Source organism: Sebastes fasciatus, chromosome 19 (genome assembly GCF_043250625.1).
Source record: "Sebastes fasciatus isolate fSebFas1 chromosome 19, fSebFas1.pri, whole genome shotgun sequence".
Lineage (NCBI taxonomy): Eukaryota > Metazoa > Chordata > Actinopteri > Perciformes > Sebastidae > Sebastes > Sebastes fasciatus.
The window spans coordinates 20,526,364-20,598,452 of record NC_133813.1 but is presented as its reverse complement, the minus strand read 5'-3'; the positions used below and the strand labels follow the sequence as shown (position 1 = coordinate 20,598,452).

The 72,089-nt window shown below is 38.7% G+C and overlaps 3 protein-coding genes and 1 long non-coding RNA gene across 7 annotated transcripts in view; 2 read left to right on the top strand and 2 right to left on the bottom strand.

The window, feature by feature from the left end:
- The window catches only part of slc2a11l (solute carrier family 2 member 11, like), a 7,240-nt gene extending 1,805 nt beyond the window's left edge, over positions 1 to 5,435 (top strand). For all 3 annotated transcript variants that reach the window (XM_074617890.1, XM_074617889.1, XM_074617891.1), the window contains 7 exons: positions 2,627 to 2,775; positions 2,857 to 3,044; positions 3,945 to 4,055; positions 4,310 to 4,411; positions 4,553 to 4,628; positions 4,732 to 4,859; positions 5,002 to 5,435. In XM_074617890.1, coding sequence (XP_074473991.1) covers positions 2,627 to 2,775; positions 2,857 to 3,044; positions 3,945 to 4,055; positions 4,310 to 4,411; positions 4,553 to 4,628; positions 4,732 to 4,859; positions 5,002 to 5,217 — 970 coding nt within the window. In that variant the 3' untranslated portion in view covers positions 5,218 to 5,435. The remainder of the gene's footprint in view (positions 1 to 2,626; positions 2,776 to 2,856; positions 3,045 to 3,944; positions 4,056 to 4,309; positions 4,412 to 4,552; positions 4,629 to 4,731; positions 4,860 to 5,001) is intronic.
- Positions 5,436 to 6,808: 1,373 nt separating this feature from the next.
- nt5c2l1 (5'-nucleotidase, cytosolic II, like 1) lies at positions 6,809 to 17,842 on the top strand. The gene is made up of 18 exons (XM_074617138.1): positions 6,809 to 7,191; positions 8,207 to 8,280; positions 8,395 to 8,512; positions 10,318 to 10,413; positions 11,539 to 11,630; positions 12,858 to 12,915; positions 13,030 to 13,123; positions 13,213 to 13,266; positions 13,340 to 13,423; positions 13,515 to 13,550; positions 13,631 to 13,729; positions 13,802 to 13,868; positions 14,319 to 14,489; positions 14,562 to 14,613; positions 15,109 to 15,169; positions 17,085 to 17,261; positions 17,375 to 17,465; positions 17,547 to 17,842. Exons 1-17 carry the CDS (start codon positions 7,118 to 7,120, stop codon positions 17,462 to 17,464), a joined length of 1,497 nt encoding a protein of 498 aa, XP_074473239.1. The 5' UTR covers positions 6,809 to 7,117; the 3' UTR covers position 17,465; positions 17,547 to 17,842.
- Positions 14,345 to 17,632, bottom strand: LOC141757003 (uncharacterized). The gene is made up of 3 exons (XR_012591571.1): positions 17,505 to 17,632; positions 15,048 to 15,176; positions 14,345 to 14,464 (listed from the first exon to the last, which is right to left on the bottom strand). It is a non-coding gene; the product is annotated as an uncharacterized LOC141757003 (long non-coding RNA).
- A 20,244-nt stretch (positions 17,843 to 38,086) lies between the features above and the next one.
- On the bottom strand, positions 38,087 to 69,898 carry sppl3 (signal peptide peptidase 3). 2 transcript variants are annotated; one of them, XM_074617049.1, is made up of 11 exons: positions 69,382 to 69,898; positions 53,254 to 53,331; positions 49,020 to 49,129; positions 48,794 to 48,913; positions 48,491 to 48,569; positions 47,176 to 47,288; positions 45,682 to 45,788; positions 43,531 to 43,694; positions 42,367 to 42,545; positions 42,032 to 42,141; positions 38,087 to 39,729 (listed from the first exon to the last, which is right to left on the bottom strand). In XM_074617049.1, the coding sequence occupies exons 1-11, from the start codon at positions 69,405 to 69,407 to the stop codon at positions 39,658 to 39,660; spliced, it is 1,158 nt and encodes a 385-aa protein (XP_074473150.1). In that variant the 5' UTR covers positions 69,408 to 69,898; the 3' UTR covers positions 38,087 to 39,657. The 2 variants fall into 2 exon arrangements, with proteins under 2 accessions (XP_074473150.1, XP_074473151.1); XM_074617050.1 differs by having other exon boundaries at positions 49,038 to 49,129.
- Positions 69,899 to 72,089: the final 2,191 nt, after the last annotated feature.

Genomic DNA, 72,089 nt, shown 5'->3' with positions numbered 1-72,089 from the left:
TATAGGGGCGTCAGGCGGTAGGTTCAAATGACAGCTCACATGTCTCCTAAAGACCCATGGTGTCCTCTCTGTAGGGTGGCGACATGGATAAAGTCTTAAATCAGAGGTATATGGAATTTTACGACTGTCTATATTGATGTATATTGTGAGACATAACATTTTCTTAAGAAACCTTTTATAGAGAATGTCTTGTTTTTGGCAAATCCAGTGAATTTAAAGCCTGTAAAAATCAAAGCATTTCACATTGATGCAAAAATAAGTTATCGTGATATTGTAAAGGCAGATGCTATTAGCACCCAGGTGTCAGTAGCCAACAATGCTGTATGCACCCAACCCGGGCACACATTAGATACAGTATGTGTATATGTACTGTATGTATTATTTCACCTAAAACTAACCATGTAGTTTTGTTGCCTAAACCTTTAACCAAACTGTGACTGAAAACTTAAAATAATTAAGGGGGGGAAAAAAAGAAAATAAGTCATCTAAGTGTAAAAATGGGCATCCCATGGGATTCAGAGTTTGACCTGAACATCCACCACAACATTGTGCCTACACATACTCGCTCTTTTACTACCAGTATTACTACTAATAAATCTGCTAGAAAGGTCTTTTTGGTAGATAACCCCTCAGCTAGCAAACTATTGTTAATTTAAGTAGCATATTCAACTACTGTATGTACCGTAAAATGTATATAGCCATAAAGCTTGCCTGCTGACAGATTTGCAATATTACTTGGGAAGGCCTGTTGAAGTCACCTCGGTATATAAACAGTGTGACAAAACGTCTGATGGTTGACGAGTTTTGATTGTCAAATCATATTACCCAAACCTTCAACATATATAAAACACCTGAATACTGTATAAAAAAGCAAAGTTGATATGATCATCACTGCAAAATGTCAACAGTTACTCCTGAAGATTGATTTTGGAGATTCTTTTGGAGTCCTGATTGAAAGATAAGTTAAAGAACGGTCTGTCCACCACTTTGATACAGACTGAATTAATTGTACTAATAACTTTGGTGATCATTTGACTTCTCACCACAGTCATCAGATCTAAATTTTTCTCTGTTCAAGAAAATCCCATCAGCCTCAACTTTACTCTGAATTTAGTGCAAATTTGCAAAACTAAGTGTCACAGTTTAGAGAGCAGGACGGGCAGGAAGGACCCAAATGAAGGTTCAATGACGATACTTTAATAACACAAAAAGTCTTACAGGTTCAGAGTCCAAAAGGCAGGCAGGTAGAACTGGCAAAAAACAGGTAAATGAAACTCTATACAGCAACGAAAGGCGAACCGACAAAGAACAAAGGAGCTGGGCTGGTATAAATAGTGAGTGATTAATGGGGAGGTGGGAACAGGTGAGCAGGAGGTCTGGTGACTGCAGCGCTAACGACGGACAGGTGAAACTAATCAGGGCGGGGCAGACAATCAAAAGTGGCGGGAAAACACACAAAGACAAGAAGTGAAGTGATCTGAAACAAGAGGAGAGTAACAAAATAAAACAGGAAATACTAAACACGGACACAGAGGCAAAGTCCTTCCCCCTCTGTGGGACCACCATGGGACCTTATTTCATAAAAAAAAGAACAGAAGTCAACGTGAGAGATAAATATTTTTTTGATCCCGTTTGAATTCCGCCATAAATCACACATATGACGTTTGTCAATTTAAAACATAATTTTTCAAGTCAAGAAAGTTGCAGTTCGTCCCAAAACTGTTGAAGTATAAGATGGTGAAAATACATAATTAGAAAGACTACACACCCAAAAGTCAGGTGTTTTACACAAAACTAAATGATACTACGACAAACCCATGACGAACTGTGACTTTGTTGACTTGCAAAATTGTTTTAAATAGTCAAAAATCATATGTGGGATTCATGGCATAATTCAAGTGGGATCAAAAACATATTTGTATACATAAAAGCATACATAAAAGTACATTTGGCTAAGTACTATAAGTTCACTTAAAGAAAACTTACAAGTATGCTTGCAGTAAAAACTATTAAACTAGTAGTTTACTGAGAGTAGTGTACTTTTATAAACTAAAAAGTGGGCTACAAGTATATAATTGGTAAACTACTGTAACAGTATACCTGTAAGTTTACTTGTAGTATAGTTCATATTATAGTTGTAGTACAAAATACAGCTTGGATATAAACTAGTTGTGTACTCAACATTTACTACTCTTACATTTAAAGTATATTTAAAGTGTACTTTTATTAATTAAAAAGTGGGCCAATTTAGTCCCAGAAGTATTAAAGTAGAACACTTACAAGCATTCTACTAGTACACTGATATTAGTATACTTATTACATAAAGTATACTTGGGAATATACTTGAACTATGCTTAAATTTACTTCGTAAAATAAACTTGAAGTATACTTTTTTCTGTAAGGGTAACATTGTAATCATCACTTATTTTCAGTCATGTTACTGTGTTCCCAGATCCCAGCAGTTATAAGAAAATAAAGGCCTAAAATTAGGCCCAAGTTGTACCCTAATAACCCTTTACAACATGGGTCCATTTAAACAAGACAAAACACTTTACCAGTCAGTGTTCATATCATTATATTGCACTGTGATAGCTCAGCTGTTGCTTGATGATGTTGCACCTTGCAGTGAGTTGCTTGGTACGCGGGAGAGGTGGCCCTGGCTGCTTGGTTTCAATGGTTTTACAGCGTTACTCCAGCTCTCCACCCTGACCTTCCTGCCAGAGTCTCCCATCTATCTGCTGCTGTACAGAGAAGACCGTCAGGCCTGCGAGAAAGGTGTGAGAAAGCACTTTTGGCTTCAGGGGTTCCTTACAGTATTACCACTTTAATCTGTTGCTTTGTGACCCTCCCCTATAGCTCTAAAGAGGCTATGGGGCAACAAGGACCACAGCAGGGTGGTGGAGGAGATTCTGGAGGAGAAAGCTGCCTTGCAGTACACTCGCAGCCACTCGCTGATGGAGCTGATTCAGACCAAAGAGCTCCGTTGGCAGCTCCTCACCCTATTCATTATCACTGCCACATTACAGTTCAGTGGCATCAGCAGCGTGAGTGACATGTAATACTACGCTGAACACTCTTTTGCACAAGAGTAGTAAAATGTATTAATTGCTCTTGCTCTTGCTCATTTTGGATGTTTATTTAATGAGTTTTGATCAGGGACATTTGATAACAGTTAAAACAAAAAAAAATTGTGAACTACGCTCAAGTTGGCATTAATACTTAAAGGAACAGTGTGTAACATTTAGTTTAGTTAGATCTAATAGCAGAAATGGAATATAATATTCATAACAATGTTTTAGTGTAGAATTACCTGAAACTAAGAATCGTTGTGTTTCCGTTAGCTTCGAATAAACCCTTCATCTACATAGGGAGCGGGTCCTCTTCACGGAGTCCACCATGAGGCTCCGCCGACCAAACTAGAGAGAGCCTTTCACGTTTTTACGTTACCTGAAGGCCACCGTAATTCTCTGACACGCTTGTGAAACTGCAGTAACGTGAGCCGCTGAGTGCAAAACCGTGGTACCGCCAGCCGCTGTCTGACTTCCGTTGCTCCTAAAGTAGTGTTATTATGGTAAGGATGGCCTCTGAGGGAGGCGAACGGTGTTACCGCGGTTTTGCGGCTCATCTAACCGCAGTCTTGGAAAGGGAGGAGTGAGCGGAGGGGTACTCAGCTGGTTGCAATCTGCAACCACATCACTAGATGCTGCCAAATCCTACACACTGCATCTTTAATTTTCACCAAAAGCCTCCCTTTTTTCCAATCAAAGCACACTAGACATTTAAAGTAAGTATATTTGCTGAAGTAACAACATCCCATTACCCACTCCTCACTGCACTCAAGCCTGCTGTGCATGTTAAACTCAAAACTAGGAACATGTATACATCTTAAAATTAATTTCCATATAGACATGTAATTTGGCTCTAATTCAAATACTTCTTTCTAGGTGTTCTTTTATGCTTTTGAGGTGTTTCGTGCGGCAGGGATCCAAGAACACCTGTTACCTTACGCCAACATGGGACTAGGGCTGTGTGAGATGATCACCTCTGTAGCCTGTGTAAGTCTCCTTTCACTGATATCCCATCATTGTTTATACATTTGTTATATCAGTAAATTTTGAGTGTAATATCCCTTAGACATCCTGACATAAGATGTTTGTTTTTTCTAGTATTTCTTTTGTCATTCAGGAAAACAATTCTGGAAAAAAAAAGCCTTTCCTCTGCTGTTTTCTCCGTCAATGACACCTGTCCTACTGTATAGTTAGAGCTCCCCTCTGTGGTTCACTGCTGTAAATGTGCTCTGATGTTGCAGTTCATGATTATTGAGAATACCGGCAGAAAAGTCCTGCTGATCGGAGGATACATGGGAGTAGCTGCAACGCTGGGCCTCCTCACCATCACTCTGTACCTGCAAGTGAGTCACCACAAAACCAGACACTGTTTACTGCATATTTCTGCATATTTTGATGCTTAAAAGATGACAAATGATGACTGAAAACAACAGAGATTAACCCATAAACTTAAGCAATCCACCAGATCTTTTCATTCTCCTCAGAGTCAGGTCTCCTGGATGCCGTACTGCAGCATGGCCCTCATTTTCATCTTTATTTTCTTTTTTACCGGTGGACCATGTATGTACTGTATAGCTATTTATCAAGGATTTCTATGTCAGTATTCAACAGTGATTACATCTTAATGCAATGTATACATCCCTCCTGTGTTCTTGACCCTCAGGTGGAGCAACAGGTTCTCTTGGAGTGGAAATATTAACTGTGGCGTACGTAGCAGCTGGAACCGCCCTCTCCTGTGTTACCAACTGGACAGTCATGTTTTTAATGGGGATGCTCTTCCCTGTCTTAGCAGTAAGCACATTATTATCTTGGTCACATTTGGCATATTTATAACAACAGGCCAGTAGATTCCGTATGATTATCCAGGTGAAATCAGATTGAATGCATCACTCACACTGATTCATAAATGTCCTCAAAAATGCTTCCTTTCCAGGAGAAACTGCAACACTTTTGTTTTCTCATATTCCTGTTTTTCTGCGTCGCCTGCGGGCTGTACGTGAAGTTCAACGTCCCCGAGACCAAGAATCGGACAGCGCTGGAGATTACTGCAGAGTTTGAGAGGATGCACTCCAAATCTGGAGGGGAGAGGAAAAACTCCACCGAACACGGAATTGAAGCAAACCGAACAGACGATTTGTCCGAATTGTGATCACATTCACAAAGGTCATAAAGGGTCAAACAGCAAACATTTAGCTTGAAGAAGTCATGTTATATCACACGGAGATGACTTGAATAGTTTAAATGTAGCAGAAACACAAGATAAAACTCATAGAGTCATACAGTTTAGAGAAATCTGTCTGTTTTTACTAAGTCAGCCATGTGAACCATGCAGCACGACTTTAATAAAAGTGGCTTTACTGTCTTTTATGACTTTTTTCTCTTTGTTTTCATTGTGACATAATTTTTTGGTGTGTTGCTGTTTTGCGTTTGTGTGTTCTTTAGTGGTAAACTTCTTTTTTTTTTAACTCAGACACGCAAGGCTGTGGTCATCTTTGTGCTTGGTTATCAGTGGTGTGCATGTTTAACCTCCCGGCTGAACAGATAGAGATCAAAACATCCAGTGTCCAGTTGCACTAACTTCAGCACAAATTGGATTGTGTTTGTGTACAAGACATGTGTTCATCTGCTGCATTATTTGACAGCTGTCAGTACTACTCTAAAGATTAATTTTTCACTATTTGTCATCTTTTTGTTTTTTGTGGAAATATACTTGAATTTTACACAAGTATACCATCATAAAATAATCTTGAAGTATACTGCTTTTTAGTTCTCAATTTCCCCTAAATCACATAAAGTCTTTTCTCTTCAGGGAGATCATGAAAGCTGCATGTTTCCATACCTGTGCACACAGATCTTTGACTTTTGGTTTAGTCCTGCTCCACATGTCTACACTGTAGATGTTTTTAATTAGACAATAGGTCTATGTTTGTATTTTAGGTTATTTTAGGTGCTGACAACCCTTACAAAAAACAAGTTTATTCAAGTATGCTATTACTATACTTCTTTTAAACTTAAAATAAGAGAGTATGCTTCCAGTTTACTTTTTATGTACTCATCAATGATACACTTAACAAAATTATACTTAAGTATCCTTAGCTTATACCGACAAGTATACAGAAAAGTCTAAATGTACTTGGAAATGTATACTGAAAAACCCAAGTATACTTGGCTTATACTGAAAAGTACAAGTACATTTGGCTAAGTAGTTCACTTAAAGAAAACTTACAAGTATACTTGCAATAAAAACTATTAAACAAGTAGTTTACTGAGAGTATACTTTAAAGTGTACCTTCATAAACTAAAAAGTGGGCTACAAGTATATAACTAGTAAATTAAGAGTTCAATTGTATTATAGTTCATATTATAGTTGCAGTAGAAAATACTACTTGGATGTAAACTAGTTGTGTACTCAAAAGTTTACTACTCTTACATTCAAAGTATACTTTTATTAATAAAACAATAATAAAGTATACTTGGGAATATACTGGAAGTATACTTAAGTTTACTTCTAAAAATAAACTTGAAGTATACTTCTTGTGAGGGTTCTGTTCAGTGCAGCTTTTTGGTGAAACTATAAAGGCAAATGAATGATTCAAATATCTGAAATGTTTTGCTTTGGGTGAACACAGACAGGGACTGACGTTGATGGGGAAACTCCTTGCTATTACGCAGGCGTGCAGCCCCACCACACATGTGCGCCTCTGATAACACAATCTACACCTTGAAAACCTCTTGCTGTACTAAATGTTCCTGCATGGACGTGCAGGAGTGCGTGACTAATGCAAACAGGGAGCAGTCGTTTACATCACCGACGGGCAAAAAAAGTCTCGGAGGAGTTCAGTTCCAGCCTGCGTGCGTGCGAAATAGAGAAAAACACCTTGACGCTGTAGTCTATGTGCACGCCTACAACATTTGGGTGAACTTGATTGACTGGCTGCTGCAACAACAACAAAAAAGTGCTGAGTAGCAGATCAGCAGTTGCATGTGAATAAAACTGACAGCAGGAGATTGGAGATCAGCAGGCTTCGTTTACACTGTGAAGGACGAGGATGGACAGTTTGGAGGAGACAGATCCCAGCAGCTCCTCTGATGGGCCCAGGGCGAAGAGAGGCTTTGACCAGATGTGAGTGCATTTGATTTAGGGTCATAGCAATGGCAACAGCAGCACTAATGCTTTTTTATATCCTTTCAACATAGTCAACACTAACAATTTTTTGAAGTTTTGTAATTTTTTTCTCAGAAAAAATACTTTTTATAGTCCTTCTTTTTGTAATTTATGTCTCATTGGTCACAGGTCAAGAGAAGCTCCTGTATTTATTTCTACATTATTAACAAGTCATTATAATCAGGTTATTTCAACTTCCCCTCAAATCACAAAATGCTTTCTGACCCTCCTCACATGCGTTTGCAAACCCCATCACTAAATATTTTAACCAGCTGATCCTGAAACCTGTACAGCCGCCCCCACTTCGTTCACCCTGACAGCTTTTATGTGCTGGATTGATCTCAGGAAGAAAGATCCCCAATAGCTCAGCAGCAGCAACACACTTCCAAAACAAGATCTTGCAGGTGTAAATTATTTACAGCAACCTTATATGTATGAACTGTCAGGGCGGGTTGAGACTGCAGCCGTCCACACTGGAGGTGCTGCAGATAGGCCTCTCTATCTCTGTCAGGGTGTCACTGATAAAGAGCGACACAGGAAACCATGTACAGTTACACCGGTCCACACAACAGCCTGTGCTATAAATACATCATGGAGCCTTTTATTTGTAAATTGCAGTCATTTGAAACCACACACAGGAAATACATCCAAGGAGCTAAAACTGCAACAACCAAGGTCGAAATGTAGATGAAGTTAGTGAATTTCAAACAAGATAAAGCATTAAACCAACCTAATACTGGCACAGAAACAACAATAACAAAACTGACATCTTGCCCTCAGACCCAAATGAACCCAACCTCTCAGTGACTGATGCAAACAAGTACTGCAACATACTTTACTCTGAGAAATCTCCTTAGTCTATTCCAAACATGGGTTGTGCAATAAACATAAGTAACACTTCGTAGGTCTTGTGCTCAAACATGTTTCATCGTGCGTCTGCAGACTTCAGCTGTGTTTTTGCGTTTGATCACAGGGTGTTCGTCAACAGAAATCTGACGCTGGAGAACATCCAGTGCTATGGGTTTGACATGGACTACACGTTGGCAAGTATGTGGAAGAAAGACCCTCTGAGTGTAAAAATGTTGTGTCACCATGAGGAGGTTGTAGATCTGAACTATTTGATTCTTTTGTGTGTGTGTGTGTGGGTGTGTTTGTTTACAGTGTATAAGTCTCCTGACTACGAGAGCCTGGGCTTTGAGCTGATAAGAGACAGAATGGTATCTGTCGGATACCCTCATGAACTCCTCCGCTACACATACGACCCCAGCTTCCCCACACGGTTAGTTTGAAATCCTCTGTAACTGAGAAGTCATGCATGCAATAAAGTGATTCATTTATCTGACATACTATAGAAAAACAGGCGCTGAAATTCAAGCAATTTTTCTTTTCTTTGTCTCTCTCCCAGGGAACACAATTTGAAGTTATAATATTGCACTTGTGACGCACTCAACGACCAACAGATTTGCCCCAAAGATGGCTATTTGTTTCATTAGAAAGTTTAAGGTCGAAATGGAATCAACCATCTTGTTTTCAATGAGGGTCCACAGACAAATGAATTAACAAACAATTAAAGGCAGGGTTGGTGATTTCGAGAAACTAGCAAGAGTACACTAGATTTTAAAAGATTTGAGTTGCCAACTCTTTTCCAATGAAAGTAGCTAGCTGCACCAGCTCCAATAGTCGCTAAATCTAGCAAGAAAGTTGCTAAGTCTGCAACACTGACAGCCCATCACTTCAGGCCTCCTTCCAAAGCCACTCCCTCAAAATTATCATTATGAATGTAAACAACAAACATGGCTATTGTTAGTACAGGCAGATATGTTGGTAGATATACAGACAGACAGGTAGGCAGGCCGTCCAATCATTTCATTTGGGTCGAACGAAATGATTGGACGGCCAATGCTGAACAGAAAAAAAAGACATGAGAAAATACAAGTGGAAAAGGTAATAATAAATGTAGTATAATTCTATATAAAATAAAACATTTGCAGCAGCACATCTCTTTTGATTTTGAGTTTCTCCTGAACTGCTCACTAACTAGCACACTATCCAAAACACAACTGAAGGATATGTCTGCTCAAGGCCAACAAGAGGTACTTGTAGCTAGGATTAGAGGAGGGGACACTGCTAGAAAGTAAAAAAAAAAAAAAATGTTAACCAAACTAATTGTTCATTGCATGACTGAAGTGGTGAAATTAATGAATAATCTTTGAACAAAGTGTCCCCTCTTTCCTCTTATCCTCCAAGACTTACCATTTAATGCCTCACCAACTACATTCTGTCAAAAAAAACACTTACAGTTTCATACTTAATTGGTCTGGAAATGAAAAGCATATCACTGGATTAAAAATTAAGTACATAATGATTCACCGGCCTGCCACAAAGACCAGATTTAAAAAAAAAAATTGTCAGAGCATTTGATTCATTGATGCTGTAAGGATGAGAATTTCAACTAATATAACAAAAATATTTCTAAAATCTTTACCAACCCTACATTTAAATTAAAAGAAAAACTAGGGAAAAATGTAATTTCAAATGTTTCAGAATTTTCAATAATTAGATTATAAAGGCAGAAGTCTGTATAAAATAAGGTGTAAATAAACTAGAGCTGAAAGGATTAGTCAGTTAATCTTTCAACGGAAATAATAGGCCAAACTTGACATCACCTTGGGCTTTAGGATATTGTGATTGCAGTGTGCAATTTTCACTATTTCTGACATTTCATAGATAAAAAGGCCATTGCATTGCAGTCTGAATAGAACAGGACTGCACCCTACTGCCCTCTGGGCGCAGGCACTGAGCACATTGAGGTACATTGTGTACTGTTGTCTGTCATGTTGTAACTGTATCATTGTCTGCCGTGTACAGTGCTGCGGAGAGGAAGTTCCCCTTGGTGACAATAAAGTCTAAAAGTCTAAATCTAAAACGATCAATTGACTAATTGAAGAAATAATTGTTTGGTTAATCAATATTCTGCTAGCTGCAGTCCTGAAATAAACATAGTTGCCTCCTTTATACCTGCTCCAACTATCAATTCATGTCATGTCTCGCCTCCTTCTCTGTTTTTTTTTTCCCCACCCTCAGCGGTTTAGTGATCGACATCACATGTGGGAACCTCCTGAAGGTGGATTCAAATGGGAATATTTTAGTCTGCAGTCACGGCTTCCGCTTCCTCAAAGGGTAAAGTCTGAATCTTTACAGGATACAGGACAGAAATGTTGTTGAATTGTGGTTTCATTATGGACAATGAACTCAGGTGAAGGTCAGACAGACACATATGCATATACAAAGATAACAATATGTTTAATGGATAAACCCATCTTTAAAAGTTATAAGAAATATTAGAGGTGAGTTGAGATAATTAGTCCTAAAACATGCAGATTGGGTGAATTAGAAACTCTAAATGCTTCGTATAGGATGTGACTATCAGGGTGTCTTTCCTTTATGGATGAATAGAAAAGCAATAATACAATATTGATAAAAACAAAATGGCTTATGATGTTGATGCAAACAGCACACAGATATTTAAAGATTACACTTTACTTTATATAATATATAATAATGTGACACTTTCAGAGTCCACTTTGCCTGCATATAGTAAGTACATTTTGTTCCTAATACTTGTATACCATATATAATATGTAGTATAGTATATTATATACTTAAGTCAACATTTTTAATTCAGGACTTTTGCTTGTAATGGAGTATTTTTCTAGCATTGCTACTTGAATGATCTAAATACTTCGTCCACCACTGGTTATAAATTTTAACAAAAAAATACAGAAGTATACTATTTGAATTTTATTTTCTAAAGAGTGGAAAACATGCAAACTAAAAAAAAAAAAAAAGTTTAGATTTTGACCATGAGTTGTATCATTTAGATTAAACTGAAATCCATTGAAGTAGTTTGGATCCAACAGTAAAATGGGACAATTTTTTGTATTTTTACAGCATTTTTGCTGTGACTGGGGAAAAATTGTCAACTACAGTGTAATTAAAAACCTGCCTGTTGCAGTTGTTTGTGTTCAGATGCTACTCAGAGTTATTTATTGACGAAGGAAACACAAACTAACAATGACTGCAGCAGGACGGTCGCCTGAGACGAGCTGACTCAGTGTTCTGGTTACAAACCACAGCAGCAGATAACCAGATAATTAATAGACTATCACAAGCTTCCACACAGACTTTTGTAACCCTGAAACGTAAAATCATGCACATTTGTTTACAGCTTTGTGTTGCTTCCACTCAGTTAGCTTGTATTTATGTGTTTGTAATATTAACTTGTGTTATGTTTGTGTTCCACAGACCAGACATTCACAACGACTACCCCAACAAGTTCATTCAAAGAGACGACACCGACCGTTTCTACGTTCTCAACACTCTCTTCAATCTTTCAGGTAGAAAATGCACCTGTAGACATGTTGAATTTGACAGTTATACATTATTAATATTTTTTTGTAGGGCTGGGCGATAATTCAATATAGTAATTTATCGGAATCATATCGTGATGAAATCATAAATCAAGATATCGTGATACACAATTATGTCGTCTAAATTGATGAAAAGCACATACTGACTCAAATTCTCAGAAAATCTGATTTGATAAGAATTCTACTCATGGGAATACCCCAGTGTAGTTAAATCAAACTATTATCTTCATCTGATTACTCTATATTTGTGTGCCTGCATGTAAACGTAGTCAGTGTATAGCTTTTTCTCTATAATTTCAGTTGAAACTTATGTTAATTTTGCACTAAAGTTCTTAATTAAACTTAAGCCCAACAGGCAACAACAGCTGTCAGTGTGTCAGTGTGCTGACTTGACTATGAATTGCCCCAAACTGCATGTGATTATCATAAAGTGGGCATGTCTGTAAAGGGGAGACTCCTGGGTACCCATAGAACCCATTTTCATTCACATATCTTGAGGTCAGAGGTCAAGGGACCCCTTTGAAAATCAGTTTTTCCTCGCCAAAATTTCGCGCAAGTTTGGAGCGTTATTCTAGTGACAAGTTAGTATGACCTGGTTGGTACCAATAGATTCTTTAGGTTTTCTAGTTTCATATGATACCAGTATCTTCACTAGCTTTAAAACTGAGCCCGCTACAACCTAAAAATTGCAGTTGCATTAATGCGTAAAAGAAATTAGTGGTGTTAAAATGAATGAATTATCACGTTAACTTTGACAGCCGTAAATTCTTAGCTAGATTTGGCGACTAAGTCGAAAAAAATATATCTTTTAAGTTGTTTTATATACAGACTTTTGTATAAATTATAAGGGTGTTTATTTGATTTTAGTTATACATGAGCAAATCTAATTTTGACAGCCTCAGAGCAGACAAATCCTGGTGCACCCCCGGTGATGTTTGACTGCTATATTGTGATATATATCGTTATCAAGATCTCAAATGACCTACAGAAGATTTCCATATCGCCCAGCCCTAATTTTGTCTCTAATTCTGTACTTTTTGCCACCCCAAACTCTTGAGAATTACAAATAAATTAAATAATTGTTTGTATTTAAAAAGTATTTTAAAAAAAGGAAAGTATATCCATTTATATTTACATGATATCAGCAACTTAAAAGTGTTCGCTAACTGACCCGTGTGTCCATGCACCCTGCAGAGACTTACTTCTACACCTGCCTTGTGGACTTCTTCACCAGATGCACCAGATACACAAAGTGAGTGGACTTCGCGTCTTTCTTTCTTTTACCTTTCAGCTCTGAACTATTATAAATGAACCCGTGAATTATTTTGTCAAACTTCACCACTCTAAAAACTTAAATTCCTTCCAGGGACCTGAAAGGTTTCCAGCACGGCGATTTGTTTATGTCCTACAGAAGCATGTTCCAGGATGTTCGAGACGCCATGGACTTCATTCACGACACGGTGAATTAAATGAGCAATTAAAAGATGTAGAATTGTGTCCCACTGTTGGCATCAACTTTGTCTTTAACTCTTGTGCTGTATCTATATAGGGAACCCTGAAGGGACAAACTATCAAGAATTTGGAGAAATACGTTATCAAAGATGTGAGTAAACTGACAAGATTATGCACCAAGAAAAAAGGTTGGAATATTCAACAAATGAATGTATTCTTTACAGCCAAACCTCCCTGTACTCTTGACCCGGATTAAAGGGGTGGCCAAGGTCTTCCTCGCCACCAACAGTGACTACAGCTACACTAAGGTGAGCCACATACATATATACATGTACTGTACCACGACTAAACAAAACAAAGTGGAGACATTCAAAATGTGTTTTCTCCTTCCTCGTCAAGGTCATTATGAAATACCTGCTTGAAAATAATACTAAGGTAAGACAATTTTATCTTTGCTTTCAATATTCAGAAAATATCCATTTAATTGAATCGTGCGAATTTATCATCATCTCTAGTCTGGAAGTTCCTGGCGCTCCTTCTTCGACCTCATCGTGGTGGACACCAAAAAGCCTCTGTTCTTTGCAGAGGGAACGGTGCTGAGACAAGTGGACACGGTAGGAAAAAGTCTCTCATACTGAAGGTTTACGTGTTAATGTGTCAATAATATGTTGTATTTTGGGACGCAGGACACGGGAAAGCTTCGGATCGGGACGTACACAGGCGACCTCCAACATGGAACTGTTTACTCCGGAGGTGAGATTCATTTATGTGTTTTTATTTATTCATTGTTTTGGTTTTTAAGTTTGTATTGAGTTTTAAAGGTTCTCTATATGATATCCAGAGCATTAATATAGCAGCAAACAGCTATTTGCTATGTAAAGATATAGAGGAGTAATGTCTGCCTGAGCAGAGAATGAAGCCACTCTTCCTCTGTGTGTATTGGACAAGTAAGTAGCCGTGTAATAAGCGGGATAATGTACAGCTAGCGGGTCATTGTTGTGAAATAAACCCCAACAGGGCGATGCGGTCGACCCTGACGCAAAGCGAAGGGGTCTTGCATCGCCCTGAACGGCTCGTTGTACATTATCCCTTACTTAACAAGTACAAAAGGCCAAAAAAACAGACGCATAAACAAACACCAAACACTAAAACAGCACAGACTAACCTTTTTTTTTTTTTTTTAAAACAAATGTCTGTTTGCAGGATCTTCAGACGTCATCTGTGATCTGCTGGAGGTCAGAGGGAAAAACATCCTCTACATTGGCGACCACATCTTCGGCGACATCCTCAAATCTAAGAAGCGTCAGGGCTGGAAGACGTTTCTGGTCGTACCGGAGCTCACCAAGGAGCTGCAAGTGTGGGACCAGAAGAAAAGTAAGAACTAGCAGACTTAACTTTGTTATTTTGATCATTTCAGAGTCTTGATGACTTTCTTGGTTTTCGCAGATCTGTTTGAGGAGCTGAAACGTCTCGACATCTTCTTAGCTGAACTTTACAAGTGAGTTCTTCTTTACTTGTTGCCTAATTAACACTTAATGAATGTTCATGAAGTCATAAACAGCTAATAGATGATGAATTAATCAGAGAGTTCATATGGAATTGATGAATACATTATGACATATGATTTATCATTCATACCCTAAGCATTTACTCTCTAATAACATTATTAAAAGGCACATACTTTTAGTAAGTCATAATTTGTAAATCATCATCAGCTGTAGTGCATGTAAAACTGTTAAGGGAAAACAAACAAATCATCATGTGTATCATGTATTAATAATTAAGTTGAACTTATTTACTCTAGAATATTTGTTGTGTGTTGAGGTTTTGCAGACCCTGTTTTCAGCTGCAACACGTGACATTTATCAAACATTTAGTAACCTTGTTGCCATGACATCAGCATTTTATTGTTCACTTTCTACAAGAACTTACGACAGTCACACGAAGCGATGACCAAGCTGTTTTTTTGTTTTTTTGCGTTGGTCGTCTGAAGGCACCTGGACAGCGACAGTCAGGAGAGTCCTGACATCAGCGCCGTTCAGACGAGAATGAAGGTGAGCTCTATGTAGCCAAACACAACTTCATATTAAAAGTTTTTTCAGCATTTAGAGTCCCCAGGGGTTTAACACACAGCTTCACTCATAATTAGAAATATTCAAGCTTGTCCATTCAAATTCTACCTCCTCCCTTTATATTGACAGCCCAAAGCACTGCAGTGAGAACTAGATAGTTAGATCATTAATGATACATGAAATAAGGGGCATTTGTTTCCTACTACGAGGACTAGGTATAAACTAGGCATGATGCCAAATGTGGACACTGCTCCAGAAAAAGTTCTTAGTTTTAGTGACAGGTATGTAAAACCAAAGAATCGTTCACGCAGTCCATCGTTGGAACGCTTTTCAAGACCAGAACAATCATTTAAAAAGAGATTGTTCTGGATGCATTATTGCAACAGAAACAAACTAAAACAGGAGGTCTCCTGTTATAAACAGTTGTGTTTCAGATGTTTTACAGTTTTCTGCAACTTTTAAAACACAATTTCTGAAAGTAGGGCCCTCTTTGTTGAAACTCTACCCACCAAAACCAAAATCATATAAATAAACTATATATTTAATCTCTTGCAAAGCAAACACTTCATTCAAAACTATATAAACTATTCAAAAAAATGATATTTTTTGCATCACAACTGTACACACAAACATCAAATAAATAGCTCTGTCCACATGCCAACTGCACACTGATGTGCCAAGTATAAGACATGATCTTTTAAACTCGTTGGCATTTTCTATTGTAGCAGGCTATAAATATGGACTATGAACACAAATGCAATGGAGAAATAAACAAATGTGTTTATTCTCAATACTCATACTCATACTATCAGTATCAGACACAATTACTTTAACTGAATATGACATGAACATAGTTACTGTATTGTTCTGTAAACAAAATACAGTATATTGCAATTACAGTCCCCTAACTCACTAGTTCTCAATCTGGGGTTCCCAACCCCACTAGGTGTAAGACAACTTTTTTTTATTGGCCTATGTCTCTGTATTTCATCTATTTCTGTGAACAAAACCAAATGAAATTGTTGTTTTTAAAGTTTGGATTATTATTTAAGCTATAAACAGGACGATGGCATGGTGAAGACCTGAACACAAGTTATATTCACAGAGCTAAACAGCCTCGTCCTGCATTAGGAAAGTACACAGTTAAAATTAACCAAAAGGCTGATAGAATAATGGCCAAGCGGCAGGAAGAAGAAAAACACTGAATCTGTCTTAAAAGAAGCCTATTAAGTATGAATGATCGTTACTCAAAAATAAAAATAAATACACAACGCAGAGAATTGTATTAAAAATCCCTGCTCAAAATAAATCTAAATCGCTCGTTTTACACAAACTTCCTGCAGTTATTGCGTTCAAATGTTGGGATAATTCTACAGTTTATCAGTTGTTCCGTACTGTTACTGTTAAGCATTGAATATAATATGAAATATACATAAAATATGCCACTTAGTCATGGGTCATGAGTTTACTCAATGATAGAAACAGATCACCTAAGGAAGAAGGTTGGGAGCCGCTCTTTCATAAATTGGCCTTTGTTGTGAAACACCTGAATCCTATTTATAGTGTTCAAGCTCTGATTTCTAAGTGATCCAATTGCCTACAGGTGTTTTCACAGGTGCATTCTGGGTGCAGGTGATTGATAATTGAGTGTAGGTGTTTAGCAAACAACACACAGACTTTTAGTTTTAAATGATGTGTCTAATGTGTGTAGTTATTTGCAAAAAGTGTGTTTTAGAATTTCAAACTTAGTGTAAAGCAGACAGAGTGCTTAATGGCATACAATACATTATATCATTAATCAATAAATAATTGAGCCACAAGTACCAGTTTTTTGTGTCTGAAAACTGTATTCTGTGCAGGTTTTTCTGCTGATGTGGTTTGTTGTTTGTGTTTGCAGGTGCTGACCTACAGGATGGACATGTCTTACGGCCAGATGGGCAGCCTCCTGCGCAGCGGCCCCAGACAGACGCTGTTTGCCAGCCAGCTGATGCGTTACGCTGATCTATACTCCTCCACCTGCCTCAACCTGCTGCACTACCCCTATAATTACCTCTTCATGGCTCCCCCGCTCCTGGTCAGCCCTCGTCCACACACACATACATACATACACCTGCACAGAAAATAAATCTTTCATAGTTCATCATGACAATCATTCTTCATCTCACTCTCACTCCTGAACTCTTTCAGATGCCCCATGAATCACTGTCCCAAAACTCTGAATTTGCTTCATCAGAGGTCACCGTCACCAACAATATTGTCACGATGAACAGAAACTAAGGTTATTATCATTATGATGTAGTATTAAAATTCGACTTACTGATTTCTGTTAATAGTTAATGAACTTTTCTTTCTCTTGCAGCGCTCCAGAGGAATCTTCTAATGTTCTCCTACCTGTCACTGATGAAGGTGATCATTTGCACCTGTGCTTGTATTAAGGGTTTGTTGCAGCCATGACGCGCCTCCTTTACAAAAACTAACTTATTGCTCCACTTAGTGGACATGAAATGCTATTCCACGCAACAAGAGTTCAGGATTCAACGCTAAAGCAGACTCAGGGTTACTGTATATATGAGTGTTAATATGTGTGTGCATGTGCACTTTTGATCTGAGGTTTGTGTAATGATTTTTAAGAAATAAATGTATTTGTTGTTTGTGTGACCTCTGCTGAGTCAATTCAATGAACATTCATATTATTTGTTTTCATTAAAGTAACAACTTAATTTTTTTCATACTCTTTATTTATTGAATTGTGATCCCTTACATAGTTCTCAAACAAATGTATAATATACATATCCCTCCCATCCCATCCTACCCCACCCCATGATCCCAACATAATAAAAATAAAAATAAAAATGAAAAATAAAAATTAAAAATAATTAAATAATAATAAAAAAACACAACTTGAACTAAACATGCAGGTGTACATGGCATTAGAGGCTAATATTAAAGGACGTGCTCACATAATATTATTACATTGTGTTCACATGGTACGTGTCCACAACCTCAGTCCTTTCCACGCTTCCCATTCATGGTCTATGTGAGCAGCTGTGCATGCATTCTGGTAGCGTCGCTACCTTATGCAAATCAGGGGCGTCCGCTACAACTCGCCGCTTCTGGAAATTCCCTAGAAACTTTCAAACTAATTGTTGTCGATCTAAAATTAAGAAAGATTCCGCAACTGCGTGGCTTATCTCTTTGTTTCTTATTTCAGAAACACATTTCAGTGAATTATTTTCATAATATAAGAGAAGAAAGCTTCTAAAGGAGCCGCCATGTTGGTTCCGGTTTGAAAGCCGGGAGCAGCAGCCCACTGGGGAGAGCGTTCGTCCGATCAGAGGCCTAGTGGCAGCCCATCAAGCGTTCAATGCTGGGAAGCGACGCGATCCCTCACGATAAAAAACTCCCTTATGGATAGGTAGGCTACCAACACAGACACTTTTCAAGGGGACTATTTATTTATTTACTATTTACTGGCTCTAGAGAGGACCATTCACGTTTTCGCTCTCCAACACGCTTGGCACACGGGAGAGGTTTCAGTTGGTTGCAATCTGCAACCTCAACGCTAGATACCGCCAGATCCTACACACTGCTCCTTTAACGCCCTGTGGGAATGAAGACAAGCTGGGGTGCACTGAGCTTTTTAAGATTTTCCTTTTGTACTACATCTGTAGTCCACTGGATGGCAGTGAATCACCTCGGCAACAGACTCGGGGCAGATCAATCTGTGTGTGGGTGGGTGTGTGTGTCCACTGACTGAAACCCGCAAACAAGTTAAAACTGCTTTATCTTACAGACCAATGATCCATCTCTCTTTTCCTGATAACATAAATCACTGTGTTTACAATAAAATGCATGCTTTAAAACCTCAACAGTAAATACTCATCTACTGGCAGGTTGAACTGCTGCATGTTTCCGTATATCCCCTAATAAAATGCTCTTGTCACAGTGGAAACAGACACACCTGTGTAGCTCTAATAGTACACACACTGTTTCTACCTATTTGGCTCTGACAGTCCCGCTCCCACGAGAGTTGAACCTTTATCAAGAGAGAGCTGAGAGGAATTTGTTGCTTCTCTCTCACACTCACACACTTTGTCTCTTCCTTTCTGTATATCAGTGCTCACATGTGATCATGTATATAGAGGAGGCGATGGTGTTCTTGCAGGGTGGAAGTGTGCACAGTATCACTGTTTCCCTGCTGTGCTCCTGCACAGAGAAACATCTGCCCCACATTTCACTCTGCAGATAATACGAAGTATCAGTGTCATACTTGATATTGATGTTGGCATTGAAGACATCATGATGGAGCCTCCACCGACGTCAGGAAACCGCTTAAAGTTTGGCTTCAATTCATGGGAGGGAAAGCAGAAAAAAACATAAGATCCAGTGCTGAATTTGACTTATTGTGTTTATTAAAAATGAGAAAAATTAAGAAATAATTTTCAAGTGTGGACTGTTTGAGCATCTATAAGGACATCATTCTGTAACTATTATTCTTTCAAATTAAACATTACAGGCAAATCCAATTTAGGAGCCACCCACTGCATTTATTAGCACCTCCCCCTCTCTCACACACACACACACACACACACACACACACACACACACACACACGTTTCCTCGATGATTTCATTTCCTGTATCAGGGCTATTTTCAGTCTATAAGTATTTCCCTCGTCCTTGTCTGCGTGTCACCTGGATTTATTGTTATTGTTTGTTTCCTTATTTTTTTTTCTTCTTCTTCATTTTATTCAATTTGTCATGTTTTATTTATTTCCACCTGCTGTTAATCCTCAGCTTTCATCTCTCCCAGCTACTATTTCATCTGTTATTTTAATCGCTTTTTCATTACATTTTGTCACATTGTGTACATAAACTAACCTAATCCTTCATTTGCTACAGTGTTTTTTATTTAAACTTTAATTTGTAATCATGTATTAGTGATTTTATCAGTGAATAATGAACAATTGTATCACTAGTCATCAAAATGTAGTCAGATCTTGTCCTTTGGGTGGGATTAGGATTCCACTCTGTAGCTGAATGATCAGCCCTATACACCAGACTAACTTCTATCTATCTGTGAGCAGATAGTCAGGAAATTTACACTGAATTGAATCTCTGAATTAACTCAATTCTTGCGAGGAACTGTAGGAAATGACCTGAAGACACATCCTGCTGGTAATATTTAGTCTGCAAACAAGTCTTGCTTTTTAGAGTTGTAAAATTGCTCCTGACAAACACACACAAACACACCTTTTCCCCCCTCTACTACGACCCCTCCTCCCTCTCCTGGAGACAATACACTGCTCTGTGATATAAGAGCTGTCCTCTCACACACACAGACAGCGTACCTGTATACCGCAGAGGTGTGAAAGGTATCAGTTTCTCTGTGCTGCTGTTTAGAGTTTCACCCACATGTCACTCTGCAGAAATATCTGCTTACTTTAAAATGATACTCATCACACCTTTGATAATGATATTAACATGGAGGAGGAGGAGGAGGAGGATGTTTGCACGGTGTTGAGGATGTCCCTATAAACACGACTTTAAATGCATTATATCACAGACAAATGAGGAAAGATTTTTGCAAAGGACATCATTGTGTTATTCAGTGTAAATATTAACGTTCCAGAGGGAGAAACTGGTATAAATCAGTTATGGGAGGCAATAAGTCTGTACAGCTTCATATTCTTTTTCAACTTGTGATTTTCTCCTTATATTTCACTTTAACTTTAACACCTTTAGAAGGGAGAACCAGATAAGTGACCAACTTCACAGGAGAACCAACAGAAAAACAGAATGTAGTTTGTCCTGAATTTGCTTATTAGATTCAATCTTTAATAATAAAACTTCATAAACATGCAAATGTGGTTTTGATATGGTTATTGTTATTGTTATTATATGTATCTTATTCTGATTGTTTGTCATTATATGTTAGGTGGAGGCTTCAAATAAGACCAGTGGGGTTTTTTGTCTCTTCCTGCAATGTATTTTATTTATTTTTTGTTGTGTTTGTGTAGTCTTAATTTGTGCAAAAATAAATAATTAGACAAATAAATAAATAAACAGATGACAATATATTTAATGGATAATATTTTGACAAAAATATATATATTTTCCTTTTATCTTATGTGCACTTACACCCTTTTGGCCCCAAATAGTTCTGTGTGGTAGGTCTTTTGGTTTTTGATTAATAACTCTGGATTGGTTTAGACTTCACATGTGCTATTTTAGCAGCAGAAAGAGCTCATAAAGAGCTTTCATTTGATATATTTTTTACAAATTTTCACCTAAAATGTCACTTATGCCCCTCTGGTTCTCTGTATCTGCTCTTTCCATCAACTTGTCCACACTGAGTGGAATATTCAAACTTCATGTTTCTTTTAGCTGTGCCGTTACATCAAACATCATCAGACATATTCTAGACATATATAACATCATTTTTTCCCCTAAACTTTCCCAAAATTTAATCTGAACATTTGGTGTCTTTGGAAACTTTATAATTTCCTCTAGAAGTCAAAATAAAGTTGTGTGTGTTTGAATAAAGTTTGGCTGCACAGATTGAGTTTACAGGAGTTAATAAATGTATTGAGGTTTAAAAAGAAAAAGGCTTTTATTGAGTGACATTAGTTTGTTGAATCTAAAATGATCTAAGAACAGTAAAGATGCATTCATTCACACTGTGATGATATATTCGTGCTATTTTCTGAAGTGAGCAGGCCGTCATCGGGCCTGTGATCTCAATGTTTCCATGTAATAAGACATATTAACATTTTTATTCTTGTTTTTTCAGTTTTTCTAATTCTTTAATACAATACATTAGTAGTAAATAAATAGTCAGTGTATATCTTATTCTTACATCTGATAGCCAATCAATTGATTTCTTTTAAACATTAAATTCAGATTTTTTAAGTTAGTTTTTCCAAGAAAATAACGATGAGCAATGGAAAACTTAAATTTATTGATCTTTATTCAGAGAGAAGTGTGTCAGAGAAAAACAACAGCAGTTTCTTTCATGAGTTTCATAAACCACAAAAACATAATTAAAAACATATATACATTTAATTGTTTATTCCATATTAATATCACATGTTTGTAAAACGGTTCCAACAAATTCTGTAGCAGTGATTTAATTTATGTTTCTTTAAAAAGCTCCATATAGTGCAATGAAAACACATCCACTCATGAACAGCAGGCCCAGAGACACGTTACAAAAAGGAAAGAAACAAAAACATTTGCTTCATGCGTCGCTGTTTGAGTATGTTTTATGTATTTAATGAAATGCAGATGTCATAATCTCATTATTCTCTGTATCTGCACATGAAAAGGCTGCTGAAAAGCACCGCTGACATGTTGGGTTTCAGTGCAGGATACTTGCTGCTCTATGCAGTCAGATAACTGCAGAAGCACCACCGTCCCCCATTCCACACATTCCAGGATTTCCCAGCAAGCATTGCAAGCAAGCCTAAACAAGTCACGTTCTTTACTCAGGGAGAATTTCACACAGTCAAGTGACTGAGGTCTCCTTTTTTTGCCTTCCCTTCGGTGTGCAGTCACATAAATGCACTGAAACTACTACTACTGCTACTACTACTACTACTAATAAATATACTTTTTAAAGCCAAATATGATGAGACATTTAAACACCACAATCTTTCACCTGAAGCATTGTTTTGCCTAAAAGATGTTTGCTTTTTTCTGTTTTTACGTGTGTCCTTCTGCTGCCGCTTGTAACAGCAAAACTGGCCTGTGTGGTTAAACATTTCCACCCAGAGAGGTCTGCTGACAGTCATCAAAACAAACAAACCTCTTTACTCTCTTACTTTCTGGTTCAAACACGAGGCACACACACACACACACACACACAGGAGCAGTGACACCTAATCTCAACACAGAAAGAAAGAAAAGACAGAGAAGAGAAGGCAAAAAGGCGAGGGGGAAGAGAGGGCCTTGCTCCCTACATTCCTCCCGAACCTCCCCTCCCCCCATCGACCTGCTACCACTGAGGATGCTCAAAAACACACATCAACCTCTCCCGCCCACTTTTCTTTTTCTTTTTTTTCCATCTGCTTATTTTACCATCAGCACACTGATACACACTGTGACACAGTGTTTGGTGTGATGACAAAACAACACACAGGTAAAGAAAAAAAAAGAAAAAACAGAACTCCATTGAAAAAAACTGTGAACTCATAAAATCTAGAAAACTTGAAAATCCAGTTCAGATAATGGAAAGGTATTAAAATGCATTAGATATATATATATATTTGTTTTATTTAAATCTGTCTTCACCTATTGATTTCCTTTTTCTGTTGGTCACTTTACATAATTAGCCACATGTTTCATGTGGTGTAAATTAAAAAAGGTGGCTTCCCAATCAATGCACCATCACACAAGATGGACAGAAATCAATGTTTGGAAAAGATTGTGTAATTTCTTCCTGTAAAATGCAGTTTGCACTTACTTTAAATTTTAGGTCACAAGGGCTTGTCAATGTATATAAGCTCTCTTCTGTAAATACAGAACTGGGTAAACAGTTTCGTTTTTTTTTTTGCTCTGCGCCACCACCTGCCATCAGTCATCAGCTCCACTTCTACACAAACTCGTTTGAAACGAGCCCTTTAGCACCAGTTTAAAGTGTGAGCTGGGGCCAAATGCTATGACAATACTATTGCACTGCTAGAATGGATGGTACAGTAGTGCAACATTGTCAAAGCAGCTGACCTCAGCATGTGTCAGCACGTGGACATGGGGACAGCCATTCCTCACTGCCAAACTCCCAATTACATTTAAATAAGCAACAATGCTGTTTGCCTGCATGGATCGACTGTTGGGTGTTGATACAAAAAGAAAGAAAGAAAGAAAAAGGCAGGTATTGAGCTGAAATTTCGAATTTAGCTTATTTCTTTGGTGTTGAAGTGATAATGGCTGTTGAGTGTGGGATAAAAAGGAAATTATTTGGCTCTTTTTTATCTACAAAATAAATAACAGAGGGGAGATTTTTTTTTAAACCTTATGATGCTAATAAGTAGAAACACTCACCTATAATCACAGTTAATGACACCCTTATGTGTAGGTTAAGAGTAAAGGCAGTAAAGGGAGGTGTATGTCTCTGTTTCATCAGCCAATGCCCTTTTAATATTGCACTGCTCATCTCAATGTCCAGTAGTGCAACAGAAAAAGGGCAGTGGACAACAACATGGACACCATCAAACTCCACTGCACATCCACCCTTTTCTCCACAAAAAAAAAAAAAAATCACATAAATTATCCTAATTATAAACTCATGTACTTTTATTTTGAAGAAAGTTAAACTGGATTTTTAAGTTTGCAAACTTGTAGTTTTTTAACTGCACAAAAATCAGCCCCATCAAGGTGAATTATTTTTAGCCCTTAATTCTGTGAGGCAGAGAGGATATTACAGTTTAACAATCTAACTTTTCAGAGGCGGAGTTAGACTTCCTAAATTAAGCAGCATTGGTTACTCTCTCCCTGGGAGAATGGGTATTTCCCAGCATGTGGGCCCATACTATTCTCTCCAGTGAATGACATGCATTCTAATTTTGGGGGGAGAAATGGGAGGTTGGAGACCAAGAGGAGGAAGAGGAGGAGGGAGGTGGGGGGCACACTCCCAAAAGCTTTCAGAGAACTACACACTTTAAACTATCAAATACAGTTTTTTATCATTTCATTATTAGAATTATTCCCTAAGAATCATCTTTGAGAATAAACACAGAAGCAGGCCTCGACGAAATATTAGTATTAGAAATAATAGTATTTCTTCAACAAAAAACAGAAAAAAAACTTTATAAAAAGTTTACAGTGAAATTATACTTAACAATTAACTTGCAACAGCGCCGAAAAAATAAAATAAAAGCAACGTAAAGGTCCTGCAAGTTTGCACAATCAACGCGTTGTTACACAACATACAGAATCTATACCATGAGAGAGAGAGAGAGAGAGAGAGAGAGAGAAAGAGGAAACCTCTAGAAACACCATGCAGCTTCCTCGTGTCTCATCCACCTTCATTATTCCTATAAATAAAAAAACACACACCAAGGTGTTCTTGGTTATTTACCTGTTCTGTTCTTGTATGAAAGCTTTACGTTTTTTCTCCGCCATACATCTGTCTGAGTGTGTGTGTGAGCGGCCTATACAACGCCTCCTTCACTTCACGCTCGGATCTGCTCTGTTCTGCAAAGCTGCCAGCTCACAAGCCTCCACAGCACAGCACAATACTGACGACTTGTTAGATTGCACAACAGCCTATAGGCTGCACACACACACGCACACACACACACACACACGCCAGCACCCAGAGACTCATTACACTATACGATAAAAAGGAAGGCGCAGGACGCGTCTATGTGTCCACAAGGCGTTCAAATCAAGTTTTGAAGCGAGCTTTCCAGATGCGCAGCGCGTGGGATTTGACTCCTAACTCCTCGTCGCCTTTAAGTCTTAGAAATAAACACTCAATCTTCGCATCTCGACCTTTTGCAACTTCCAAGTTTGCACCGAGCTCCCTGACAATTTACGCACAAAAAAGAATCGGCTACAACTCAACAGTGGACACCCTCCCCCCCCCCCCCAACCCCCCTTCATCCTCCTCCTTCATCCTCCTCCTCCTCCTCCTCCTCTCTCTGCACAACCACCTCCTCCTCCAAAAAGCATGAATAGTATCTAAGCCAAGGGAGGGACAATCCGTTATAGGCAAAAAAGGAGAAAAAAAGTTGTCCATAAAACAAAGAAAACCCTCTCCACAAACCTCCTCCTCTTCCTCGCAGCTCCTCGTGGATTCTCACCGTCGTCTCCTAGAATAAAAAAGGCTGCGAGCGACTCGAGAGCAAAATGCGCGCAGCTCGAGGAGTCAAAGGAAGGAGGTGGAGAAAAAATGGCAAGTCTTCATGCACAAGCACACGGCCTCGCAGATCCGGACTCCATCTTTGACTACTTGACATTCAGAGCCTTTGCCGGAGCAGAATTCCTCGTTTTGCATGCCCTCCTCTGATTGGCCTCTTCCTGCGCTAGTCTTTGCTATGTGACGCGTCATTGGTTCGGTTTCTCCGTGTTCAACATTCTCCAGGCGCGCTCCTGATTGGCTGCTGCGCAAAGACGCGTCAGAGCGCACACAACGAATACCTGATTAAACTGTGTGTCCCATTCACAAAAAAATCTCATCATCTCTCTCTCTCTCTCTCTCTCTCTGATACTCGATCACTAATTATTTTATTTACTTTTTTTGGCGCTAAAAAAAAAAGCTTTTGTGAAGCGGATACAAAGCGGATTATAATTAGCCTTTAATTGGCCTCTGGAGAGGACAGTAATGCCTGTTCATTAGCTCAAATACGGGACTAAACCCGGCTTATCTTCTCATGCAGGCAGCGCGGATCAGGCCTATAATATTGATCGATTCAAAAGAGTATTTAAATATGAATTTGGACACATTACGCACCATTTGGCGCTTAATTCCGATCTATATGCCTCTAATTGGGCATTATAAATTAACTTTATGGGAATAATAATTAAACTCAAGTACGAAAAAATAGGAAATGATTGTAAAAGTTGGAGCAGTTTGTAATATGATAATGGTTTTGTGATGGATCAATGGCCGGATCCGATCACACGGTGCTGGAGGCGGACACTTTGATTGACGCACAGAGAGGAGTAGCCGGCTGTGAAATTTGGCATTCCTGGCCAGAGGAGCTGAAATAATGGCATTATCCAGTGGGAGAGGGCCCACTTTTTACTCCCCTTCACACCCACCCGACTCCAGCAGCCCACTCAGAAGGGATCTGATTGTGCAGCCAGTCGGCAAAAAAAATGTTTGATGTATGTAAAGGAGGGGCATGATGGAGCAGTGATGTGATGATGCCCTCCCTTCTGCCTCAAATAGACTCTCCTCAATCTGGACTGTCAAAGGTTTTTGACACTAAAGTGAGGTTCACTTCTGAAACTGAAATTATTATTTTTTTAATTTTGGTCTAATTATATCTTCTATTTTCATATTGTCCAATTTTCTTTTGCTAAATCATAATAAAATAATAAAAACAGACAGAAAAGGGGATTCCTGCTTTAAGTGAGGTTCACTTCTTAAACTGACATTCTTTTTTTAAATTTTGGTGTAATTATATCTTCTGTTTTGTCAAATTCTCTTTTGCTAAATCATAAACTAATAAAAAACAGACAGAAAAAGGGGATTGCTGCTTTAAGTGGCTAAATGATAAGTTAATTTAATTAATCTGAAATACACATCATGAACATTTAAAGACACTGATTCTAATTATTTATCTCCCTCACATTATGTGAAAATAAAAAGCTAATTATAGGTGTAATTTCTGAGACAAAAACAATTTCAGTATTAAAATAAATGAACTGATTTAGTATTGGCTCACAGATAAGACATTTGCCTTCATAGAAAATAAAAATGAATCATTATCTACTAGAAAAGAATTCCCAGTGTCCTCATAAACCTTCAAAAATGTTTTGGCATGATGGATCCGGTGAAGGTTTGGAGTTTGGAGCAGTGATGTGATGATGACCCCCTTCATGCCTCAAATAGCCTCTCCTCAATCTGGACTATCAGGGTTTGACACTAAAGTGAGGTTCACTTCTGAAACAGATTTTTTTTTTTTTAAATTTGGTCTAATTATATCTTCTGTTGTGTCAAATTTTCTTTTGCTAAATCATAAACTAATAAAAAACAGACATAAAAGGGGATTCCTGCTTTAAATTGCCTAAATAATAAGTTAATTTAATGAATCTGAAATACACAACATTTAAAGACGCTGATTATTATCATTATTTATTTCCCTCACATTATGTGAAAAATAAAAAAGCTAATTATATGTGAGCCCATTATATGAGGTTAATTTAAGCTTTTAAGAGTATTTATTGCTAATGCTTATTTTCTATCTTATTTATTCTTATTCTATTCTTAATCTTGTTGTGTACTTGTTCTATCTTTTGCTGCTGTAACTCAGGATTTCCCTCTCGGGGATTAATAAAGTACCTACCTACCTACCTACCTAATTTCTGAGACAAAAACAATTTCAAAAAGTATTAAAATAAATGAAGTGATTTAGTATTGGCTCATAGATTAGACATTTGCATTCATAGAAAAATAAAAATGAATCATTATCTATTAGAAAATAATGTTCTCATAAACCTTCAAAAATGTTTATTAAAAAAGTTTAGTTGCTTTTCCCTTCAACAACACATTTGTTAAAATCATTCCACGATGGAAGAAGAAACACAAACAACATAACTAATGTATGACATTAATAATTGATTTGTTGAAAAGGCTGGTTGTTAATGTGTTTTTTGTGGCTTTAAAACAGAATAAACTCAATAAAAGTGAATTCACACGTTTGTTTATCTACTCTGGTAAAGCAAAATGAAGCTAACAAGAGATAGAGGTAATTAAAATGTCAAATTAATTTTATATTTACACTTTAAATGAAAACATCATCCAATTGAAAGGGATAAAAAAAGGTCATTAGACAATTTTCCTTTGTCTAATTCACAAATATCTTTTCATTTCTGTTATTATCCAGAGATTTATATATATTTAACGATATGTTAAACCATGACGTTCAATTGTGTTAAATTCAAATTGAATAGTTTTCATTCTTTAAATAAGGAAAATCACATTGCCACTAAATAACTAGAAATTAATTGATAGCGAAACATTGAAAATGAATATGATTCATTCTAAAAATCTGCAGAAATCCACTAAAACAATTTCATATGATTGTTTCAAACACGTGTTTCCTGATTTAAATGCCACACTTGGCTTATTTTTATAAAGCTTCCCAAATTCAAAAAATACTTCACAAGTGTGACATTTTAAAATGGATTAATAAAGTAATTTCAAAAGTAATGGTAATAAATGTATTTTACTCTTGTTGAAAATGTAACTTCTAGTGAAAACAGGCCTACGATCTGAATATAAGTAGCAGAAATAAGTTCTTTCCTGTAACATAAAGAACAGAATTGTTTTCTAAATCTAAACCAAATCAGCAAATTTTCATTAGATGTATTTTAAAGAATTATAATCGTGTGTGAAGAAATTAAACAATTGTGTTTTAATTTGATCTTTTTGCAAGTTTTCCTGTTTTTGGAAACATATTTACAGAACAAAGCAGCTCAGATGTGTTTAATAAAAATCTACAGGAACATATAGATGGTATATAGTTAGGAGTATTCTTTAAATGTACCTTGTTGAAAGCAGATAGATAAAGAGAGAAAAGAGACCAAAAAAAAAAGTGTTTTGGAGAATGTTTCTCCTGAAAATGAGCCTGAGGGTAAATAGGCACAAAGCACCACTCCCTGCTGAACGGCCTGACTTTAAACTGCTGCCTGTGTGAGGTGTCATGGAGGCCGAGGAAAGCCTTTTAAACATGGGAGTTATTGTTCCCTCTGGTTTTTTTCCAACCTCCCATCCTCTGAAAATGTACCTCCTTTCTTCCTCTGCCCTTTAACCTCTCCCAACCCCCCATCCCTCCATCTCGCCGTCTCTCTCCACATTTCCCCTCCTTCCTCTCATCGGCCAGAGACCAAACAACCGTGATGGATCGTCATTGATAATTTCCCACCACAAAAAAAAGCTTAATGGAGAAGTTTTTTTGGGGGTGGGGAGTGGGAAGTGAGTTTCCTGCTTCATGTTTTTCATGAAGTAGTAGTAGCAGTAGTAAGAGACCCCACCTCAAGCACCCTGGCTCTTCCAAAGAGGGCTCCCCTCCTCCCCCCGCTGCCTCCCTCTTGAAACAGACTCTATGGACTGCATGCATGACATTCCAGCTGTGTGGGTGGCACGGCCCTTTACAGCGTCTCCAACAGTACACATTGCTCCTAAAGCACAACAGCAAGAACCTCCACCAAATGGTCCATCTTCAGAGACACCTCTTCACCCAGGAGATCGGATGTGCTCCTCATTATCCGCCGTTCTAACCTGGGAAATGTGGATATTTTGCCATCTAAAGGCACAGAAGTTCATAGAGCAGGATGTGTAAAACAATAAGTGACTAAACAATATATTTATTTCCTTATTTGCCTTTAACCCTGTAGACCCCCCAAGTCACCTTTAACAGCTAAAAAACATTTTATCCGCTTGCTGTTTCATTACTTTTACAAACTATAAACGTGATTTTGAATACTGAGTTGTCCGCCACAGTATTTCTAAAGACACCAGCTGTAAAATCTGGTTGAATACAACAGATTTTCATTTATGCTCTATATGTGTGATTGGTGTTGATGGAACTGCAGCAACTACCTGTTCAAAATCTGAAATAAGTCTATCTTGATTTCTGGTATTAGAGTTTTAAAACAGTTCGTAAAGAGGTCTAATAGGCAGTTAAACCTCTCATTAGTAACATTAGGATAACATACTTTGTTTGTGAATGACTTTTTGTCAAACAAAAGGAATATATATGTGTTTATGCATAGTTCAAATAACATGTAAAACATGAAATATTTGCTCATTAGGTGTAATAGTAATACTTAATGGTCATTTATGGGAAGGATTACCACTTCTTCATGTTCTTCTACATATTTGGTTTCAATGATATTAGATGACAAGAAAAAAATATGTTAAAGGAAAAAAGTGGTTGAATTTGCAGTAAATGATCTTTTTCTTATTATTATTATTATAATTACACATAAACTACAGCAGTGTGGGACCCCAAACACGGAGGAAGTTAAGCTGATTTCAACAAAATACAAAGGTTAAAATTAGTCTTTTTACAAACCAATTTATGGAAATTGTTGAAGTTTGAGCCCATCTGCTTTTAATAATCATGTGTTGTGCATACTCCTCAAATTAAATAGAAAAATGACTGCTCCATCCATAATAAGTGGATTACAAAATAACTTTTCCTGCTATTTCCAAAGATCCAAGTTAAGCTACAGACAAGTACGCAAAAAAAAGCAACATGTGTGTTTCCATAAAGTCAATCTTGGATTAAGTGGTAAAAAGCATTAGTTTAATATTTAAACTGCAAAATAGAAAACCTTCTGCGCTTGTTAATGTGTCAATTGTATATATATAGCCTCAATTTAATGTTTACCTCAAGGAGCTTTACAAGCTGTTCAGCATACAACACTCCCTCTATTCAGACAAAAAACTCCCCAAGTAACGCTTTGACTTATGTAACAGTGATAACTTCAGAGGTGGAGGCTCAGCAACCAAACAAAGTCCACTTCCTCCAACTTACACACTTCCACTCCACAATATCCTCCATTAAATCAATTAGTCATGATCCCAGAGGATTATCACACACTCTTTTTATTGAAGCTCCCGATCTGCTGGTGGGAGACATCTTCTGAACCGCCGCCGATAAACAACAAACCTCATCCATAACTCACAGCCGCCCCGGCGAGTGTACATCGAGCTTGTTTTTCCCCCTTTTCCACCGGGCGAGTGCATGAGCAGAGTCCAAAGGATGAAAAAAAAACTCAACCCCATTAACTGAACTTCAGAGGAATTCCTCACTTTACATACGGAATGCACTTTAGGTCAAAGGGCAAAGGGCCAGAGGGGAATCCACCCGCGCCCAGGCAGGCAGGCCTTATTTAAACAAGCCAGGAATGCCTGGTTGGGAGAGAGGAGAAGAAGAAGAAGAATAAGAAGAAAAAGAAGAAGAAGAAGAAGAAGAAGAAGAAGAAGAAGAAGAAGAAGAAGAAGAAGAAGAAGAAGAAGAAGAAGAAGAAGAAGAAGAAGAAGAAGAAGAAGAAGGAGAAGGAACCTCTCTGCCATTAACATGAGCAGGGGCCACTGCCAATAAATACCAGCACTTTTTAAATTACCTGCACTGGCTGACTTCATGTGCTACTGACTCTGAAATTTATTAGGAGCATTTCCTGGTTATATATTCACCAGTTAGACCGGGGATGAAGGTAAAAAAATCACTGAATGTGTTTAATGTGTTGTGGAATCCTGGAAAGTTAAACCTCAAACATACACTTTTCCTATTTTCCCCTTAAGTAGCTTTAAAGTTGGAAAAAAACATCTTATTCCACTCCGTCTGACAGATTCATATATATATATATATATATATATATATATTCTGTATTTCTGCTCGGTTTTCTATCGCTACACAGTTTCATCAAATTGAAATATTGCCTTCATTTTCAACACATTTCTCCAAATTTTAGCCACACCTTTTGGTACATTTAGCAACTTTAGATCTCCTGTAGAGATTAAAGTTAGGTTTTTCAGGTTTGAACATTATTTGGCTGCACAGTGTGAGTTTGAAATGACTAACCCACCAGTAAAGTTTAAAGGGTTCAAGGAAAAAAAGAAACTATACATAGGATTAATGAAAAATTCTCTAAAACCAACACTGTAATTTCAGGATCAATGGGAGAGGACCCGACGAGCGCCTCGACGAGCTCATATCTGTACCGTCTTGTTCCTGCTCTTTTTTCTATCGTTACACCTTCATCAAAATGAATTTTTTGCATCATTTTTATACACATTTACCAAAATTTCAGCCCCATTTTTGGTACATTTAGCAACATTAGGATCTCCATGAGAATTGAAAGTTTTTCAGGTTTGAACAATGTTTGGAGGCTGACTTTTAAATGACTTTGAAACGACTGATTCATCAGTAAGGTTTGAAGGGTTAAAGGAAAAAGAAACTGCACATAGTATAAGTGTTCGTATTGTTGTTTATTTCAAGTGCAGTTTCAATGAAATATTCTTTAAAATCAACATTGATTCCTGCATCACTTCTTAGTTCATTGAGGCTGCCTGTCACCATATAGGCTTGTTCTTGCTCTGTTTTCTACGGCTATACACCGTTTCATGAAATTGAAATATTTGCATCATTTTCTTACACATTTGTGAGATTTAGCAACTTTAGGATCTCCTCTTGAATTTAAAGTGAAGTTTTTGAGGGTTTGAACAAGGTTTGGCTGCTTAGTGTGAGTTTGAAATGACTGAGTCACCGGTAAAGTTTAAAGAGTTAAAGGAAAAAAAAAAAATTGCACACATAGGATTAATGCTCGTTTATTTCACGTGCAATTTCAATTTACTTAATATTAGAAACTTTAAATTCAAGCCATCAACCTGCAAATGAAGAAAAAAATATTTAAAACCAACACTGATTCTTGCAGTGCTTGTTGGTTAATTGAGGCTGCCCGATCACCTGCCCGTCTGTAATTTCAGGATCAATGGGAGAGGACCCGACGAGCGCCTCTCAATACAAAACCCTGCATTCCGAGCGTGGGCCGACCTCTCCGTTTTTAGGACCATCTCGCCAAAATTTCCTACAAATGACATGCTACAATCCCCATGGCCGTGGTGGAATTCTGTCCACTTCAGGGGCTTCAAACGCTGCACAGGACTCGTCGGTCGGCCTGGCCAATAGGTGAAGAGGGGTGGACCCTGCCTGCCTTGACCTCACCGACTCCCCCCCCCCCCCCCCCCTCCCACACCAACCACCACCCACCCACCCACCCAGTGTCCTGCTCCTCATCCACCCATTGTCCACTTCATCCAACCATCCATCCAGTGAAGCAGTCAGTAGGTCTATAAAGAGCACAAAATATTGAAATCCGACTCCTTTCAGGATGAAACCACAGATTGAACCTCACAAGAAGCAACAAACATCTACAATAAGATCATCATGGGAGGCGAAATTGATTTGCTCAATGAGTGTAATCACATTTTCCAGAGAAGTGCCATTCCTTATGCTGTTCTCCGTTCTCACACACACAAGCCTGTATATCCTTTACTTGTCATTTGATTGTCCACAGACCTGTTATCACTGAGCAGTGAATCAAACACAACGAAAGGCTTCATATCTGCTCCAGATATGAACTCAGAGAGAAGCATTTCTGGTTGTTGTTCCTGTTCTGCAGCCGCCTCTCTACAAAACTCTTGACTCAGCGTCTTTGGTCCGTCATTGAGGCAGCCATTTTCCCATGAAGGAAGGCTCACAAAGATCTGTCCCCCCGGTGCCTCGCAGGAACCAATTACCTTTCCTTGATGAGAGCTTTTCATTTCAGTTAACGGCCTGATCCAGGAGTGATTTCTCTCTTTTATTGTTCTGATTCTACAGCATGTCTAATATAGAGGCTCGCTGTGGAAACGGGAACTCTTTGTCTGCATGTTAGTACTGTAAAGACACTGCTGCTCACTTCTGTAAAATGAGCTTATAATATTGGTTGAGATCTCCATACATAAAAACATATTGAGCATGGTGTGTTTGAGTACAGAAACTACACCAGGCATTTCATAATTCAAAACCTCTCTGACAGCGTTTTCAGATATTTGTACTGTGTCGCCATCTGCTGGACAAAGATGAATTAGCACAGATGTATGCAAACTGCTAGTTGATGGTGATGCCTTCAAGTAATGCAGATGTTGTTTGGCTTCTACAAATTTCTTAAAAGCTCCATAAGATAAGGGAACTCATTTCAAAGTAGATTCAAAACTCTTTCAGCTAGATTTTTTTGTAGGGAATGCTAGATTTTTTTCATTTCAGTAGAAATGCTAAATGACAAACAAACCAGACTTGAGCCAGAAATTACATTTTATATATCATTTTCCTTTGGCACAAGTATAAGTATGATGTCACATTGTTAAATTATGTGTTATAATACCTCATATAGGCAGGGTCTTGTGTATGCTGTATACTACTGGATGTTGGTGTAGTTCACAGATGTGGTTCCCAACCTTTTTTCCTTCAGGGACCCCTTTTCTATCATTGAGTAAACTGACGACACCTGACTAAGTGACAATTTATGGATATTTCATATTATATTCAATGCATAGCAATAACAGTACAGAACAACTGATGAACTGTACAATTAACCCAAATAGTGAAGGCAATAACTGCAGGAAGTTTGTGTAAAACCTTTTTTATTTTATTTATTATGCATTTATTCAGCAACAAATAATCTGTACACACACTACTACACTTATGATTATTTCCTGTGAATATTTCATCAGAGATGAGTTTTCCTGTTATTTTTTTAGAAACTTTTAATACAATTCTCTGATATATATATAATTTTATATTTTATTTACCAATCATTCATACTTAATAGGCTTCTTTTTTTGTGTTTTCTTCTCCCCTGACGATTAGCCATTATTCTATCAGCTCTTTGGTTGACGAGACTGTTAAACAGAGAGTGACGGTTCTGTGAATAGCTTGTGTTCAGGTTCCGCCCTTATCTTGTGATATTTTTTAAAATGTTATATCTTAAAATAATAATCCAAACTTCAAAAACAACACTTTTTTTCTTCACAGAAACAGACCTTTTTTTTTTGACAAATTCAGTGTTTCCCCCCCCCCCGACACATGGCCATTGTTCTATTAGCTCTTTGGTTGTTTTAACGGCGGACTTTTCTCATTTTTAAGTTTATATCTTTAATAATAACCCAAACTTTTAGTTTTCCTCACACAAATGAATGAAATGCTGAGATATAGGCCAACTGCATATTTTTTTTTACACTCCTTAAAATCCAGAAGGTCTCGCGACCCCCCCCTGGGAAGCTTGGTCAGGACCCCTAGGTTGGGAACCAGTGAGCTATGGAGTACTTCATAAAATGCTTTTATATGTCAACTCTTGTCTTTACAAATTTGATATCTCAAAATACTTTTTCATGTGATGATACTGAATTATTTAAAATCCAGATCGCTGGTGAGGTTTTATCATGCCCAGTTAACGGTATCTCCTTTTGCGAAGCGAAGCATTTTATTAAAAGAACCAGTGAGTATCATATTTTTGTAGACACTTATGCATAATGCAAAAATGTGTACGCAGCATATTACTGGTTGAGGTGGAGCTATACGGTAGCTTTAACTGCTTTATATACTGGTAAGTAGTTTAGTGGTTCTGTTCTACTACACAAATCTATAGTTATTGTGTCGCTCAGTTATTCAAATGAAACCATCTGAGCAGGTAGAGGGGAAATCTCTCTTCAGTGGAATCACTAACAGCTCACAGAGATCTGAAACATGACATTTTGTGAGAGGTTGGGAACCACTGGTTTAATCTTTAACAATAATTAGTATATTATTAATTTATCGCATGTTTTTTTATGTAGACTATTAAAGAGGGCAGATTATGCTTATCTTCAGGTTCATACCTGTATTTTGGGTTTTTACTAGAACATGTTTACATGCTTTAATGTTCAAAATGCTCCGTTTGAGCTCCTGCCAATGTGTTACTTGGTGACATCACCACGCTACGGAAGAAAAGGCAGGACTACAAGAAAGGCGTTTCAAGCAGTTCAGGAGCAGTGTTTCTGTGGGGGAGTGTGACTCCTTTTGGCGTGGACTTTGGGCTTTATAACTTTGCAGACCTTTTACATGCACAAAAAACTATATAAAAGGGAAGGGGGAAAAACAGAAATGCATATTAGGTCCCCTTTAATCAGAACTATAGCTGTCAAATAAATGTGGCGGCTGCAATGCAGATACGTCTTTAATAGACCCAAAGAAAGAGACGCAGCGGTGTTACAGTTAGAGTCATGTTTATTTACAGCAGAATCCTGAACGAGGGGGGACAGAAGGGGAGAGGGAAGAGGGACGGGGGTTAAAAGGAGACAAAGTGTTTTAGATCAAGCGCTTCAGGATTCATGTTTCACTACACAGTTCTTAATTTATTTATTCACCATTTTTCTATACAGAATCCATTCAGCCGTAATATCAATGCACCAACAGAGCTGGAGTCCTCTGCTGGAGGGGAGAAGAGGTGGAAATAAAAATAAAAAAAAGCACTAAAGAAAAAATACAAACAAGGGGGTAGAAAGAAATCCATTTTATATATATATATATATATATATATATAAAAAAAGATTTTTTTGTTGTTATCACCATGATCGTCATCAGTTATTTATGTATGTACATATACACACATATATATGTATATATATGTATATAAATCTATATATTTTCTTGCCATGTCCATGAAGAGGTGAAGGGGCCTTGTGGTTCCATGATGTCCGAGTTTAGACGACTGCACTGAGTGGCAGGCCGGACGTCCCCGACCTGACCGCGTTCAGGTCATAATATTCAGCCTCAGTCAGAGCTGACCAATCGCAGTCTTTCTGACCTGCAGCCTTTCTGACCTGCAGCCTTTCTGACCTGCAGCCTTTGTCCCACCCACTGACTGCTGCTCTTTGTAGGCGAGCTCAGAGGTCCAGACAGCGCCTCGGCGTCGGCCAGCAGAGACTCAAAACTGCAGTAGCCCTGTCGGCGCAGTCTGAGAAATGATACACTGTACACTTAACATGCACGGCCAGATAGCATAAAAAAGTAAAAAAAAAAAAAAAACAGCAAACTGCGTCGTCCGTACGTCTCTCCGACTTCCTGCCGTGCGATCACTCACACTTTTTCCAGTATACATTAGATATTAACTGACAAGCACCACGAAAAAGTGGAAGGACAATAAAAAAACAGACTGTCAGGGACCAAATGGTGACAGTAAGAACATCCTATGGGTTAGCTTTCCTTTCTAATTTTCAATTTCTGAAGGGCATAGCTGATTTTCCTCCCCTCCCTATAGGTCCAAACATACTTTGTTATGTGATGATGACACACTCATACGCACACATACACTTAACCGTCCACCAGGAGAAGCCTTCATCTGTAACTACACATGAATCTAACCAACCACAGTATCCACCAGGTTTTGAGTCACAATAGTCAGGTCTTCATCGACGGAGGTGAAGTTCAGATGAGATGTGCTGTTGTGCTGTCCCACTGACTTGTCTTTTGTCAAAACGTATAAAAACCCATCATGCTCAAGACATTTGTGTCTAAAATAGATGCTTTTAGTGTTTCCATCCATGGCCATAAATACGTGTAAATTTAGGAAGGAATTCAGTACAAAACCCAGCATGATGTAGTTTCATGATGAAAAGTAACATAGCATACCTTTAAAATTAATTCAACATTCATTTATTTGGAAAAAACCCCAAAAAAAACACTGTTTACATTTCCACCTGTCTGCAGAAAGGCTCATAAACAGAAAATCGCCCCCCGTTGAGTTGATTTTTTTTACAAGTTCGACACAAACTGTTTCCATTATCATGTGTTTACGACACCGTTTGATCCAACACGCCCAGCTCAATGGAAACCTGACTATTGTCATTTGTTTTTTTAAACATTTTCATGATTTCAAATTAAAACCGAGTAAAACAACCACTCACTCATCTGTTTCGCTCTCCCACACACACACACACACACGCACACACACTTTAACACTAGAGCAGGAAACTGTTCATCGACCAGCCACCGATGCAGATGTTTTTTTTTTTCTTCCCAAAAGATCCATCAGCTACGTTTTCTATCACACAAGCCAACAAACTTTAGAAATAAACCTCTAAATGATGGATGCCCCACCAGTCTTACTCGACACAAACTGGCAGCCAAAGGTCACCAAAGTTCGGCTGTTGGCTGGCGTCAAGTTTCCCGCCCTATTTCAACATGCTCCCCAACACAAATACAAACTCAAAAGATACCGCAAATACACATATATACAAATAGAAGCGGCCCCTCAAACGCCGGGGGCAGCTTAACAATTTATAATGCATCATTTCTTTATATGCCAAGAATAAAACTTTTCTAAATAAAATACATAGTTATCTGTGAGGGTGGGGAATGGGGACAGCAGATGAACAGAGGAGGAGGAGGGTGGGGGCTCGACGGGAGTGTCACCGGAGGTCGGGAGTGCTGGGAAGGAGCCGTTGGTGGTGGGATGATGGGACAGATGAAGAAAGCAGGGTGGGGTGGGGTGGGGGGGATGAAGAGGGAGACGGATGGAGGGGGAAGACTCTTCTCCTTGACTGTGTCGCTGCTCCCGAGCACTGTCCTGTGCCACTGCAACACTCCTCCGCCTCTTCTCCGTTTGTTTAAATCGTTCCATAATAATAATATTAATAATAATAATAATGACCACGACAATGCTAAAAAAATATATATAAACCCCAGCCATGGCTCACAACCCTAAGTCCACAAAAAGGGGGGAGGCCTGGCCCATCGAAGTTCATCTGAGTCAAAACAGAGATGCAGTGAAAAATGAAAGACGCAGAGAAAGAAGGAAAAACGCAGAGAAAGAAGAGGCCTGACGGATGGAGCGAGCCATGGGAGGGAAGTGGCAAACTAACTATAGAGGAAAAGGGAAAAAAAGAGAGGCGGGGGGTTGTGGGGGATGGGGGGGCAGAACAAACACAGCGTTAGGCAGGATGTGCTATAATGAAGAGGAAATAAACAGAAAAGAGGAAGCGGAGATGAAACGGGGAGGATGTAGGGACCATAGATGAGTCGTGTTGGGGCGTTTGTGATCCACACACTGGTGTCCTTCTGAGGGTTTTCTCACAGAAGATTGGCGGAAAGCATGAACAAGTGATGACAACATGGCCTCACTGTGAGTGCGCCCCTCTCTCTCCTTCCCTCTAATTTAAGGTAAAGGATCCGCAGTCCTCCCCGCACTGGTCGTTTGTCCCAGGGTGCATCATACCTCCAGGAAGCGGGAGCTGCTGGCCTTGGTGTGGAAGGGCTCGGACCACATGCGCCGCAAATCCCCCTGTGGACCACAGACAGCAGTTTGGACACAAGTCTTGAATCAAATGTTTCCTGATGCGTCTTCGCTGACCGGGTCAGCTGAGAAAAAACTTTTGTTCCACTTTTGATTGAGGTAAAAATAACAAACTATCATTTATACTCCTGTGTACATATTCCTTCATTCTATGTGCCTCAAACTTTTTTTTTCTTGGATCAGGAAAGTAAAGAAACTAGGGCTGTCAAAGTTACCTAGACAATAACGCGCTAACGCAAAATCATTTAATCGCCACTAATTTCTTTAACGCATTTAACTGGCGACTATAAAACCAAAGGAATTCATTGGGACAAATCATGTCATACTAGCTTGTCGCGAAGGAGGCTAAATAACGCTCCAAACTCTCCCTTGACCTCTGACCTCATGACATGTGAATGAAAATGGGTTCTATGGGTACCCACGAGTCTCCCACCCCCAGACATGCCCACTTTATGATAATCACATGCAGTTTGGGGCAAGTCAGCACACTGACACACTGACAGCTGTTGTTGCCTGTTGGGCTGCAGTTTGCCATGTTATGATTTGAGCATATTTTTATGCTAAATGCAGTACCTGTGAGGGTTTCTGGACAATATTTGTCATTGTTTTGTGTTAATTGATTTCCAATAATAAATATATACATACATTTGCATAAAGCAGCATATTTGCCCACTCCCATGTTGATAAGAGTATTACACACTTGACAAAATCTCCCTTTAAGGTACATTTTGAACAGATAAAAATTGTGATTAATTTGCGATAAATCGTGATTAAATATTTGAATCGATTGACAGCCCTTAAAGAAACGCATACAAGTATGAGACACTTTTTTTGCTGCAGTTAGAAGAGTATTTGTAGCGGAGGCCAGTGTTGCACAAGTTCACACTTAACAAGAGCTCAAAGCTCAAAGTTCACTTCACACAGATTGAAATGAACTTTATAGTTCACAATTTTGAATTTTGAAGTAACAATTTTGAACTAACAAAAAATGAACAACTCATGTTAATTTCAATGTTTTTTTTCTTTTGAACTGGTCGGATGCTGTGATGTTTAATTAGTCTTTCAAACTTATTTTCAGCATTTGGTTCAGCTACATACCACAGGCCTTTAGACCTTTGAGCTCTTGAACTCCTGAGCTCATTATGACACTTTACCTCTATATACTTTACTTATATAACTACATCTCTGTAGGCTATATATACACACACACACACACACACACACACACAGTTTTCAATTTGAAATACTGTCTACCACAAATTGATATTACTTTATTTTATATTTTATTTATGTTTATATTTTAGCCGTATATTTGAACTTTCACTATTTTATGTCTTACTTGTGCGATTTTCCTTTTATATATATATATATATATATATATATATATATATATATATATATATATATATATATATATATATATATATATATATATATATATTTAACGAGCGTTGTTGAAGGGAGGCAGAGATTCCAGGGCCAAGTGCATATGATAACAATGAACAAAACTAGCACACATAAAAACCAGGCGTGTGCACGTGATAAGAGCGCACAGAACAGTAAGAGGAGAGGAAAAGAATCCTCGCCAGGGAGCGTTTCATGTTCCGCGTGCACAAATGTGGTCCCGCGAGCATGGGGCTGTAACGAGCGCGAGCTCGACCCTCCCTATGCGCTCGCAACTAACACCCGCTCACTTGTCAAGTTGACTTTTGTCAAGTTGACTTTGGCTGATGTCTGTCTCCGCTACTTTGATTTCACTGCCATGCCAGCATGCCGGCCACACAGTGCGCGAGCGTCGTTAACTGCCCCGAAAGTTAACGAGGCTCATCTTCACGCTCATTAGTTGTAAATGGAGGCATTCTGTTCACCGAAAGCATGAGCACGTTCAATGAACACGCTCTTTTAGCGCGTTCATGCACGACACTGGTGGGGGCGTATTGTTAACCTGTCTGATAATTCATCTGTTGTGTTTTGAGTTTCACAATACTTAGTCACGATTACAACCACCTTACTACAGGAAACATTTTCGCAAGTTTAGAAAATCATATGCACTTCAACAGGATGTGTTGCCATTAATAGAACGTACTGTATGTGTGAATATTTCAGTCAACAATAAAATAAGCTGTTGAAAACATAAAAAAAGAGTGGAATCTACCTGTAATATTTATCCCTCTCTCCCTTTTGGTTAAGAACAGTAAAGAATTCAAACAAACTGCTGAACTCTGTAAAACTGCTACAGCTGAACTTTTATCTCTAGTAAATAAGTGACTGTTTCTGTCTCATCTCGTACCTTCAGGTAGGCCATAGTGAGCAGAGGCAGCAGGGTGAAGGGCACCAGGTAGAGCAGAGCGGGCTGAGCAGCACGATGGATCCTGGAGGCCACTGTGGCGGTCAGCAGACCTGAAGACAAGAGTCACATCACCATCAATCACATAATACTTTCTTTTTTTATTTTTAAAGTATGCTCAAAAACCTTGAAAGAGAAAAGGTGGGAAACTTTCTGAAAGATTATACTTAAAACAATAATGGCTCCCAATCAACTAAAACTATCACCCCGAAACATGCCCAACACTGAAACAATAAAACCGTCGACCTTTCACATCCATCCATCCATCGATTGCTTACCCACAAAGTATCCGATGAGAGTGCAGTGGAAATAGGAGACGCGCTGCATGCGTCCGGCCGACGGGACTTCCCCATTCGCTTGCTTCTTGTAGTTGTCATAGCGCAGGACGAAGCATAACAGCAGCCCCGGCATCACGATGTCGCCTATTCCCAGCATTGAGAAGTGACTTCCTGTGGAGCTGCACACATGGGAAAGAAGTAGAAATACGTTAGAAACGTGGTCCAAAGCAAGTACACCACCGAGTCGCGAGCAATCCATGGGTACCATTTGATTTTCATTACTCGTTTCTGTACACCAATGTAGGTCTAGGGATGCTCATTTTGAAACATTTTCTTAACCGATAACCGACCCTCGTTAACCGGTTATTAACCGCTAACCGACAAGGTTTGTGCCTCGTACCAGCTGCAGGAGGAGCACAACAGATATTCGTTGACGGGAGTCCCCAGTTCACCTGTCCGGGAGCGTTAACTTAGCAACTGCGATGCTGCGTGTAGTGTCGCGAGCCACTTCACCGCACACTTAGTGAAGTTTAGCGGGTTGTCAGCTGTTTGTCTGCCCGGCATAACTTTAGCGAGTGGCCAACAAACAGTGTGTATTTGTGCTACGTTAGCAGCTCTAGCATTACCGGAGGCTCGCCGCCGCACACGTAGTCTGTGTAACTTTAGCGAGTTTCCAACAGGCCGTGTGTTGGCGGTGAGTGTGAGGTTGTTGGTGGCGTTCTAGCTGTGAACGTAGGTGTAGCAGTGTGTGTGTGTGTGTACAGTTTATTTGTCGGTGAATAAATGCTACGAAACTACAACTCCTCCGCTTCGCTCAAGTGAGCCAGAGACCGGAGCCGAATTCCTGTATCCTGCAACTCCGGCGCCGCCTCTTAAAGTGGGCTGTTAAGGTGGACCAGCTATTCTCCTTGAAGTGACGAGCCGCTCCTCTGAACCGCTCAACTTTTAAGTTAATTATTAACATTTCACTTAACCGTTTTAACCGATAGCGTTAAATCGGTTAAAATGCTTAATGTCGGTTAACGGTTAAACGGTTAATTATGGACATCCCTAGTCCTGACTAGATTTACAGCTACGCTAGCAGCCCTGAGAGGCTGTAATGCTCTTTACAGTAGAAAATTAAATTGTTGGATTGTTCCCCCGTCGTGGTTCCATCAGTCTTACCTGGGAAAGACCAGTTTGCCAGGTAAGGAGAGACGGGGCACGTCGCGGCCCATCCCCGGCCCCAAGTGGAGCTTCCTGGACAGAACGTCTATGGGATTTTCAGCAGGTTGGGTGGCAACTTTGACCATCACATTACTATTGAAGATGTAGGCTGAGAAGAACACCTGGAGGGGAGAAGGAGGAACAAATTATTATTACCTGAGGCCCAATGATGTCTTATTATTACACATTACACGGTTTTGTTGAATACTCGATTCTGATTGGTTAATGACAGCATTCTACAGTTTGCTATTTCTTTATAGCAGACCGCTGCTATATAAAAAAAAAAGACCGTTGCTATGGACACAGTTCTGATCTCCGTACACAGTGAGAGGACGATTTCATTAGTAGAAATAGGGGTGTCTCGATATACTGGTATTGACGATAACCGTGATATTTAAAAATGAAATATTGATATCATGTTAATAATACACGTGATAATATTGTGTAAATAATCCTGTGCCACTTATCATTTTATATATACAGTTATGGTTACAGACTCACTCTCCACCTCCCTACGCTCTTCATTTGCCAAAAAAAACAAACACACAATAAACAAAGTTATAGATGAGTTTGACTGACAGCATTATTATTATTATTATTTAATTTTCTATAGCCATCACGATAATATTGTTATCATTAATTTTTTTGGCCACTTTAATCGTGCACTGAAAATCTGACATGAAAGTGGAAGCAATAAAATAATTTTTTTAAATCAATATTTTGTGTCAGATTATTGATCTCTTTAGTAATTAGCCGTGTAATAAGCGAGATAATGTACAGCACGCGAGTCATTACTGCAAAATATCGCTGTACGTTCACACTCAAAAGTATTCAATCTATAATCATATGAAGACGAGCAAGAAAAAAAACATTTTTGAGCAGCTGTAGCCAGTTTGATATTTGAATAACTTTATTAATTGATCATCAGAATGAGCATAAATCTATTTCCTATTGATAGTTTCAGCTCTAGATTATAAATCTCCAAATGTTCTGCCGTTTCATCGCCTGTATACCTGATTTGTATCAGAGTAGACTCAATCACTGCTTCAATCATCTTCTCAAAGCAGGTGGAGATAATTTATCCAATCCATCTAATATTTGTCTCTTATAACATCATTGTGAACATTAACGGTCAGTGGGGAAATAACACTGAAGGCAGTAGTGTGCTGGCAGGTTGCTAGGCGCCCAGCATGGTAAAGATGAGAGTAATTGTAGTAAATGTGTTCGCTGGTAGAACATCAGCAGGAGCAGTTTGTTGTGTTATGTCAGTTATTAGTTGTTTAGTCTGAATTTGATTTTTATTTGTGCTGAACATTTTTGCTCTCAATTTGAGAGAAACTCAGGAACATTTGTCGTGGGCGTTATTTCTTTTCAAATGACAATGTTACTCATTTTTAATCCTTTCTAAGAGGTAACGGCAGCAATTATTCAAACAAACGTATTATTATCTGAATGAAACAGAAAGCAGCCAGGTGCTCATAGATCCCCCTGAGCTCTACTACCCTTATTTGGTTCAGTGGTTTTAATGAAATTATGGAAAATACACACTGCAGTTCATCAAACAACTCAAATAAAAGCATGACTTCCTACCTCCTGTCACTCACTAACCCACTGATACACATCGTCATATTAAAATCACCATTCATGATACTGGTCCCCCTTGACTTTATAGCTGTTAAGTGGCCATTGCTTTTGTGTTTTGCTCTCATTGCAGGCGCTGATCCAAAGCAGGGACGATGCCAGATACGGCTACTAAATCACACCTAAATCTACCAGTGCCAGAAAAAGACAGCTACACATAAACGTTTTTTAATTTCTCAGAGGAAATCGTGATGTTCATCCTAATTTTTCGCTCAGGGAGACACCTGATATCCTTTGCTCGCCTTCCTCTTCACCATTTATCTTGTTCATTTCGGTTGATGAAGGTAGCTCTCTTGTATTTGTTCAGTCATGGTGGTGATTACTGCGTCTGAATGGGCTAACTACCCAGTTCCTTCAAAACACACTGCTGCAATGTAAAATGCATCACTTCCTAATCAGCAAATAATATAGCTGACAGGGGGGTATTTGCTTGTGAGGGCAAAGTCTCGGACAGGATGCACGTCTTACCCAGAACACGTCATAAATGAGCAGTCCTGACAGCAGCAGGCAAGACACCTTCAGGCTGGGAAGCCGCACAAAGGCGATCATGGCGACGCACAAGCCCATGGCTAAAGCTGCGGGGAGGAAAAAGAACAGGATATTTAAAAACACAGTTACGCAATGTTTCAGCGGAAATGAGCTGAAATAGCAACATGGGAACTGATTTAGCAAGTTTATTTAAGAAACATTAATTACTGTGCACACAGGCCTAATTAATTAGTCAGACTGTTCTGATGAAATTTCTGTCCTCATTCTCTTTTGGGTGCACGATATGACTTGATAATAAGACACAAGATGGTGTTGATATTAAACACGGGAGCATGTCAAGGTTTTCATGCATAGACGATTTGAGTCAATAAAAGTATATGCTTATTGTAATGGCTGCATTTTGCATGTTAAAAGTAATGTGTATACTGTGGCGTTTATTCTAAGCAGGTGTAATGGTGACAGGAACCCAGAGGGGCACTGTAACATTATTTTACTGGTTCCAATGCAGGGACACACAGTATGTCAAGCTTTTAAGGCTGTACCCAATGTCATTTTTTCTATATTCAAAACTTCTGTTGAGGTTTGCGAATGAAGCTTTGAATGTCTGCCGTATTATATTTTATGACCAGGATAAACCAAATGAATAGACATGCAAAAAAAAAAAAGGTGCACAGAATGCGAATAACGTTATGAACGAAGCTTCCAAACTATTTGGTACAGCCCTACAAGCTCGTGTCAAAATCTTCTAAAAATTATGATTAAATGATAGAGTGAATTTTATAATCAGATTTTGATTCTTGGGATCGCTTGAGTTTTATCTGTGCAAGTGTTTTTTGGTTTTTTTCTGATGCTGAAGTGTTTTCATTTGTGTCAGGGCTGCGTTGTTTGCATTATTGAAGAAGACTGCCAGAGATATGTTTCAAATTACTGAAGTCAACTGGGTCAAATAAAATAAATGCACACACCCACGCACTTTGCTCTGCTTTGTCAGTGCTTCACTAAGATCCCAACTTTGATCGAGACCAGTTAGCTTAAATGCCAGTTAGTAGCTGACTAACATCAGTGTCTTCTTCCTGTGTCAGCATGCTTCACACTGCAGTAAGATGCCTGAAAATAGTGTTGCTAAAATCTTCATACTGAGTCATGATGTCAAGTTCCTTCTTCCACAGGAGAAGATGAAAACTGAATTTTGTCCAGACTCTATTGAAGACTGAGATGGCTGAATATATTTTTTACTGCTCCGCAGCATCAAAGTTAGCAGCTAGGCTAACAGAACTTCAATTCATTGTCTAATAATTGTGCAGTGTCCTTAAATGTGAACCAAAAACAGAGAAGTTCAGAGAAACATTACTAATCTTTGGATCCTCATTAGTACACAGCCTGCTGCAGAACTATTTTCTGGGTACCCCTGAAAAGAAACTTTCCGATGTGTGCTAAAATGAATGACACGAGTCGTGACAGAGATAGACGCACCGTCCATGAGAAGCCAGTGTCCAGTCAGCACCCAGATGAGCACCAACAGGACAGAGAGGGAGAAGGACAAGAGCTCAGCCAGAGTGAAACGCCCACAGCAACCAAAGGAAATCCTGCAATAAAGACAAATAAAAGACAGTCAGGACTAAGATAAGAAAACAACATGAGAAAGGTAACAAGGAGAGACGGGTGAAGCTTCCTGGACAGAGCATCTGTTAGATTTTTCAGCATAAGAAAATGTGATACTTGCAGGCAATCATTTACAGGCTGATACTGTATATTTCACCATCGAGTAGTATTTGCATACTTGAACAACTAGGGCGATAGAGCTTTTTTTCTGTATGGGTGAGGGAGTGGCGCTAACCCGGATTTGAATGTGTAAGTGTAAATAAAAGTGCCTTAAATCTACTCTGGATTTTATTAAGGCCCAGACACAGAGAACTAGCAGTGACAAAGACACCTGTTGCATCGCCTCACGTCGCTGGGTCTTGGCCAAAAAGTTGCACTCGAACACGCCACAAAGACTACAGCCAATGGCCAACTACCATGTACGTCCTGCGCCTGCCTGAGATGTAATGTGATTCGTTTAAGCTGAACAGCCAATCGGAGTGATTTCTCTCACCAACGAGCTCTGCTACTGATTCAACATGCTGATCTGGCCAAAAATACGCAGAATAGAGCGGACGGTGCGGGACAAACTGCAAAAACTAGGCCGACCGTCGGCTTGGTATATGTCAGGACCTTAAATAAAAGTGCCTTAAATCTCATCTGGATTTTATCTTAATAAGACAGACCTGAGCCTGAGCAGCCTTTATTTGTGAACAATGTTAAGATACACAAAATAACACTGAGCAGAAAGGTTTTTTGGGGTTGGAGGGTTATGTTATTACAGGTTCTGTAAAGCAGACAACGGGTTAAGTGAAACCAGATAGGAGGCTCTGAATCTGTAACTAGAGAGGAGGCGTTCATATTGGTTATTGAGTAGGTGGGTTGTGTTGTTGGTGAATCCTTGTGCTTTAGATGTCCAGACACCTGAGCCCAGAGGCTATTACACATGATTTGTATGCAGTAAAAAAATAACTGTCAAAGGGCTACTTCACCCCAAATAATAAAATATATTTCCCATTTGCTCCCAGCAGTATTATTAAGCCTTGCCGACAGTTTCCGTTTTAATTGACAGGAAGCTCATTTACGAATATGCTGAAGCACAGAGCTTAATAACTATTTTTAAAAGACAAACAAGACAGCGTGGAGCAGTTTGAGCAACAACAGACATTATCTGAAGACACACAGAATCATCACATGGTTTCCTTACTTGTTCTGTGGGGAGCAGGGTCTGGTCAGATACTGGCACATTGGCAACAAGAGGAATGCGAACGCAATTGTTGCAAGAACTGCAGAGAAGAACAAAGCAGAGCAGTGAAATCAAAGGCCTTACACACCTCGATTGCTCATTGCGGTCGTTTTCTGCCAGCTTAATGGGGCAGCTAATGGTCTTTACAGTTTCAATAATCAACGCAGATAAGAGGCCTGCCCCAGTGAGTAGCCACTGAACAGAAACGTGAGAGCCTTATTACAGTAATTCTACCGCTTTAGAGCGTTCAAAAGCGGCGCTCACCTGCAGTGCAGATGGTAAAGACCACCTGTACCGAGTCAAAGAAGAAGAACATGACTAGCAGAGACACCGAGGCTCCTATGGGCAGGAACAGGGCCTGTGTGGAGTCTATAGTCTGAATACCTGCAAAACAATACAAACAGCGAAGTGAGGGCGATTTGAAACACACAACAACAAATTATAATTGATCCAAGAAGACAAGTTTGTCTGAATTTGTTTTTCTAGTTACCAGGTATGCAACACTCACTGTTGTTTGTGTTGCTGTTATTGAAAGCCCCATTTGGCATGGGGTTGCCGTCTTTATCCTTCTCCTGGTTCTCACAATCCATGTTTAATGACCTGCAGGAGGGAGGGAAAGACAGAGACTTGGGCATCAGTAATCAGAATCTCTAGTGTAGACTTTAGTTTGAATCGGTCTGTGAAAAAGGAAGGAAGTGTGGGTGAAATGTTGAAACGCAGGCTAAATTTTGCAACTAGTGGGAGGCCATTGACCTTCAGCCGAAATGTGGCTCTGTACCACAACCTGAAAATGTCTCACGTCATCCCACAAACTACTCTCATTTCCTTTGCTCATACCTCCTGTCCTAAACACGGCCTTTACAGATAGCTGTAAAAATCAAATATGCTTATAAAAATACTCTTCCCCTGTCATTCTCCATGTATATTTCCATCTTAAAAGGGGTAGGCCTTTTTCCACTGAAGATATTAAGACATGTCACAGTAGGAAAAGCACAGGTGTAAATAATAAAATGAATGATGGCTGAATTGTATTTAGCTGCTTCAGTTTCAGGGTCCTGGCGTTGTGCATGCTGGCTCAGTCACTCTGTCACGGTTTACAGAGACACTTAAATAAAGCGCGGTATTAATGTTATTATGAGAAGTCAAAATGTCTGCTGTGAAAAAGTGCCTGACTGGAGACATCTCCCAGTGCAGAGTAGAATCCTTAAACATCACTATAGTCACATTTCCAACCAAATGTGCACACACTTTAACAGATTTTCCAGAAAATCTGCAAAAAGAAAATGCAAATGTATGCGTATTCCCATCCACTAATGTTTAGATAGATAGATAGATCTTAAATCGCTGTATCAGATGTAAAAGATTTACACCTGAATTGTAATTCCTGTTAATTTTGAAGATTTTTTTGCAAGTTGTTGGTGTACGATGTATTATTTTAATAATAAATCAAAATTCACTAATTTATGTGGTTTTATCTATATATTTATTTGTTACATCTTGTTAAACAAAGATAGGAAAGCAATGTTTAAGTCAAGCCTGATGTTGCCTTACACATAAAAGAATGATCCCAGTCACTTCCACACAGTGAGGCATACAGCTTATTAATTAAACACTGGTATCATATCGGTACTCGGTATCGGCTAATACCCAAAGCCCAGGTATCACTATCGGTATCGGGACTGAAAAAGTTGGATAGGTGCATCCCTACAATACACAGAGTGCAGTGTGGCTGAGACAGAAACTATAAAGCTGAGAAATCGCTGTTCGACAGAGGAGAGGCGTTAACGAAAAAAGTGATATTGACAAGAAGTCGTATTTTGTTTTTATTGATAAATTTTCCACCTCAAGTGTATAAAGTTTTTTTTTTGCTTCATCTTTTCTGAATTAACAGCATTTCAACTTTTTGTGGACAAAATTTAAAAATAGAAACGCGGCAGGATGGAAAGGCACTGACTGTAAATGATTTCATCTCCTCCTGACAGCAACAGCCCCAGATGAGAATGAGCTCAGTGCAGCTCGATCTGATCAGTCGAGACCTCCAAATAATGATCAATATCCACCCGACGACCACAATTTTTTGCCTGATGTGTTTTTCTCCTGCCGTACTAACATGGAGTGAGGATGGAGCATCATATTTTCCTCTATCACTTTCTATTTGCATGGTAGATAAGACAGCATCAATAGCCCACATATATTTGCAGATATAATTTATCTGAGAGCTGACACCTGATTGATTTTGCATCTTAATCATATAAATAACAGATGGATGAGCAAAACATAGTAAACTTGCCTCTCAATTCAGCCCAAGAATCAAACTCTATCTAGCCATTTACCTGATCATAAGACTCCTCTAAAAGCAAATGTGTTTGGGTCAATATCCTTATGCAACTAAAGCCATCAAAACACCATTAGGTGCAGGACTGTAGATTCTTTCAATGCACCAAAATCACATTACGCCTATCATTTACCGGGTACACACTGCTGCAACAAAGTGTTTTTCACTCACATTAACAATAGTCTATGAGCCAGGGGGTTGGTCGTGCCACTTTGGAGGGACCATAGTGATTTTTTTTTAAAGATCTATGTCCCTAGTCCCTCTCATTTCCTTTTTCCATCCCTCCATCATTCAAATTTTTCCATCTTTTCTCGCCATTTAACACATAGATCCAGTATAAAAGAGGGTAACCAACACACAATATCATGAAGTTATATATCGTTGTAAAGCTTAGACTATAATCTATCCATCGGTCACATTGCCATGACACTGAGGTCAAGAGAAATTGACCTTTGACCTCTAATGCTGCAATTGGGCAAATTCTGAATGCCACTCCAAATGCCCTTATAACTAACTTCGTATTGATCTTCTGTGCCTATGGATAGTTCCAACATAAAGAGCACAAAAAGAGCTTTAAAATGATATATTACATGAATAACAGCAATAACAACATTTCTTATGAGAATAAACGTAACTTTGTGCAGTTTGTATCTGATAGAATGTCAGAACTTTGCATTGAATTCTGTTATTGGGGCTGTTTGTAAATGGCTTTCTAAGCAGCAGAAACACAAAATAATACAAAAAGTTAAAAAAAATTCTTAAGAAATGAATTCTCCATCCATTATTTTATGTTTTCCCACTCTTACCTCATTGTCAATATAAACATGTTACAACTGAGGAGGCCCCTACTCAGTAGCAATGGATTGTATTTTAGGTGATATGTGAAAATGATGTTCACTTTTTTATAAAGGCATAAAACTTGGTACACTTGAACAGTTTGGAGCCCTGAACATTTTCAGATATGGAGCCATCGCAAAAACGCTTTGTGGCAGCCATGGTGGTCATTTTACTTTCCACCATAACCAAATTATGTATTTTGCATCATATCTCCTGAACCAATCATGATAACACAGAAAAGATGATGTCTAGTCAGTCTAGTGGCTTTCTCTGCAGCTTCAGTAATGGATCTGATGACCTTTCTCTATGGCCTATGAAGGTCTCTTTGGAGAGATTTTCAAGCCGTGTTTGAGGTCTAGCCTGTGGAAACATTTTGGCTTTGGCAAAAAGGGAGATGTCCTTGATAATGCTCTCGCTGTCTGCAGAATCTCTCGCTTGTCTGGCTCTTCCTCGCCATCAGCCTACTTCGTTTTGTTGTCGTCTTTCCGAGATGCTCTGCTGGTGCATGTCGATGACATTATTCACAGAGACCGTGAACCGGAGTTTTTGTATTATTTTGTGTTTCTGCTGCTTAGAAAGCCATTTACAAACTGCCCCAATAACAGAATTCAATGCAAAGTTCTGACATTCTATCAGATACAAACTGCACACAGTTACGTTTATTCTCACAAGAGATGTTATCGTTGTTATTCATGTAATATATCATTTTAAAGCTCTTTTTGTGCTCTTTATGTTGGAACTATCCATAGGCACAGAAGATCAATATGAAGTTAGTTATAAGGGCGTTTGGAGTGGTATTCAGAATTTGCCCAATTGCAGCATTAGAGGTCAAAGGTCAATTTCTCTTGACCTCAGTGTCATGGCAATGTGACCGATGGATAAATTATAGTCTAAGCTTTACAACGATATAGAACTTCATGATATTGTGTGTTGTTTACCCTCTTTTATACTGGATCTATGTGTAAAATGGCGAAAAAAGATGGAAACATTTTAATGATGGAGGGATGAAAAAAGGAGTGATAGCACATAGAAAGCTACCATTGTTGCAATGCTATCATGCATTTTCCAACACTAGGGACATAGACCTTTAAAAGAATCACTATGAGACTTGGTCCCTCCAAAGTGGCACGACGGACACATTTTAGGGGTCTGGCTCATGGACTACATGAAGATGTACTTTTTTTACTAGATTGAACCCTGAGGAATGTCTCCAGTTATCAGCTACATGGTAAATAAATACATTACCAGTTACACTTATTCACTATAACAAATCAAACCAAACATATTTTCTTTAGGTTCTTAAATTCTTGCAATCTGGGATCCAAAATAAGGACATTTTAATTGATCCTTTGGTGCAAAAGCTTATGAAGAAAAACATACAAGAGCTTTTGTTATGTGGGGCGCAGCAATAGTGACAGGCCTGTGACTGAATTTGGAGTATTAACTGTTGTTTAGGAAATTATACTTCAGGCTATCGGTCCTTGCTCGTGTGGCACACAAGACGCCCTCTGTAAGTCACAGCTGAAGTGATTGTTTATTTAGTGACACTCACCTGAAGCTGCCATAGACGATGAGGAGGATGGATATGAGGAAGGTGGACACCTGGCTGGAGTCAACTAGGGAGTACGCCCTAAAGAGAAAAGAGAGAGAGAGAGAAATACAAATATGAGACTCTGAGCACAAACATCTATGTAATGAATCTAGTAAAAAAAAGCTCCTTTAGTGCAATACTGAAGACAAAGTACATTGTTTTTGCTGGACAACTATAAAATAAAACAGTTTCCAGAACAACTGTCTTCATACTGACATTACATTGATTAATTATGCCAACTTGTATTGTTTACTTTTCTGTTAAACACAACTTGTCACTTCCTTAAACATCACATGAACAGCAGGAAAGTAAATCAGCCTTAAAATACACAAATGGCATTGTGAAAAGACTCCCAGACTTCAAGCCCTTGTTAAGCTGCTGCTTCCTCCTTTTGTTGCTCCTGACCGGAATATTTTACACACCGCTAGTTGTACTGAAGCCAGTTATCCGACTGCGACTTGATGTTGATGATTATCATTATGTGAGATTTGGCATTTTCCCCCCAAAACACAACCGTATTATTTCTGACCATATTGCTGATTCATTACAAGCTGAGGTAAGTGACAACACATTTTGTTGTTTGAGTTCAATCCCCATCTGATGCGCTCAGACTTCCTGTTATCCTTCAGATCAATTAAATGTTTTTCAGTATGTCATTTAATGTTTGATAAGCATCTATGAACATTTCTGAAAGAGAAAAATATGTCCCTCTGCCAATTTACCCTGCATGATGCTTTTCCAAGCGTGACAGTGGAGGTGTTAGCCAAAGGTAACACTCATTTATTACAGAAAACTGTTAAATGATTACCTGACTACACATTTATTATTTCTAACAATACACCTAAATATCCACTGTGGCACACCGGCAAAAAGACTTATCAATATAGAGCCCAAGTCAAGTTATTAGAGGCTACCTTCAGAATAGAGACAGAGAGTCAGAGTGGACCTGATTTTAGCCACATCCACTTTAAATTGGATTATGAGAGAAAATAAATCTGAAAATAGATCTGGGCAGAAAATTTTACCCAAAGAGTTGTTTTACTGTGTTAAATTGCACCGGTATCCCTTCCTCTTTGAATAAGGGTGGTTTTCCACCTACTTTCTAATCAATTCAAACCTACAAACCAGCCGTTCAAAATCATGGTTGCACAGTTCTCTCTAGGATAGTCCTCGACCAAAGAAATTCTTAGTCAACTAGCACTCAATCGATTAGTTGATTTAATCGACAGATCTGTAAAACTGAGTTTTTTCAACAAAGAATCACACAAAAGCACCACTTTAAATCTTGTGTTTACCAGAGATTTGCTCATAAGTTTCTTGGAATTAAGCCATTCAGCATGAAAAAAGCAAGAAAAAAAAAAGATTAAACCGACTAAAGAAATCTTCGTCTAAATCTTCTATCTTAGTCGACTAAGACCACAACTCCGATTAGTTGACTAATCGAATAAGAGTTGGAAGGCCTAGTTCTCTCCATAATTGGTTTTATAAAAGGTGCTATTTGTCCCGCCCTTAGACGTGCAACAAAGCTAACAGGAGACTCAGGAAGATGTCAATCAATTAGTCCATACACACCCACACAGTCCTGAAAAAAGGTCTAATCAGCCAGATGAACTGAAAACACCTGGGTGGGTGATCAGAGGCTTTAACTAACCGAGCACCATATCCATTTCATACAACGGTCAACTGACCTGTGCATTGTGTATATAAGGGGAACTGGGTCAGCACAGTTTAATTTAAGCGTTGGACTATTATCACTGTAGTCAAAGTGATGAGATTAGAAGAATTTATCTACGAGAACATCAAACACAACGTGAAGACATTTTGAATCAACATGCAACACGCTGATGCTGCACGCTACAAGAAGATGCTGCTGCGTTGCACAGAGCCGAACATGTTCTGTTCCCCTGAGATCAGCGGGCTTTGTGATTACTCGCAGGAAAGCAATGAAGAAAGGAAAGCGAAACAATTCGATAGTAAAAAGAATTGCAAATTTTGTTGCATTTAAAAAGGAGAACTGGAGAAAAACAAGCAATCGATTACGAAAATCAATAAGGCAAATGTGATCCATACCGTTTCTAGGCACAATGGAAACTGTCTACAAAGGAAAGGGTTTCTCTGCTATGTATGGTCTTCTAAATTTTAATGAGACCTATTGATGTAATTTGGGAGCATACTGTATGACTCACTCATAGTTTGGAAAATAGCTTTGGTTTTTATAAAGCACTGAAAACATGCCATTTTAATTGTTCTATTATTAAGAAGCAAAGAAGAAAAAGACAGTATTTGTGATTAATCCCACAAGGGGAAAGACAATTTTTTCACTCTGTTATATTCACACACACAGGCCCAAATACTTTCTTGTATATTGTTTTGTTATAATGTTTAACATCTGTCTTTTGTTAAGCACCTTGTTTTTTTTAAATTTATTTTTTTAAACGGTATAAACAATATAAAGCTGTATAATTTGTATGGTACAGCATATTGAAGGCACCATATTTAATGAAAAACTATCAAGATCCTATCCTGAAACATCCCACAGACATACAGTAATCTGTCTTCTCTATACTATCTGGTACAGCAAACAACACTGCGTTACAAAATATAGCATACCTTATCGCAAGAAACCTGTGGACCTTACTGAAATTACTCGAGCGACACAGCAAACAAGATTAGGCTGAAACCTAGCATATGGCTGGACCGTGAATGGTCACCGACTACGTGTACATGCACAAAATTAGGGCTGTGTATTGGCAAGAATCTGGCGATATGATACGTATCACGATACAGGGGTAACGATTCAATATATTGGGATACTGTAATTAAGGAGATATATTGCAATTTTTTAAATCTAATTGTAGGAAAACTGTCATAGTATAAAAACGCGTCATTCAAACTGGACAGAAACAAAATAAAACTCACCTAAACCGTCGTCGTAACTCTTTCCAACAATCGCTAAGTGTGCTTTGGTCAAACTCAACTGTAATTTCACAGAGTTTAATGGGAAAAAAAGGCTGAATCTACAGTTGATCCCCACACACACATGAAGCCGCGCATACTCTGATTAGCGTAACCTGTGACGGACTTGTTAGAAAAACCTGAATAATATCGGCATATTGCACGTCTTAATCGGAAATTGCTCCATTCAGAATAAGGCCTAATTCAGTGTCTATAATATGAGTCCTGGATATTAAATGTTCATCTGCAATTTTGGGTAGTTATCCCAGTAATATTTGTTCTGTAAAGTGTACGGAAGCGGCATCACATGACATGGTTAAGCTACATTTGCGTCAAATTGAGGACTGCTTTAATTTAATAAATGTAACAATAAATTCATGCTTTTCCCAACAATTTGTTGTTCCGGACTACTCATCTAAAGTGTTTCTGTCCTATTTCAGTGACTAAGTAATTAGTTTGGTAACATGTGTAATTTTACTGCAACATGATAATGCAGGTTTTTTTTTTTTTGTCTGTCAAGACAGTTAGTAGTACAATCCTGACGGCCTCTCCTTTGTACTGGTGACTCTCTTTACAGCCATCAGAGGCAGCAGGTATCTGTCCCATCTGCAGTCTCTAGCTGGAGTGATGATGTCGCTGTCAAGCCACAATTACACACAGCAGACCCGCTGCTCCACATTTTAATTATAGTACAGGTAGGTGTGTGGCTGTGATGAGCAACATGATGCGGTAGAGATTGTTTTCGAGTTCAAAACTTAAGTTTAAAAATAATTCCCATCCCAAGTCCCAGATAACAAGAGATTCCTCTGAGGAAAACTCTACAGGATTCCCAAACTGGCAGTGCGTCATGACGGGGATAGCTCCGTCATTAAAGGGGGTGAATGTACGGAATGCGATTGTCACAGCCTCTAATGCGCCCATCTATAATAATGCATTCTTACTGATCCCACCTCGGGTGCAAATGCGCGCCACAGGTGTGCCAAGGGACCCCGGCCCCCCAAAATTACCCAAAGCGTGTTTGGCACGCTCCGGATGCACTTGGCAGGGCGCAACTGACTGCGATCTGGCCACTGGATCACAAAAAATAGAGCCCGTGGTGTCCTCTTGTGTGCACAGAGCAGCAACTAACCGTCGACTTGTGGAGTTAAAGAGATAAAAACAAACGTGATTCTGACATCTGAAACATGCGCATCATTAACAACATGTTGAATAAAACAACACACAGTAAGTGGTAGGCTAAGCAGCTGTCAGCTGTTTGTTCTAAAAATCAATATGCATGTGCACGTAAGTTGTCGCGCATGTACGTATCCAGGCAGCCCTGGTAACAAAAGCATTGCACAGCAACAACAACCGCGTATGTATTGAGGAGGTGGATCAGATGATCGATCTCGAAGGAAAAGACGCTATTGGCAGTAACATCGTCGCGCCTATTCAATTTTGAAAGAGCGACGGCCAATGAGGAAACTCCGACAACACTCGACCGACCAATGGTGTGGCTTCATCACTCACTCAGTGTCTCAGTCAGTCAGTGACAGACTTTTGCATTTATAGGGCTCGCCTTGCTGCGGTCCAGCCACAAATAATCTAAATACCTCTTGACCTACATTCTCCCCTTGCAATCTGTACATGTTATTGTGTTTTTGTGAGACAGACTAGACAAAATAAACAGGAGCTGATGAAGGACATCATAATGCGAGTCGTCGGCTGAGGGTTGCTGTTAAAAAGAGTATCCTCTTCAGATTGAAGATGGTGGCATCTTAGTTCTGGTCCAGGAGAGATGAAATGTACTTTTTTGAAAAATAATGAATATGGCTTAAAAACATCCTTCTTATCCGGCTCATTTTTAAGTCTGTTAATCATTCAAACAAACCGATTTTCTGGGCTCTCAGATACAAGAGGTTGTTAGATTACACATCTAACTAATCCTAAAATTTCAGGGTTTTTTTTCACGTGTAATCAGGCTTCTAGTTTGCAGACTGATGCTGCGTCTAAGCACCAAACTGTTCCCATATCAATGATCTGGGCGTATCTCTAAGAGAGAGAGTGGAATACGTTGCACATTAGGGGGGTAACGATACATCGATATGGATCGTTATATCGATTCAAAGAACAACGATCCAATATCATTGATGCAATGAAATTCCCATGGCACGTCTGTGTCAACATTTCTGTCCGAGTGCACCTCCTTCCTAAACATTCAAACAGTTCTTAAACATGAGAAATGTGGCACTTCAGAATGAACAGGAGGTCTATTTTTATTATTTTTTAGTAAAATGAACAAATTGATTTTTGACTTAAAAGTCTGGAAGAGCTCAGTAAAAAAATTGTCAGATCATAATTTTTGTATGTGAGTTGATATAAATGTAACTCATTGTGTTAAATGGAAATATAATTGAATCAAAATCATATCATGGCAGACTTTGTGATATCAGCAAATATCGTATAGTATCGTTGTCCAAATAATGGATATAACATCGTATTGTGATGAAACTTGTAATTTACACCCCTATTTCACTTGCTGCCTGCCAATAAATTAAGTTGTCAATTCATGATACTTTCTAATTTCAATACTTAATATACAATGTTGTTAAGAATAGTTAAATAAATAAATTATGCTACACGATAAATAGAAGGCTTCAAATAGACCCTGTGATAGTTGATCGATGATTGGCCGATGCTGCCTCCAGCGATTGGCCCCAAAAATCCTGATTGGAGCACCCTTACTAAAAAACGCCACACAACGCGAAAAACAAACAAACAGTGCCCAAAGCATGTAAACTACATTTGCTAACAATATCGAAATGCAATGTATCACATTTTATACAAAATTGCCCTCGTGTGACACTGCTGCTGAGTTAGGCTGCTATATTAGTTTGCAGATATATCGTATTGATGAATATGTCGGCCAGTAAGAAAACAACAAATTGCAGAACATAAATGCCAAAGATATCTTTGAGGTAGCTACTAAATACATAGTTTGTCCTCCACAAGTTTGTTTTTTAAATGTAAAATGTCCATACAAACACCCCCACTAATTTAAAGCGATCCTTAGCAGATTTAGTAAACGTTCATATCCGTATGGGACTCAAACATTCAGTATAGGTTGGGCTGTATTCATAAATGTTTAATTGCTGAATTTACTGCTCACTAAAGAGTAAATTATTGAGTATTTATTATATTAAGAATAATAAATGAGACAAAGAGCCAAGGCTACAGAGGGTGCAAAGTTTCAGAGGGAGAATCTTACCAGTCATGACAGATGCACCACACCGGAAAACCACATTAATAAAAGGGAACAATAGTCATACATTGTCCCCCGCCAACACTGACCAAAAGACGCTTAACAGGATATCTGTTACACTACAAGATAAGGTTAAAAAAATAACCACTGAAACAGTTTCTGTAATACTTTCTCTGGCATTTTTTTGTTATTCAAGTTTGATTTATTAATAATAATAATAATAATACATTTTATTTAGTGGCGCCTTTCTGGACACCCAAGGACACCTTACAAAAATCTGTTAAAACATAGACAGATAAAAAACAATATAAAAAACAACAGGACATGACAGACATATTTTTATTAAATAAACAAATAAACAAACAAATCACTGAGGAGGCGCGGCAGCAGCTTGCCAGCGGTCCCTCTCTCTCTCACTTGGCTGATACTATCGCAGCAGCCTTGTGTCAGATTGCCTACTGGTTGAGCTTATTGAGCTCCTGGTCATCTTTTTGAAGGCAAAAATGTCTCCCAGTCTACTACAACTGTATAGCCTGCAACTCCAACCTTACTTGGTTATAGTGAAGCAACACACAGTGAATATAAATGAGTTTCCTCTGCAACATACTGTATCATGCAGGCTGCATTTTCAGTGTGTGTTGGCAATGCCAGCAAAGGCATTTCTAGGCAAGATAGAAATCCACAAAATAGTTATACAAGGAAAATTATAATGGAGGACAAACACTAACATGGTCAGGGCTCATGAGGCAATGCATTTTGGTTTGGTCAGCAAAGGTTAGGCCTAATTCATTAACAAGGTATTAAAAAAGGCACTATTTGTAGAAATATCAGGGCCTGCAACTGAACTCAGGTTTTTTTTGGTTTTCTGCTGGCATGCAGTGAATAATATTTCAGTTCTGAGTATCGCTGGGCTGCATTACTAGTTTTCTTTCAAGTACTGACAGAGACAACAGCCCTTGCATAAAAAGACTGTGCTCCAAATAATGTTTTCATTCTGGTGTGAATGTGAGTGAAGTGACGCAGGAATTCACAGGTTTCATTGTGATGCTGAGGGAAAAAAAAAAAAGCAAGAATCTTGCTGCTCTTTCATTCATTCATTCATTCATTCATTCATTCATTCATTCATTCATTCAGTAGTACAGGAATGACTACAGGGTGTCTAGGAGGGGAGGGGAGGGGTAACATGTAGTTCACTGTGGAAACAGGACACCGGGACAATACTGCATCAAGTAGCTCTGCCCTGATCTTGTTTGCCTCTCCTTAACGACTGAAAACACACTCAGCAGGCATCATCTTATCAGATTCGTCATATTACAAAGGGACCAGTATACCTGACCCATAAGGTAGGTCATAATAAATGTCTGACGATCCTAATATGACACCCTATTCAGACAAGTGTTTCTTTTTTGTGAGTTCTAAACTAAACAGGTTAAATGTCTTGCCAACAGTTTGGCCTCAAGCATTAAGAAAGTGATTAAGAAACTTGTTCTCCTACACACTAATGATGTCACTGCCTCGCTGTCAACACACAGCGAGCAGATAGACAGCTAGTTTAATCTAACACAGACCTAATTCATATTCTGGTATCGAGCTGGTTCGTCTGAATTCTGCGCACAGAAGCCTGTAGAACATGGGTGAGATAGATGAATGGAAACATTTAAAAACAAAATACAATCCCGGACTGTTGAGGGCTGGACGGCAGCCCAAAGTGCCATAAGACGTCCTTGTTCGCTGACAGACTAGGTTTTCAATAACACAATTCCAAATACCGTCCTCCATCCAAGCAGTTGCATGCATGACTTGACCACTAAGGGCCACAATGAAGACTTTTACAAAACGCTGCCCTGTGAGGCGTGGATATTTAAAATAATATCTTACTCTGTTCTCACCAGATTATACACATAGAGATAGATTACGCAAACTGAAGAACTCTGCATATATATTAACTTTACTCGCACTATTATTCAGTTTACAACAGCCACTGGGTTGTTGATGGATCCCCTACTGGGAATTAACATGCATCTGCCTCCACTTTCTCATCCAATCACAGATGTAATGGGTTACATACTTCAGGAACCGCAAAGTGATTTGTGATCAACGGTGACCTTTTTTGACTCCATGAAAGTAAGTACACCTCACCTGCATCGCTGCTCTGGTGTGTGTTTACACCCTTCTTTGGTATTTTTATTGTTTGATTCAGAGTCGATAAGGTCTCAACATAGAAACATACAGAACAGGTTGGCGTAGAGGGCATGTAAGGATCCTGGGTTGGGTTTCAGAGGTACAAGGATGCCATGCAGAGTAATGGTTTTAGAAAAGTTTAAGGAAAAGGCAGATCTATATTAGCTGCTGGTCACACATAATTTTGTTAATTTCCTCAGAGCATATGAACACAAAGGGAAAGTCTCAGCCTCAGAATTCAAGATGCATTAGGCCTCTGTATCTTCCGCTGAAATTCTGAAGGCTAATCTTAAATGGTGCTTCTGTTCAAGATGCAGGCAACAGGTGTTCAGTAATCTGTCAGATTCAAACAGATCAATGTATGTCTTAGCGGAGAACACGGCAGCATTAGTTGTGTCTACATAGAAAATCTAAAAGTGAGTATGTGACAGTGCTGGCTGTCATTTGTCTTTTTTGGTGTACCACAGATTCTCATTACAAAAGACTACAGATGCTACATAAACCGGCTTATATTAAATGTGCAGAAGTCAACATTTTCAAGTTAACATCACTTACTTTGCCTAGAAAGACTGAGCTTGAGTGAGATTGCAATGTGGATAGTCTGAATAATAGTATTTTGGGATTAGATTTTATTAATCATGTGTCCTGAGGTAGAATTCTTCTTAAATTCAGTAATAAAAAGGGAAAGGAAAAAGATACTTTTGGACTACTACTTAGCGGATGTTGCCAATATGGACCTGCAGCCATCGTCTCATTTATGATTTTTGCATGTTTATATTATTTGATATTAACATAAAACGGGATTATTTAAGATTACACGTTTGACAAACCTTTGTAAAATCACTGTGATAATAATTTATGGACAATCTATACCAGGAGTCTCCAACAAGTAGCTTGCAAACTGCCAGTAGCTTGCTCCGTGTCTCGCTAAAGGTTCAAAGAACATGTACATAACTTTGGTAACACCAAATCACTTTTTAAACCAGATTAAATTCCTATCCAATCTAATTCACAGACATCCTGCCCCCTTCTGACAAAAGGATTATTTGCCAATCAATTAAATGAGTCACGCTGCTTTCAAGTTTGGTTACATCAGTGACGCCGTAACATTAAGCAATGTTAGCAGATTAGCAATCGCACACCAGATTTGACAATGACTGCAGATTATAGCCAAACCAATAAAAGGCAAAAAGTGTACTATTACACAACAAGACTAACAAGAGTAGCAAGAGGTTTTTTTTTCACAAATGTGAATGACAAATGTGTGTCTCATTTGCAATGTGAGCGTGTCAGTCAGTAAAAGATGTGACGTCAAGCGCTACTTCACCAAAGTCCACAGCAACTTTTCACAAGACTTTCCGGCTGGTGGCAGTCTACGAACAGAAAAGGTAAAGGAGCCGAAAACAATGCTAAAAAGACAACGGTTTCTGTTTACTGAAGAAGGCCAACGCAGCAACAGAGGCTTTGTTTAGTGGCGAACATCCTAACGAAACACAAAAAGCCCTTTGCCTATGGTGGGGTTGTAATAGAGGCGATGAATGCGGTGGCTGAAACGTTATTAAAAGGACCATAAAAGTAAGGGTGCTTTCACATAAGGGGCCTGGGCCTGGATCCGAGTACACTTGACCCCAAAGTCCAGTTTGTTTGATTAGTGTGAGCGCTCTGTACCACACTCAGGCACAGTTTGCGATCCGTACTTGCGTCCTCTTGAAAAGGTGGTCTTGAGCACCGTTCATGTGTACTCGGGTACGGTTTGCATCAGGTGTGAAAGCCATCCGTACCGTAACACAGAAGTGGACCGCTATTAAACGCGAGTAACCTTAGCAGTCAGCGAGTAATTGTGAAAGGACAGGTTCAACGCCGCCTCCGAAATTTGTATCTGCGCGCAGCATGCGCCGAACTCATCCTCTGAACTGCACGGCCATGCGTGATAAAGCAGGAAGGCAGGCGAGAGGGTCCCTAAAATATAGATAATAGTAGCCGATGGGGTTGGGCGATGTTTGTTATTTTATTTCGCTAATTTAATGATCTTCCTCCGAAAAACGAGGGCACTAAAAATCTCTCTAAACCTCCCTATATCTACTACAGGACGGTGTGTTATGGGATTGCAGAAGAAGAAAATCTATTTCTTGATTTCTTGAGTGCTTGATGGCAAATATATTGACACGTTAACTAATAAATCCTCTGCCTTCAGTACAGAAGACTGTTGAAAACATAACGCACAACACAACAACCTCAGCCACACTTGCAAGAACCACGATAAGCTTCTACAACATTTTGCGAAGCAGAAAAAAAAGCTGCACTGATGAGTTTAGCAGGTAGCTGCACAGATATGGTAAAATGCTCAGTTTTTGCTTGTGATACTGAAAAACAGGGATCACTGTTTGTTACTGAAATGATTTTCTCCACACATGGACAGCAACGCTTACGACTCAATCCTCCATGCAATCTAGAGATTTAACTGTGAAACACAAGTGCTAAAACAATCAATTAGCTGATAAACAATTAACCATGTAAGTCATTTATCAAGTCAAAATAATATCGCTGGTTACAACTTCTTGTGGGTATTCGTCATTATATTTGACACGTAGACAAACTTTCAGTTTGATTGATGTGGTTGCTGCTGTGTTCAAACTGAAGATTACACCTGGCAGTGTGGGCTCAGTGGTTTCAACTATATGACCTTCTCTCCCTCATTTGGTCTCATTTCTATCCTCTACCTTATTAAACCAAGTGTGAGAGCATGGTCATGAGGTGGTGCGAGGTGGTGCCTTTGTTTACCGATGTGTTACAAAGAAGTGTTTTCTGCTCAGTACCAACAAGCATGTGTGAACGTGTCCATGTTTTCAGACACCCAATGGAGCTGAACAGAACCGCATGCGCTCACATCATATTAACCTTTGACTGTTGACTTCTCCACATCAGAAAAGTTCTGTCTTTCTCAGCCATTTTCTAAACCTTACTGGGACATTTGTTATGTGCACTTTTCCATATAATCCCACTCCACCAGCCCCGAAGATAATATAGATCAGACCCTTTTGGCTGTTCAACAAAGCATTCAACTGAGATGCTTAAGCAAAGCAAAGGCACTTAACAATTGGGCAATGGCTAGAGCAAAAGTTATGAATGAAATTTACAAAGAGTGAAGGCCAATATTTTACAATGTCTACACTGGGTTTGTGAAACAATGATTTATTAATAAATATAATTTCTTCTTTCACTCCAAATTAACAGAATAAAAGCTTCCACATGATGGCACCAACAAGTGCAGTAATTGATCGATGTTTCCTAAATACAAATTAGAGTTGCACACAGCATTTGACGTTTGCCTTGATGGACAAGTAAAATTAAACACTATGCGAGAAATGCGTAGGTCTGCTCTTACCTAATATGTCTGTGTGACTGTATATCGCTGTGTGCACCTCAGGAAGCACTACTTTCATAATTACACCTAAAATATGATGGTTGTGAAGTTGTGACTTACACAGTGTGCGTTTGACATTGAATGAGGAAGTGTAACTAGGAGAAAACTACTCCATTAGCAAATAGATGTACCAGTGTGATGGTAACATAAGGTTACCTACCGGTGGTTTAAAGTGGCATCAAACTACAGCTTACAAGCTTTCAAACAAGACACCTTCAAAGCAGTACATTAGCCGGTTAGTCATCACAAGGCTAAACAGGGCTTGCTGTGGTTTACTTATTAGCAGTTTATCCAGGCAGTGATTTGTAGCTATAAAACTAATTGTGCGAACAGAACATGCAAATGCTGCCAAGCAAAGCATCCAAATCGAATGTCTGCACACACATTGTCATTAGAGGTCTGTGTTTAACACCCGCTTTAGTCAAGTACCACTAACATAATAAATGATACAAATTTAATGCCTGTAGTTGCCAATATAATGGTTTCAAAAATGCACAATGTTTTTTTGTTTTTTTTAATGCTCGTAAAGCAGAACTTTAACTTGTTGGGTGAGAGGTATGTCACAACTCTGTGGGTGTTAGTATTTTGTTTGCTTTCGAGGTAATTGGAGCATGGGGTTGCGTTCAATAGCTCAAGATGTGATGTAATGATGGTAGAGTAACAAAAACAGACAAAACTGGCAGAAGTCACATTTCCAAATAACGGTTATGTTTGCTGAGGACAACTTGATTTGTGATACTGGATGAGGCTGATATAAAACGGCTATCTGTACATTTGAAGTAGTGGTAGAAAACCGATAAATTGGTGCCGATAGGACATTTTACAAACTATCGTTATTGGCGGAACTGCCTCCGATGTGTCCGATGGCAAAACATCACCGTTTTGGATGGAAGCTCCAGTAGAGGGGGAGAAAAAAAGTTATCTTTCGAATATATAACGCAACACTATCAGCTCTTTGTCCACAATACCAGACAGGCAGACAGAGAGGAAAATAAATTATTCTCTGTTACATTAACTTGTTTACCAATTTGGTATTCTCTCTTCCAAATAATCCAGCCATGTCACTATCCATTCATGAAATGAAATTGCACACTTAAGGATCCTCCTTACCCCGGGAATATACACCGACATTAACGGTTTGTGAGAGTGGCATTTAACAATGTAACAGGACGCACAACAGAAGAAATTCTGACCAGTCATAATTCACAGAACAGCGTATTGCCGATTGTAAATAAATAGAAAATATTCCAACAATGTAATCCACCAAATCACATTTCAGGATATTTTCTAACAAATGATTAAATTCAGAGTGACAAAAACTGTTTTATTAAAAACTGCGTATGCAAAAGTAGCCAACTAGGCTGCGGCAGAAGTAAAGAAGATGTCGGCTGATTAATCGACCTTTACCTGCTCCAAACTATCGTTATTATATCGGCCTTTAAAAATCCACTATCGTTCAACCTAAATTTAAACATGAAAAATATGGCAGAGCACGTCTTGTGCAACTTTAATTATTTTACCTCACTGATGTTTGTGTGAAGTAAAACCACCACCTACTGAACAGGTAATGTAAATGAAAATACCGAAGTGATGAAGTTAGTTGGTAGTAGCAGAGTTAACTAAACATGTGCAATGGCATCAATATTTCTCAACCACAATTACAACCATGCCAAATGCAGTGTTTAAACTTCAGTTTACAGCTCCTACAGTCTCCCTCACAACGTAATGTCTCTGAAACAAATTCAAATATAACTTAAGGACATACATAAAAAAGCAACCGCTCATATTGTTGTAATATGTTAACATGCAGTGCAAAAAGCAGGCGATACTATCACTAAATTGGCTGTCTGAATCGTTGCAATGGTAAAAGCAAACGTGACTCATCAGTTACATTATAAAGCAAAACATTTTCCAGCATGAACATACAAGCTTCGCAGAATAGATGGTCACTGTTTGTGTCTTTGTCCTCTGATCAAAACCCAATAAATGGGAATTTCCAAAACATGGCTGTCACTTTGCATTTCCTGGTAAAACTACTGCTGCTTCTTACATGCTAAATATTGATAGTAAGAATGGATATCGATTTGACTTTTTCAGTCCCGATACCGATACCTGGGCCTTGGGTATCGACCGATACCGAGGACCGATCCAATACCAGTGTTTAATTAATAAACTGTACGCCTCACTGTGTGGAAGTGACTGGGATCATTCTTTTATGTGTAAGGCAACGACAGACTTGACTTAAACATCACTCTCCTAACTTTTTAAAACAAAATGTAACAAATAAATACATAGATACACATTTACTGACTTGAAATGTATTATTAAAATAATAAATTGTACACCAGCAACTTGGTAAAAAATCTCAATAGGAATTACAATTCCAGTGTAAACCTTTTTAATGCTGCAAAAAATTTGGTCAAAACTTAAACATTAATTAAAATTCCGGTATATAATGTATTAAATATATAAATTTAGAATTCAATTTAATAGATCGGCCCCATTGTCATTGATACCCGATCCAGCTATTTGAGTCAGTATCGGCCCGATACTGACTCCGATATCGGTGCATCCCTAAACAGTTCCCCCAAATCTTACAGAATTCCGGTAAAACATATTATAAAGAAAAAAAAGGAAATCCTGTATCAATATGCCAGGCGAATGAGATGAAGAATAAACAGTTAATAAATGTGAATTGTCTGTGTGAATGAGAAATATTTGGCCTCATATCACATAAAAGTGGAAATTCTGTAGTGGTTGGGCTTTTCCTTATCCAACGGTGCAGCTTTACGACAGGATGTTTATGAAAACTACAATGACAAAAAGCCAGTATAAATTTGTCAAAATAAAAAAAATCAGAAAAGGCTAATGTCAAACTGATAAAAGGCATACAACTATATATACAAAGACTATAAAAAATGACTGGCATTTCCAAAAAATTATCACAAAAAGTATGACATTTAGACAAACCCATAAGATCACAGCATTTCTGTGGACCTCCATTCAATGAACCTATAGTCTGCTGTTGTAGAGTTATTGGTTTGAACTATTCAGACATAAGAAGATGCTGCTCTAAAAAATGATCATAAAAAAAAAACATTCAACCCATGTTGCTGGAAATCAAACAAGCACAATTCAACCTATACTATTTACTAGGCCTCAACAAAATCAGGACATATTCATTCATGAGGGGGACAACGCAAATGAGATTAATGAAAACTACAATGACACAAAGTCAGTATAAATTTGTCAAAATAAAAAAATCTGAAAAAGCTGATGTCAAACTGATAAAAGGCATACAACTATATATGAAAAGAATATAAAAAAATGACTGGCATTCCCAGAAAATAATCACAAAAAGTGTGACATTAAATGAGATTTAGACAAACCCATAAGATCAAAAAACACAGCATTTCTGTGGACCTCCATTCAATGAACCTATAGTCTGCTGTTGGAGAGTTGAACTATTCAGACATAAGAAGATGCTGCTCTAAAAAATGATCATAAAAAAAAAACATTGAACCCATGTTGCTGGAAATCAAACAAGCACAATTTAACCTATACTATTTACTAGGCCTCAACAAAATCAGGATATATTCATTCATGGGGGGGACAACGCATTTCAGTGATCACATCATCTGTATTTAATCTATTCTTAACCAAGCACTGACATTACACTGTAACATTAACCTGGCTTCAAGTGTGTACACCTCACAATCCTTTACATATGATGTGTGACAACCTGTCGTGTGTCACACAATGCCAAGCTCACACTGAAAAACTGGCATTTCTGGGGACATGACTGCGATGCCAGTTAGCTTAGCTTAGCAGAACCTTTGTTATTGTGTGCAGGCGGATCGACGACGAATGCTAATCAGCTAACACTCATTTGTTAGCACAGTTAACGCTCAATAATGTGCCTCGCATTGTCACAAAACGGTGTGCTTAATGTGCACGAATAAAATAATCAGAAAGCAGATAATAATGTGAGCGAACTAGTCAGATAATTCAATGAGCTTATCAAGCCGCTAGCTGAGGCAGCTAGCACCGTTAGCACCGTTGGAAGCTACCGTTAGCATAGCGTCAGCTGGTGATTAGCCGCTGCTAAGCTAACCTAGCCTGTTCCAAGCTAGCTGTTAGCGACACCAGAGCTGCAGGATGAGTGCATGTGTGTGAAGAAGCCGTGTGTTTCTGTGAATTGTCACACATATAATTCATTAGTTTAGTGACCTATATGAAGCAGGATTAGCAGCTAACTAACTGCCTCCTGTGCGCAGCAGCAACTCACCAAGATGTGTAGCCCTGCTCCGCCATAGCGCCGACAAACAGTGGTGGGTTCCTGCGACTGTGTGGCTCAACACAGACAGATCCAGGTCCCGGTGACAACCCGATGGGGGAAAGGTTTTTACTGTTTTATCCTTCACAAATCCACAGTCAATAGCAGTTCTTTCTAGGTGACATGATGATACATCCCGGCAGCAGCTAGCAGGCACTAGCTGGATATGTTAATGGGAATGATGGTTTTCTGCTCTCGTTAGGTTGGACAAGACAAAGCACCCCGAGAAGAAGAAGAAAAAACACACTGGTGCTATTTTTTATCTAACTGTCCTGCCGTCACCCCCTCAGCCCAAGAAGGCTCGGTGTCTCCTCCACACGATGCTACAGCCACTGTAGATCCATATTAAAGCACGATGTATCCACATTAAGCTCGTATATTCCTCCAGTCTGCAGCCTCTCTCTCTCTCTCTTCTCTCGCTGTTATGGAAGAAGACGTTCAGCTTTGTTTTCTATGGCGAGTCACGGGGACGCGCAAAATCGCCCTGCTGTAGAGCTTTACAAGTAGGACGCGTGCACGGAAACGCGCTTTTTGTGCACTGAAAAAATGCTCGCAATGGTTTTTTCCCTTCAGCTGGCATGCAGTGCAGCCTATCATATATACACCTACTACTAAAGCCAAGAGCATTACGTCAATTATTAAAATGGTAAAAATATTTTTATTAATTACCGAGTCATTTTTTTTTTATTGGAAAATTCTTTTTATTCATTTTTTCCCCCAAACATGGCATAACAAACATAACACCGGTGCCATGATACAATATATATATATATATATATATATGTTATTTTATATTTTATATATATATTTTCTTTGAATTCCTTTTTTTCCCAAACATAGCATAACAAACATAACATACATAACACCGGTGCCATGATACAAAATGTATATATATGTTTGGGAAAAAAAGGAATACAAATAATTTAAAAAATAAATAAAAAATACTCAGTAATTAAAGGGACTGTTTGTAACTTTCAGAAATGCTTGTTAACAGCAACACCTGTGGCCGTTAAGTCAATGAAAGTCAGCGTCGGGCTCGCGCTTGCTCCCTCTAAATGTACCTGAACGAGCATCGCTCAAAACAGTGAGGCGACACACGTCAGCTAAAACCACAATATCACTCTATATTTCAGCTGCTTGGCAGTAATGTTAGTTGACCAGACGAAGGTCTCTCCATGAATCACAGCTGATCCTAGTGTTGGCTTTTCCTGCTTCAGCCTCCGGTGCTTTTAGCAGGAAAAGCGGTTCGGTGCCAGAGCTGAATCAGGAAGAGAAACGTTATTGTCTCCCGACTGCGCCCGCAGGGAGACACCGGCACCCGGTAGGAGACGATAACGTTTCTCGCTGCGGAGCCCCTTCATTTCACAAGACACAGAAAACCTCTGTTGGTCTGGAGGAGCTGTAATATTTATTTCTCCATTCACCTTACAGAAAAAAATAATATAATTTTTTTTTTTAAATAATTGAATTAGTTAGTTAGAATTAAAAGTAATAAGTACTACAGTAGTATAGTTCATGGTGGTAAGGTAGAAACCTTAAATAAATAAATAAATTAATTAAATGTAGAGAAAAGAAAGTAAGAAAGAAAGAAAGAAAGAAAACAGCACGTAGAAAATAATAATTAATAATTAAGTAGATACCCTAGAAAGGTTAAGAAGATTCTATATAAGTGATCCATGGATCCCATATCCTATAGAAAAGCTGTGGGCTACCTCTTATAGCATAGGTTATTTTTTCCAAGGGAGCACATGAATTTACCTCATCAATTTCATTGAGTAATACTGAAAAACGGGCAACCCATCAGTATTAGACTAATTTAAATAATTATTAAGATGAGAAACGGGTTACAAAATCCACATTTGCAAGTGAATACTAAAGTTTGTACACAGAAGAACTGGCATTGATTAGGCCACATGTGCTTTAGGTCTTTTTATATTACGTTTATTTTTTTTATATTACTTTCCAGGGGCCTCTGTCACATAAATGTTTTACAGTTTATTTTATATCAGTTATGCTCCAGGGTCTGAAGGCCCCTGGTCAAAAGACAGATACATTTATATGCAATAAAACACAATAAGACAACAACAAAATATAAAACATTATGGTGTGTAACAATCATGGATGTACAATCCAATAAATTAAAATATATTGAGGCCTTACTCGTTTTTGTTTTATGATTTGACTAATAAATACATGTTGTGGCGCCCCCTTAGGCTGATCAATGCAATTACAGAAATGCTGGATCCAATGGTGGCTGTCATTCACCTCTATTGAGTGCTGCAGGGATGACGTATTTTTGTAGGCCAACCAGGAAGTTAGCATAGCCCTGGTTCTCTCAACAAAAAGCCAATGGGATTTTTCCATTGGGTTTTGGATTATTGCAGAAAAATAAACTCTGTGGCAAACACACATTTATGATACTTACACATTTTGTTCGGCAAGATAATCTTCACAAATGAACACCACTTTTATTATTTTTGAAGAGTGAATGCAAACACATTTGACACAAAAAAACACATTGACTTCCAGACGAGGGAACCAGAAGGGCTAAAATTCGAACTCATTTCCGTGTTTTAGGACTTATTCCTGTATCATTCTCCTCTGCTTGGAGAAAATCAACTCTGTATCATTCAGGATTTTGCAGGTGATGAATAGAAAGG

Coding starts and splice junctions, on each gene's coding strand:
- nt5c2l1 (XM_074617138.1), top strand. CDS start 7,118: ATGGACAGTTTGGAGGAGACAGATCCCAGCAGCTCCTCTGATGGGCCC. Junction 7,192..8,206: donor AAGAGAGGCTTTGACCAGAT/GTGAGTGCATTT, acceptor GTTTGATCACAG/GGTGTTCGTCAACAGAAATC. Junction 14,614..15,108: donor TTCTTAGCTGAACTTTACAA/GTGAGTTCTTCT, acceptor GGTCGTCTGAAG/GCACCTGGACAGCGACAGTC.
- sppl3 (XM_074617049.1), bottom strand. CDS start 69,407: ATGGCGGAGCAGGGCTACACATCTTG. Junction 42,546..43,530: donor GGCAAACTGGTCTTTCCCAG/GTAAGACTGATG, acceptor CCATGTGTGCAG/CTCCACAGGAAGTCACTTCT. Junction 42,142..42,366: donor TCTCATCGGATACTTTGTGG/GTAAGCAATCGA, acceptor TCTTGTCTTCAG/GTCTGCTGACCGCCACAGTG.